This window comes from Triticum urartu, chromosome 3, assembly GCF_003073215.2.
Source record: "Triticum urartu cultivar G1812 chromosome 3, Tu2.1, whole genome shotgun sequence".
Taxonomy (NCBI): domain Eukaryota; kingdom Viridiplantae; phylum Streptophyta; class Magnoliopsida; order Poales; family Poaceae; genus Triticum; species Triticum urartu.
The window spans coordinates 581,485,861-581,557,949 of NC_053024.1; the positions used below are offsets into that span (position 1 = coordinate 581,485,861).

The 72,089-nt window shown below is 46.6% G+C and overlaps 3 protein-coding genes across 3 annotated transcripts; 2 read left to right on the top strand and 1 right to left on the bottom strand.

Moving 5' to 3' along the window:
- Positions 1-21,549: 21,549 nt before the first annotated feature.
- Positions 21,550-24,912, bottom strand: LOC125545140 (DNA-directed RNA polymerase subunit 10-like protein). The gene is made up of 5 exons (XM_048709022.1): positions 24,632-24,912; positions 24,424-24,493; positions 24,044-24,102; positions 21,906-22,000; positions 21,550-21,816 (listed from the first exon to the last, which is right to left on the bottom strand). Exons 2-5 carry the CDS (start codon positions 24,457-24,459, stop codon positions 21,791-21,793), a joined length of 216 nt encoding a protein of 71 aa, XP_048564979.1. The 5' UTR covers positions 24,460-24,493; positions 24,632-24,912; the 3' UTR covers positions 21,550-21,790.
- Positions 24,913-28,665: 3,753 nt separating this feature from the next.
- LOC125545141 (uncharacterized protein DDB_G0271670-like) lies at positions 28,666-33,728 on the top strand. Its single transcript, XM_048709023.1, has 5 exons — positions 28,666-28,915; positions 29,011-29,112; positions 29,984-30,104; positions 31,759-32,829; positions 33,113-33,728. The coding sequence occupies exons 2-5, from the start codon at positions 29,066-29,068 to the stop codon at positions 33,530-33,532; spliced, it is 1,659 nt and encodes a 552-aa protein (XP_048564980.1). The 5' UTR covers positions 28,666-28,915; positions 29,011-29,065; the 3' UTR covers positions 33,533-33,728.
- A 3,508-nt stretch (positions 33,729-37,236) lies between these two features.
- Positions 37,237-42,502, top strand: LOC125545142 (probable inactive receptor kinase At5g58300). The gene is made up of 3 exons (XM_048709024.1): positions 37,237-37,679; positions 39,644-41,002; positions 41,549-42,502. The coding sequence occupies exons 2-3, from the start codon at positions 39,715-39,717 to the stop codon at positions 42,163-42,165; spliced, it is 1,905 nt and encodes a 634-aa protein (XP_048564981.1). The 5' UTR covers positions 37,237-37,679; positions 39,644-39,714; the 3' UTR covers positions 42,166-42,502.
- The last annotated feature ends 29,587 nt before the right edge of the window (positions 42,503-72,089 follow it).

A 72,089-nucleotide genomic window follows, 5' to 3' on the forward strand; every position in this document is an offset into this window, starting at 1 on the left:
GCACACCTAGCACCGCGTATTGCTATGTTATGCCTTGTGTTGCTTTGGTTGCTTTGTTATTTATTGTGTTCCCCCTCCGTCACTTCTTTCCGGTAGACCCCGAGACTGCCGGCGACCCCCAGTTCGACTACGGTGTTGACGACCCCTCTCTCTTGCCAGAGCAACCAGGCAAGCCCCCCCTTTGATCACCAGATATCGCCTACTCTTATCTCTACTTCTTGCATTAGAGTAGTGTAACATGTTACTGCTTTTCGTTATCCTATCCTGATGCATAGCCTGTCCTTGCTACTACTGTTGTTACCTTTACCTGCAACCCTACATGCCTAGTATAGGATGCTAGTTTTCCATCGGTGGCCCTACATTCTTGTTCGTCTGCCATGCTATACTATCGGGCCGTGATCACTCGGGAGGTGATCACGGGTATATACTTATACATAATATATGATACTTGTGATGACTAAAGACGGGTCGACTCGTAGGAGTACCCGCGAGTGATTCACGGATTGGGTCCGAAAGGATGTTCGTCTCGACGGCCCTCTGAGTGGATCTTTGTGGCGAAGCGACAGGGCAGGTTGAGACCACCTAGGAGAGAGGTGGGCCTGGCCCTGGTCGGGTTCGCAGTTATTTCAAGATAACACGTTTAACGAGATCTTGGTATTTGATCTGAGTCTGGCTAGTGGCCTATACGCACTAACCATCTATGCGGGGACAGTTATGGGCACTCGACATTGTGGTATCAGCCGAAGCCTTCGTGATGTCAGCGACTGAGCGGCGCGTGCCGGATTGGACCATAAGCCTGCTCTTGTATTAAGGGGGCTAGTTCTGCTTCCGGCCGCCCTCGCAACGTGCAGGTGTGCAATGGGCGATGGGCCCAGACCCCTGCGCCATAGGATTTAGACCGGCGTGCTGACGTCTCTGTTGTGTCTAGGTAGGGCTGTGACGTGTTGATCTTCCAAGGCCGGGCATGACCCAGAAAAGTGTGTCCGGCCAAATGGGATCGAGCGTGTTGGGTTATGTGGTGCACCCCTGCAGGGAAGTTAATCTATTCGAATAGCCGTGATCTTCGGTAACAGGACGACTTGGAGTTGTACCTTGACCTTATGACAACTAAAACCGGATACTTAATAAAACACACCCTTCCAAGTGTCAGATACAACCGGTGGTCGCTATCTCACAGGGCGACGAGGGGAGGACCATCGGTTAGGTTTATGCTATGCGATGCTACTTGGTGAACTTACCATCTACTCTCTTCTCCTGCTGCAAGGTGGATGTTACCAGAAGCGTAGTCTTCGATAGGACTAGCTATCCCCCTCTTATTCCGGCATTCTGCAGTCCAGTCCACATATGATACCCTTATTCTAGTTGATACCAATGCATACATATGTAGTGTAGCTCCTTGCTTGCGAGTACTTTGGATGAGTACTCACGGTTGCTTTACTCCCCCTTTTCCCCCTTCCTATACCCGATTGCTGCGACCAGACGTTGGAGCCCAGGAGCCAGACGCCACCGTCGACGACGACTACTACTACTCGGGAGGTGCCTACTACTACGTACAGCCCGCTGACGATGACCAGGAGTAGTTTAGGAGGATCCCAGGCAGGAGGCCTGCGCCTCTTTCGATCTGTATCCCAGTTTGTGCTAGCCTTCTTAAGGCAAACTTGTTTAACTTATGTCTGTACTCAGATATTGTTGCTTCCGCTGACTCGTCTATGATCGAGCTCTTGTATTCGAGCCCTCGAGGCCCCTGGCTTGTAATATGATGCTTGTATGACTTATTTTATTTGTAGAGTTGTGTTGTGAAATCTTCCCGTGAGTCCCTGATCTTGATCGTACATGTTTGCGTGTATGATTAGTGTACGATTGAATCGGGGGCCTCACAAGTTGGTATCAGAGCCGAGTGCCTGTAGGAATCCTCCTTTCACACTCCTTGACCGAAGTCGAGTCTAGACATTACAAAAACTTTTACTAACATGGCTGTGTGCCTTACGGGCCCACGTCGCCATCTGGGTGGTATTAGGATCTTTTACTCCTCGTCTATACTCTGGGACTCTGATGTCTCTCCTATTCAGGTTAAATGATTTTGCTAAAAAGACTAACTTTAGGTTCTCGAAAATACTTTTTCCCGGAGAGCCCCTCACTCCAGATGATCGCTTGCTACACCAGAAGATTCGGAAGATACTCTCCGAGGTTTTCCCGAGACCCTTGTGCCCACTGACTTTACAATCCCCTACCTTCGATATACCCTTATGGATAACTACCTACAATTGTCGTTCATACCTTCATCCTCAGTTGCTCTTGTTATTACAAGATGCCCTAAATTGCTCTCCGTTGTTCCGAAAATCCTTTACGCTTACTACCTTGCAGTTCTTTGCCACATGAATACCCCTATTGAAAATTCCTTGCACTTAATGAGTATCTGTTCATCCCCAGTTGTTTGTATGCTTCATAAGATACTCTGAAATACTATCCGACCTTCTGAGCCTCCTCTTAAAACTATTGCTCTGCAAATACTTGTATGCTCACATTATGGATGCTCCCATATCACTGGCAATATTCACTAGTATCTTTTGACACCGTCATTTTGATCCTATTGATTCAACATGTGTGTGAATGCACACAATCATCAATCAACCCTTATAAATTATCTTTTCGGCTCAGATGTCATTTTGAACATGAGCTGATTCTCCACCAAACTATTTGTCGTCAATTGTGCCTCTGGTCTATCCAACTTATCCGTCCTTGATCAGAGCGTCTGCTTCTGATCCTTCGTTTTGGAAACCGTAATTTCTTTCTATTTAAGCATCAGACTAATCAGGTGATTCTTGAATCTGATGCCTCTGCACTCTTTCTTCCTCTGAGTGAGTACCGATACTCACATTGGCTCCGTTGTGGATCGCCCGATCCATTGCTGGATTGTTATCCGACAGTGTCCTTCATATTCAATCACCTTGTGAGTTCTTCCCTTGATACATAATGCCTTTGGTAAATTGTATCCTCTGCTTGGCCAACCATGCTCTGCTTTCGAGCTTGTGTAGTTACTTTTGAAACTTGTGGTATATGTTACTAAGATGCCCGACGGGTTGAACCCATGCCTTCCCCTAATCCGTGAGAACCTAGAAGTTTTCATGGGTCATACTCCTCTGGTAATTCACCAGGTAGGTTTTGTCATTGAAATCATGTTTATCTAGAGCATTGAATGAAAGGTTATGCATTGAAGAAGTGGGAGTCGACCTTGAACTTTGTGTTCATGCCCATGGGCATGATGTAGATCTTAGCATTAAAGCTTCTCTTAAATTAAATTTTTCCCTTGGTATAAGTTCTTATATCTGGGATACGGCCTTTTGCAATCGTGGTTTAGACCATATGTTCTTCTTTGATCCCATTTCTCGAGCAAGTTTAAACACTTGTCTTCTATGGATCAATACATCAGTCCAATCTTTACTTTGATATTTCATCGAGTACTACACCCTGATTTCTCGAGATTAACACGGAACTGCATAATTTCTTATGAGTTCTCCATCAGGTACTACATTCTCACTGATTCCAAAAAAAAATTCACGGCCTCTGAGTCATTAAACACTCAAAGACACCGATAACTGAATCGAGTCTGCACCGCAATTAAACAACTCTTGGTAACCTTCAGTTTAAACTCGATCGCGTCATTCCTAGCCTACTCGGCTATATCATTATCATGCCGATTTTAACTATGCTACCCGGTCCTTAATCCGGAGCACCACTTTCGATGATGAGCTAAGCTTACGTCGATCTTCCTCGTCATGTCATTTAGCCTTGAACAACAAGCTTGAATTTCGAGTTTGTGTCATACCCTTGGTTCCAATAACCTTTCGCTTCATCATTCCTTTGACTTGATGCCATCGTGGTTCGATTGCTTCCTCATGGAGCCTCTCGACAAAATTTGTTGTGAGCATCATCAACATTTTAACTCCTTCCAGGAAATCAATTGAATTCATGATGAGAAATACCATCTTTTCCCTCGATGATTTGTTTTATCATCGACCACTTTATTGCCTTCCTTAAACACATACTTGTTCGTGTTTTGTGTTATACCTTGAGATCCTTGCTAACCAACAATTGTTCTCCTTTACCTTGGAGTATTACCATCTTTTTATGTCAAGAATGTCGTGAGAATTTCACCACCACTGAAGAATTCTTGATATAGGTGATACTTCTTACCATATCTGTTCATTCCTTGGCCAGGAGTTCAAAACTTCTAGCAACCCTATTGCTTTGAAGTTAATGGTCGATAATTCATTCTTAGACTATTGATTATTGAATCACCATTCTGACATTGGTCGTGCGACCCAACCCATAATTCGGGCCCACCTTACAACCAATGTTTAATTGTGTATGTTTTCCTCGAGCATACTTCATTATATTATTTGATCTGACAAATGCTATCTCCCTATCCACATAATTGTGGAGATGCATCCTTTTGGATACCTCGTTGAATTATTGCTGAGTCCATCAACCACTTCCTCATCCTCCCCTTGGCTTAATGATGAACCCTTGATCGGGACTCGCTTTCATAGTTCATTTCCCAAGAGTCATATAATGTCATCTCGTCAATTGTGTTGCACCTCTTCTTCTCAGGCACCCTGAGTCTGAGATATCCTAACACCAATCAGATATGAATCCCGGTCAGATATGATGGTTGGGACATATCTCCAAGAGTTATAACACTGGTCCTTATATATTGGTAAGGTGATGTCATGTCCATCACACCTGGCCGGAGGACTTGTGGTTATAGTTTCCATTTTAGTAAGGTTATCCTTTCTTCCATGAGAAAATGGTAAGACTTATTCTATAAGTTGTTCCTGATGGATCCTTTGTGTATCCATAGCCTGATCCTTACCTGATGACCATGTCAATGCTATTCGAAGCCTGTCTGTGGTACTCCGATTTTCAACAAGAACATTTGAAGCCAATGCTAAATGTTTCTTGCTCAATTATCCAAACACCGTTGTATGGGTAATGTCATGAAATTTCTCTCCCCTTACCTAAGGGGTTTTCTACATGATATCCTGCCACGGATATCATGCTCTGCTTGTCCTTGGGAAGGATATATCCCTAAATTATGTGTTTAAAACACATTTTCCTTTCCATTCTTCTGTTTAAACCTGATAATCGCATTTTCCTTTCCATTGTCTTGCTAAGCTTTCTTGTAATCTGACTTAACTGTGCAGTGATAATTCCCTGCTTAGTAAGCACCTCGTTGTACAACTCTGACAGTGAGACCCTGTTACTATTGTTGATGACATTCCGGTAACCACTGGTGGATGAGAACTTTGCCTATTGGTCCGCCTCGTTTCAACGAGTAGGAAAATCGTTCTCTTCATCCCTCGCCCTTGGTACCGATGTTGTTGCCGACATAACTGGCAGGTTATTATCTGACGTGCCTTGCTATCATAACCGTGCAAGATGTCATCGCTCTTTCTACTTTTATCCCACATGGTGGGCCCATAACCCACAGCTTCACAGGATCGAAACCTGACTCTCCTGTACACCCCCTGTTCCCAAAGATATTCCTCGCGTTTGACTTCGTATGTAATTCACGGGCCACCTACCTAGTGATCTATTCTAGTATCAAACACAAAACTTGTTCCCATTGCTCTGGACCCCCTTTTACACTTTGTTTCGGGCTTCAAACGATTGCCTACCAGCTTGAAACTTCTCATGGTACCATCTTACTTTGCTCTTGATATTTTCTTAAGTTTCAGTTTGAGAGTTACTTTCTGCCACCTTCCCCGATGTTAGCTACCATATGGTCAACCTTGCAGAGGTTCGTTCTCCCATAATAACTACGCCTTATTCTACCGTAAGTACGATGGAGTTCCCGAAGAAAGGATGTCGACTTCATCATGATGACCTGAAGCAGAGAAATGAAGACATCATCATAGTGGATCTACCTCTTCGAGAAGAGCAACCAAGACCGAGAAGATTCGTTAGGATTTCGTAACCAGACCTTTCCCCCTTATTCCACCTCTTAAATCTCGGGACGAGATTTCTTGTAGTGGAGGAGAATTTTGACGCCCGGATAGTTACGCTATAGTAACCCTCCGCTAATGATGCCACGTCACCTCGATTACTGTGGCTAATCTTGCATTAGTTCGAAACCGATTCGAATTCAAATTAAAAATCAGGCGAATGGCAAAAGTTTTCAAACAATGAAACTAAAATGTCCGGGTCATGCCAGATAATGCATAGGTGATTATGGTGGTGAAACCAAACTTTTATGAAATGCTTAACTACACTATAATGATTTAAATAGTAGCAAAACTAATTATTTAAATGCCTTTACTAATTAATAAAATATCAAACTAAATTATTTGGCGACTAGAGTTTTTGTGGCAGTGGACTAAATTGAAATACCAAATTAGATGCCAAGTATATATTTTACAAAAACTAAAACAATAGGAAACAAAGATAAAACATAATAAAAGAAAAGAAAACAAAAGAAAACAAGAAATAATAAGAAAAAGAAAAGAAACACCCCATGTTGGGCCAACCGGCCCAGCCGCCCCCTCTCTGGCCTACTTAGGCCCCTGCACTCCCACCGAATCCTAACTACCACACGCACTCCCTCCACTCCCCGATCCCCTCTAGATCGGGGCAACAACCGCCCCGCCGCCTCGGCGACGCCAGGCGCTCGCTGGACCTCGCCGGCGCCGCCACATCATCTCTTCCCCACCGGACCCCCTCGAGCTACATCGCCACCAACACGACGCCGCCTTGCCGGAACGCGCCCTCGCCAAACCGCTCCGCCGTCGCCCCCTCGACCTCTCCCTCACCGGCCCCATCGAGCCTCGCCGCCCCTGGTCTCTACATCGCTGGTGAGGCCGGCTCCCTCTTCACCCTCGTTCCAGTCACCGTAGCCGCCGCATCAGAGCTCTGCTCCTGCGCCCGCGCCGTTCGTCGTGGCCTCGTCGCCGCTGCGCCACTCGCCGTCGCCCGCGGCTGCAACCGCGTCGAGGCCGCGCCTGCCTCCGCCCTCACAGCTCCAGCCGCGCACCCCACTCCCCTTCCCATGTGCCTCGCTGCTCGCCGAAGGACACCGGCCAGCGCCCCGCCTCCGTTGTCGCCTCCCTCCCGCGCTGTGGCCATCCCCGACTCCTGCTGTGCCGCGCCGCCCCCTTGCATCCCCCTGCGCGCGCCCGTTCGACAGTGCCTTCCGCCACGGCGCCCCTCACCGCCGGTCGTCGCTGCCGCACAACCGAGCGCGCCTCGCCCCCTTGCCCGCGCTCGTCAGGGCTCCGCCTGCTGCCTTCCTCCGTCGGAGCCACCACGCTCGCTGGCCCACCGCTCACCGTGCCACCCCCCTTGGTGCTGCTGCTCAAGCAGTAGCCGCGGCCATAGCCGCCGGCGGCGCCGGACCCCGGTAGCCCGTGGCTGCGCCATTTGGGCAGCGCCCAACGCCCGGCGTGCCTCGCAGCCGCGCCTGTGGTCTGTGGTCGGGCGCCCACACGCCCTTCGCCCGTTACGCCCGATCCGCTTAGGCCCCAGGGGCCACTGGACAACGGGCCCCACGCCCAGAACAAAATAGAAAATGTGTTATAAAAAATAAACAATAATTAAATTAATTAACTTAATTAATCCTAATTTAATTAACCTAATTAACTACTTAACCTAATTAACTACTGTTAATTAGCAGAATAGACAATGACAAGTGGGCCTGCTGTCCAGTTTGACCAAGTCAAACTGCTGACTGGATTAGCCTAGTCATTGACAGGAGGGTCCCACTAGACCCCTTTGACTAGTCAACGGTCCCAATTGACTGATGACTGGGAAGTCAACTGGACCCCACCTGTCAGCCCCTTTAGTACATTGTTGTGTACAAGCTGTGGGTACACTTAGCAATTTCACCTTTAATTTTGAAATAATAAATAAATTCAGAAAATTTTAGAAATTGTTTAAAACTTTGAAAAATCATATAAAATAAACCGTAGCTCGGATGAAAAAACTTTGTACATGAAAGTTGCTTAGAATGACGAGACAAATCCGGATGTGCTGCCCGTTCGTCCACCACACATCCCTAACCTATCGAACTCGCAACTTTCCCCCTCCGGTTCATCCATCCGAAAACACAAAACACCGGGAATCCTTTCCCGGATGTTTCCCCCTTTCCCGGTATCACCTAGTACTGCGTTAGGGCACACCTAGCACCGCGTATTGCTATGTTATGCCTTGTGTTGCTTTGGTTGCTTTGTTATTTATTGTGTTCCCCCTCCGTCACTTCTTTCCGGTAGACCCCGAGACTGCCGGCGACCCCCAGGTCGACTACGGTGTTGATGACCCCTCTCTCTTGCCAGAGCAACCAGGCAAGCCCCCCCTTTGATCACCAGATATCGCCTACTCTTATCTCTACTTCTTGCATTAGAGTAGTGTAACATGTTACTGCTTTTCGTTATCCTATCCTGATGCATAGCCTGTCCTTGCTACTACTGTTGTTACCTTTACCTGCAATCCTACATGCCTAGTATAGGATGCTAGTTTTCCATCGGTGGCCCTACATTCTTGTCCGTCTGCCATGCTATACTATCGGGCCGTGATCACTCGGGAGGTGATCACGGGTATATACTTATACATAATATATGATACTTGTGATGACTAAAGACGGGTCGGCTCGTAGGAGTACCCACGAGTGATTCACGGATTGGGTCCGAAAGGACGTTCGTCCCGACGGCCCTCTGAGTGGATCTTTGTGGCGAAGAGACAGGGCAGGTTGAGACCACCTAGGAGAGAGGTGGGCCTGGCCCTGGTCGGTGTTCGCGGTTATTTCAAGATAACACGTTTAACGAGATCTTGGTATTTGATCTGAGTCTGGCTACTGGCCTATACGCACTAACCATCTACATGGGGACAGTTATGGGCACTCGACGTCGTGGTATCAGCCGAAGCCTTCGTGACGTCAGCGACTGAGCGGCGCGCGCCGGATTGGACCGTAAGCCTGCTCTTGTATTAAGGGGGCTAGTTCTGCTTCCGGCCGCCCTCGCAACGTGCAGGTGTGCAATGGGCGATGGGCCCAGACCCCTGCGCCATAGGATTTAGACCGGCGTGCTGACGTCTCTGTTGTGTCTAGGTAGGGTTGCGACGTGTTGATCTTCCGAGGCCGGGCATGACCCAGAAAAGTGTGTCCGACCAAATGGGATCGAGCGTGTTGGGTTATGTGGTGCACCCGTGCAGGGAAGTTAATCTATTCGAATAGCCGTGATCTTCAGTAACAGGACGACTTGGAGTTGTACCTTGACCTTATGACAACTAAAACCGAATACTTAATAAAACACACCCTTCCAAGTGTCAGATACAACCGGTGGTCGCTCTCTCACAGGGCGACGAGGGGAGGACCATCGGTTAGGTTTATGCTATACGATTCTACTTGGTGAACTTACCATCTACTCTCTTCTCCTGCTGCAAGATGGATGTTACCAGAAGCGTAGTCTTCGATATGACTAGCTATCCCCCTCTTATTCCGGCATTCTGCAGTCCAGTCCACATATGATACCCTTATTCCAGTTGATACCAATGCATACATATGTAGTGTAGCTCCTTGCTTGCGAGTACTTTGGATGAGTACTCACGGTTGCTTTACTCCCCCTTTTCCCCCTTCCTATACCCGATTGCTGCGACCAGACGTTGGAGCCCAAGAGCCGGACGCCACCGTCGACGATGACTACTACTACTCGGGAGGTGCCTACTACTACGTACAGCCCGCTGACGACGACCAGGAGTAGTTTAGGAGGATCCCAGGCAGGAGGCCTGCGCCTCTTTCGATCTGTATCCCATTTTGTGCTAGCCTTCTTAAGGCAAACTTGTTTAACTTATGTCTGTATTCAGATATTGTTGCTTCCGCTGACTCGTCTATGATCGAGCTCTTGTATTCGAGCCCTCGAGGCCCCTGGCTTGTAATATGATGCTTGTATGACTTATTTTATTTGTAGAGTTGTGTTGTGATATCTTCCCGTGAGTCCCTGATCTTGATCGTACACGTTTGCGTGTATGATTAGTGTACGATTGAATCGGGGGCGTCACAGGGATAGTCAACAGGTAATTTCAATCATTATTAACTATATCTCGGCCTATTTAATTAGTTCATCATTTCCTGATAACAACTATTTCATAACTAATTTATTCATTTTCTTTGTCGGCGGGCAGGGATTGGGCAAAGTTCATCAGCGTCACTCCAGGCCAATGCAAACAAAATCTGAAATGGTATCGACTCATGGTAAGTAATTAAGTAGTACTCTGCCATCTCTTTAATTATCATGCTTGATTAATTATTATCTGATCAAATTACATTCTCATAAAGGCCCTGAAGCAGGCGCCGGAGAATAATTTGTGTGCATACTACGTTTGCGAGAACATTCGCATGATGACGTCCGAAAGGAGCAGATCTCAAAGACCAGAGTGGGTACGTTTGTCAGAACACTATTCACAATTTTTACACCATTATCAATATTTAGTCACACAACTAATACACATGTATATTGATCTCCTTCTTAACAGTTCAAAGAGGTGCGGGAGAAACTCCTACCAGAGGACCGCATAGAAGCAATTCAAAAGGAAATAGCGGGATTTTTGCTCGACCAGGTCATAGATCCCAAAGAAGAATACTTTTACCCGCTACCGCCCCCATGAACCATTTCCAATTGTTATCGTGTTCCGAAGGCACCAATTAGGCTAATGCCACTGGGTTCGAAAGCACCAATTAGGAGAAATTGTATATAGCTAGCTAATTGTGTGTGTGTGCGTGTGTATATATATATACCATCGAATGTCTCACAACCACCATTAATTAATTCACATATATATACACACACACACACACATGTGTGTGTGTGTGTGTATATAGATAGATGATCAGTTCTACTAGAAATTCTATTTATATATATGCATAACGTGTACAATATGTAGTATCGTAAAATACCAGCAAACGAAAAGGAATTAAATGGAAAACACAAAATTAAATGAAAAAGAAATCATAAACCCAAAACCCCCAACATTTTAATACCGGTTGGTGTCACCAACCGGTACTAAAGGGCTCCCTGCCCCCGGAGCTGGCTCGTGCCACGTGGTTGCCCTTTAGCACCGGTTCGTGCTGAACCGGTACTAAAGGGGGGGACCTTTAGTGCCCACACTTTAGTGCCGATTACCGAACCGGCACTAAAAGGCCTTACGAACCGGTGCTATTGCCCGGTTCTGCACTAGTGTAATCATGGAACTGCTCCACTACCAGCATCAGTTGCGCCGAATTTGACTTCGAGCGCATCCCACAAGTTTTTGGCAACACCTATATGAATATAGGCGTTAACCAACTTGTCTCCAATCACACTCAGAACTGCTCCCAGAAAGATTGTGGTTGCCTCCCTGAACGCCTTCTCCTGTTCAGGAGCAATCGTTTCTGTGAGGGACACACCACCAACCCAGAACACGTTCATCGCTGTGAGCCACAAGGTGGTCCTAGTCTGCCAACGCTTAAAATGCGTCTCGGTAAACTTTTCCGGTTTCAGAGTAGCAGCAAAGCCTTGAATCAAAAAGTGCCTAAAATAAGGTTTTTGGATTGTTGGAAATATTAGCACTTTTCCGATTAGACTTATCCACGAATAAACAGTAAGCATGGCATAAAAGGTATGCATCTCATAGTGATACCTAAGCACACTAGCACGTACAGAACATAGAATCGAACCATCTATGAGCAGCACATATACGGCTAGCATAAGTACGAGTAAACGAATAAGCTTCGGCTCGGCTCATTCCCGCAACGCGCGCGCGTCGTGACGAGGCGGGCGGTGGAGGAGGAGGAGCGTGCGTGTACCACTCCTCTTCCCAAGCTCCCAATGGCAAGTGATAGAGCAGCCCTTATAAAGGGGTCTCAACTCTCCTCAACTAGCAAGGTGGGACTAAACTTCCCACCACCTGCCATCTCATACATGGGCCTCAAGATTAACCAGTGATTAGTGTCTTATATGGGCCTAAGTCCATCCATAATCCAACAAATACTGCTCACAAAAGAAGCCAAGTGAAAATAAAAAATACAAGTCTCAAAGCCGCATCCGGCTTAACGAGGATCCACTAAGAGCCAATCCTATGCAGTGATCGCCATCCAAATCGGTTGAAGAAAACCCGAGCTGCCATCTCCCATCGGTTGCACCCAGTAGCCAGCTGCTCCCTGAAGGCCGTAGGAGTGAGTAATGATCAAGTACGGATCCATGCCATAGCCCGGAATATAACCTGCAAGAAATTAGTCATAGGTTTTCTGTTAAAAATTATATCATTCCTACAGTTCCATATAGCCCAAATAAGTGCGCATATTCCAATCGAAATATTACGCGCGAAATGTACATTCACTCCATCAAGCCACGTCCCAAACAACGTCTCTATGCTATTAGACTATGAGACAGACGTCAACCCCATGTGCATACATGCATGTAACCTGGAATCAAATGGAAATACAACTGCGGCTGCTCGTAGTGTCTGTTGGAGCCGCCGGCATGTATATGTATATATACACACATTTTTATATATGTACGTACTTACGCGCGTACATGGACAACTCTGCAACTACTGGACCTTGAACGAACACAAAATTTATACTTGCATTGACATATCGAATAACCAACTTGGAGAAAAACAATCATCACGGATGCTAGAATGACAGCCGGACATCGATGGTTTTTTATACTTCTTGGGGTCAGCGGGGTCTTGTATATTTAAGACAACCAACTATAACCAACATGAATGTGGTTCTTAAGTTATGACATTCTAGTCGATGCAAAGAAAATTCTTGTGGAGATCTAGGCCGATGTTGATCTTGTGGAGATAGAAGTTGTGCATTCGATCTCTGGGGAGAAGTTTCTTCTCCGTTTTGACATGGCGATGATTATTCGCCGCGCCGTTCCCGGGGAGTCTCCACCCACACCGTCATCAGCCCTCCCTCTCCATCGCCTCCCTCTACCGCCGTCGTCGCTGATGACGGGGCGAGGCCCCTGTGGTGAGGCGACGGCGGCGCAGTCCTGGGCAGCGGCGTCCATCTCCCTCCTCCTCCAACGGCAGTGCACAGCGGGTTGGCGGTGGCCAGAAGATCTCCGGCGGCCGTTTGGCGGATGGGATTTGGCTGCGATGAGATCTGATCTAGGCCCGAGGGGTTTAGATCGAAGTCCGTTGCGGCTGCGCCTCGTCTCGACAACGGCAAGAGGAGATCCCCCCCTGGGTAATCTTCACGGCACGAGGACGTCTGGATCTCTTGGCCCGGGCATGGTGGTGGTGGCTGCCTTCTCCACCGAAGGCGGTTGGCCAGGTTGGTAGTGACGGATCTTGGATCTCACTATTAGCACCGGTGGCGAGTTGGGGAGACCTAGTCGCCGGTGAAAACTGAGCCGATTTCGGTCATAGCGGGCGATGGCGGCGTCTACGTCGTTACCTTGATGAAGGCATCGTCAAACAACTGTCGTCAATCTGCTCGTGTTGCTCCAGGAGAAATCCTAAGATCTTCGGATCGGACGATGGCGGCGCTGCGGTGTCGTGTTCCCTATTGGGGGCATCGTTTGTGGAGTGGCGCCGGATGGAAGAGGCGTGAGGTGGCGTGGCGTGCCTTCTCTCGCGTCGACGACGGCGGGTCTCGGCGGCATGGAGCGGCGGGGTCTCGTCGGTGGGCATTGTTAGAATTAGAGATAGATTGTAATCTCAACTGTTTATCCTCTCTCTCTCTCTCTTAACAACCTTGGTCTCTATCTCCTTGTACCGAACCCGTATCCTAGCGATCGGGCAAAACCTTGTACGCCACGGCAAGGGCTCTTCTTGCCCTCAATCAATATAAACCCACGCGGCTCTCTACGGAGAGTAGGAACGCTTCCATCTGACTTGGTATACAGAGCCATCCTCTTCCCATCTATCTAGCCAAAGCTCCATCGATCTCCAAAAATCAGATCGCCATGTCCTCCTCGGCTCCCGTCGCCCTCAACCTTGGTGCGCCACCTGCCGAGAAGCTTACCAAGGGGGACTTTCTCCTATGGAAGGCTCAAGTGATGCCGGTCTTGCGAGGAGCGCAGGTCACCGGCCTCCTAGATGGAACCAACGCAGCGCCCCCGAAGACGGAGGAGCAGCAGCAGTCGGACAAGACGACGGTCACGGTGCCCAATCCCCTCTATGCGCCATGGCTGTCCAAAGATCAGCAAGTTCTCAGCTATCTCCTGAACTCTCTGTCGAAGGAAATCCTCGCCCAAGTTGTGAGTAAAGAAAATACCTTTGATTTATGGACTGTTATCATCACTATGTTTGCCTCGCAGTCTCAATCTCGAATCACGAATTTGAGAATTGCTATCACCACCACCAAGAAGGGCTCCATGTCAAGCACCTCCTACATCGCCCGGATGAAAAATCTGGGGGATGAACTTGCTGCAGCAGGCCGGCCTGTCTCCGATCCAGAGATGGTGGACTATGTCCTTGCCGGCCTCGATCGGGACTATGATCCGGTCGTGGCGGCGATTGGCACCGTCAAAACCTCCATCACTGTCGACGAACTTTTTGCCCAGATCGTTGCCTTCGATCAACGGGTAGAGATGCTAGGCGACGGTCCAGAAGCTGGCTTCAACACCTCTGCGAACCTAGTGTATAGGGGGCGTGGTCAGCCTCGTGGCAGAGGGCGCGGGCGCGGCAACAGAGGCCGTGGCCGAGGGAGACGCTCGCCCTCCTCCTCTTCTTCAAGCGGCGGCAACAGGAGAGGTGGTCGTCCCCAACAACAACAGCAGCAACGTCCACAGCACCGGGACTATCCCGAGTGCCAAATATGCCTCAAGCATCACCGTGGAGGAGCCCGTGAGTGTTGGGATCTCTATGAGGACGATGAGTATGAAGAAAAGGAGGCAAAAGTCGTCACCGACTCCTACGGCGTCGACACAAACTGGTATGCGGACTCCGGTGCCACTAATCATATTACAGGAGAACTCGACAAGCTGACCGTCAGAGACAAGTACCGTGGACATGACCAAGTGCACACGGCAAGTGGATCTGGTATGAAAATCACTCACGTTGGTAGTTCAATTGTTAAAACCCCCATGAAAAACTTGCATCTTAAAAAAGTTCTATATGTGCCCACAACATCAAAGAATCTCCTTTCTGTTCATAGATTTACTGTTGATAATCGTGTTCTCATTGAATTCCATCCATATTTCTTTTTGGTAAAGGATTTGGACATGAGGAGAATACTTCTTAGGGGCAGATGCGTGGGAGGTCTCTACCCGCTCATATCTTCATCGACACCATCAAATAAACAGGCTTTAGTAGCTGTCAAGCCTTCATCATCAAAGTGGCATAGTAGACTAGGTCATCCTTCATCAGTTATTGTTAAATTTTTTTCTTAGCAAGAATAATCTTCCGTACTCTCATGAGTCCAATATTGAGTCTGTTTGTGATCCATGTCAACAAGCTAAAAGTCATCAGTTGCCATATCCCATATCTACCAGTATTTCCACTGCACCATTGCAACTTGTGTTTTCAGATGTGTGGGGACCAGCCCCCACCTCCGTTGGTAGACACTCATATTATGTTAGTTTCATCGACGACTACAGCAAGTTTACATGGATCTACCTCCTCAAGAAACGATCTGAAGTATTTCAAGTTTTCAAGAACTTACAAAATCTTGTTGAGCGCAAACTAAATACTAAAATCATCGCCATGCAAACCGACTGGGGAGGTGAATACAGAAAAGTAAACTCTTTCTTTCAAGAACTTGGCGTCTCACATCATGTTGCATGTCCTCATGCACATCAACAGAATGGCTCCGCTGAAAGGAAGCATCGCCATGTTGTTGAAGTAGGGCTAGCTCTACTAGCAAATTCATCTATGCCACTAAAATTCTGAGATGAAGCCTTTCTAACTGCTACATATCTCATCAACTTACTACCCAGCAAAGTCATAAATTTTGAAACTCCCATCACACGCCTCTTTGGCATCTCTCCTGACTACAAGTCGCTACGTGTTTTTGGTTGTGCGTGTTGGCCCAACCTTCGACCGTATAATACACGCAAGCTCGCTTTCCGTTCAAAGAAATGTGTGTTTCTTGGGTATAGTCCCATTCACAAAGGAGTCAAATGCCTAGATGTTTCTACTGGCAGGGTCTATATCTCTCGTGATGTAGTATTTGATGAGTCATTATTCCCTTTTGAGTCCCTTCATCCCAATGCCGGAGCACTTCTCAAACAAGCAATCCTTCTTCTTCCACCACATCTCCAAAACTCTGATCATGGGGGCGACAATTGTACTAATCCAACTGATGATCCTACTAGTAGGACTGTGCCTCCATGTGTGCAGGATCATGCAGCAGAAAACGGAGCAGAAATTGGTGGAGAAAATGATCAAATTTTTGCAGAAAATGAGCCTATATTGCATGCACCAGAAGAGGACGAAGCTGGCGCGGAGCACGAGGCGGATCCGGAGTCACCTGGAACTCCTGTTCGTCTAACTGCCTCGGATCAGGTGCGTAGATACGCGCTGAGCCGCGCGCCTGGACTCCTCCCGCCGCGCCAATCAGCAGGCGCCACGTCGTCACGTGCGGACGAGCCGCCCCCGCACCGTGTCCCACGCGTGGGCAGACGACAGCGACAGACCCGGTGGGGTCCGCGTCGGGATCCCCATCTCACGCGCATGCGCCAGCGATCAGCGGAGCGACAGAAGATTCGGTGGGGTCCGCGTCGGGATCCCCGTTCCATGTGCGCGCGGCAGTGACCAGTGGCGGATCTTCTGTAGCCATATACTCCAGTGGATCAGACACACCTCGGGCCACGGGATCTACTGTGGAAAGCGAGTCTGGGCGCCCTTCTGGATCTTCTGAGCCGGAGCCTTCTGCGCCATCTCCTGTAGCACGACCAGCACACGCACGTCGAAGTCAGCCCCAACAAGTTACAACTTCACGTGTCATGACTCGGTCGCAAAAAGGTATAAGAAATCCAAAAATCCGAACTGATGGTACTGTTCCATATGGTATGCTGTGTATCGCAGGAGAACCAACAAAATTGGAGGATGCACTTGGGGATCCCAAATGGAAAAATGCAATGGATGGTGAATATTCAGCGCTTATGAGGAACAAGACTTGGCATCTTGTGCCAGAAAAAAGAGGTAAAAATATCATTGACTGTAAGTGGGTTTACAGAATCAAGAGAAAAGCAGATGGCTCCATTGACAGGTATAAAGCTCGTTTGGTTGCAAAGGGTTTTAAGCAGCGCTATGGTTTGGACTATGAAGACACTTTCAGTCCTGTTGTCAAGGTTGCAACTATTAGACTTGTGTTAGCTATTTCTGTGTCCAGGGGATGGAGCTTGAGACAGCTAGACGTTCAGAACGCGTTTTTGCATGGTGTTCTGGAAGAGGAGGTTTACATAAGACAACCGCCTGGGTATGTAGATAAAAAGGCACCTCATCATGTGTGCAAGCTGGACAAGGCACTTTATGGCCTGAAGCAAGCACCAAGGGCATGGTACTCAAGGTTAAGCTCTCATTTGAGGCGTTTAGACTTTGTTGCATCTAAGGCTGATACTTCATTGTTCATCTACAACAAGGCAAACATAACCGTTTTTGTACTAGTATATGTTGATGATATTATAGTTGCAAGCTCATCGCAAAGTGCTACTAATGCCCTTCTGCATGATTTAAGCTCAGAATTTGCTTTGAAGGATCTTGGTGATCTACACTTCTTCTTGGGCATTGAGGTAAAGAAGATTCAAGATGGCATAGCACTAAACCAGGAAAAATATGCCACTGAACTTCTAGCTCGTATGGGGATGAAAGATTGTAAGCCTTCACCTACACCACTATCCTCTTCAGAAAAACTTTTAGCTTTTGAAGGTGATCCACTCCAAGAGGAAGAAGTCACAAGGTACAGAAGTGCAGTAGGAGCCTTACAGTATTTGACATTGACAAGACCAGATATTTCCTTTGCTGTTAACAAGGTTTGTCAGTATCTTCATGCACCCACTACTGTACATTGGACAACTGTTAAAAGAATTGTACGGTATATAAAAACATACTGTGAGTTTAGGCCTTCAAGTTAAACGCTCCAACTCCACTCTTGTTAGTGCCTTCTCTGATGCTGACTGGGCAGGATGCAGTGATGACAGGAGGTCAACTGGAGGTTTTGCAGTATTTTTTGGTTCTAATCTTATCTCTTGGAGTGCTAGGAAACAAGCCACAGTATCCAGGTCAAGTACTGAAGCTGAATACAAGTCACTAGCTAATGCTACTGCTGAAATCATTTGGGTTGAATCGTTGCTCAATGAATTGGGGATTAAACAGCATGGTGTGTCATGTTTGTGGTGTGATAATCTAGGTGCCACATATCTCTCTGGAAACCCAGTGTTTCATGGCAGAACCAAGCATATAGAAATCGACTTTCATTTTGTAAGAGAAAGGGTTGCAGAGAAGAAGTTGGACATACGATTCATTCCCTCCAGAGACCAAGTTGCAGATGGATTCACCAAAGCCTTGCCAGTCAAGTCATTCGAGGAATTCAAGAAGAATCTCAATGTAGGATAGTTGAGATTAAGGGAGGGTGTTAGAATTAGAGATAGATTGTAATCTCAACTGTTTATCCTCTCTCTCTCTTAACAACCTTGGTCTCTATCTCCTTGTACCGAACCTGTATCCTAGCGATCGGGCAAAACCTTGTACGCCACGGCAAGGGCTCTTCTTGCCCTCAATCAATATAAACCCACGCGGCTCTCTACGGAGAGTAGGAACGCTTCCATCTGACAGGCATGTGATGATGGACGGGCGCAGGATGATGGCGTTGTATGATGTCGTGGTGGCGTCGACGACAACTAGACCGGGCAAGATAGATGCAGCAGTACATCACTGAAGATGAATTGGTGGCAGATGGCTGCGGCGGCCTCATACCTGGCAGGCGTCCTGGTTGAGGAGTGTGCCGGATTGATGGGTGCCCCATACCCAGCAAGCGTCCTGGTTGGGACCTCAGGTCTTAGATGTTAGGTTTGGCTACGAGGTATGTTTGGTATTAGGCCCAGACTATCAGCATCCCTACATAAGCTGGATAGGAGTAGCGACAGATGTTGCTTAGACGATGGCTTTAGTCTTACTATTGTATAACTTTGTAAGATTTTGTGTGAATAATTAATGAAGTGGCTGCTCCAGGTGGGTCATCCTTCATTTCTAAAAAAATAAGGTCTACAGAGATACATGGCATGTTGTGAACTTGATGAAGAAATAGACATGGTCTCATATAAAAAAAACCTGCTGGTCGACGAACCAAGCTAGGCGCGCAGTCGCTACAGTAGATCTATTTTAAGGTCGCTGGAGAGGTAAAAGAAACACTCAAGCTGAAGGAGACGTCTACGGTCCCGACGTGCATGCATGCATGGACCCATGAATCCAATGCAAATAAAACTTCGGCTGCTAGCTTGTAGCCGCCGACATGTAGTATATATCTATGCATGGACAACTCTGTAAGCACTGAATCTTGAACAACGAAAATTTTATACTATGTGTAATCAAGTCGGAGGAACATAATCATCACGGCTGCTAGAATGACAGCGAGACAATCTGCAATAAGTCGAGTGCGACGAGCAGCTGTTGGCAAACACCAACGCTGTATCGCCTGATTTTGTAGTTGGGGTCGACATGCCCGACTTTCGTTTCAGTATACGGCGCCGTTGATCGGTCCAAAAGAATGACACTTTGACACATCGTGTGCGGTCGAGCCCTGTGCTACTATCCCGTTGCTTGTGAACTCTGAGGATTCAATTCAATAAGCTAGACGATCGGTAGCACTGTTTAGTTTGGACCAGAGGATTCGATCTGGGTTACTGGAACAGCGTGACCGTACTGTGACGTACCGGTGGTTCTAAAGAAGGGGCTATCCCATTCGATCCTAGGGATCACACGATTGTTGATTCCTCTCGTGTCTAAGCCCGGAATAACGTAGACGTTAAATTCCTGGTGACTTGGCTTGCACTCCAATCACTCGTTGTGCAGGGTAGATTCATGGGCTTCTCGTGCGTCCTCTTCATCGGCTTCTGGATGGTCTATCTAGGTTTGGTTGGCTAGCTTAATCATCTCAACTGCTGATCATATAGCTTGTGGGGAACAAGAGCAAGTAATCTACAGTAGCACGCTGAGCTTGCATGCAGAGGAAGCTGAGGATTCCGTTCCCACCTGCTGAGTTGGGAGGTCACGGTTGCTTCTCCCATTGGCAAGTCCTTGACAGCCTTATCATCAGCATTCAGCAACATAAAACCCAGGGGATAACGTACCATATGTTGGCTCGCTTTAGATATGACATATGTCATGTCAAAAGCGAGCACGCACGCGCGTTGACAGACAGGACAGCGGACGGCACAAGCACCATCTCACCGAGGACGACATGAAAGGCACCGACGACTTTGCTGCCCAAACCGTAGTAAGATGAACCCAAGAGGAAAGGCAGGGCGCCCGACAGACACGACGGATCAGTGACATAAGAAAACGAACGCAGACACGACGGTTCAGGAAGACCGCGGCTCGCTCGCTAGCTTTCACGCTACCACGGCACCGGCGGTGGATCTCGACGTCGATCCTCTCTTTATTCGCGCGTCATCTGATTGATAAGGCGGTGAAAATGCCTCGAATGGGATCGTGGCAAAGGGGCACCGGTTCACACGCCACGACCTTTGTTTGGAGGGGGCGTCACCGCCTTGCCGGATCACCACCGCCAAGTTGCCATTTGCAAAATCGCAAGTCAGGAGCGGTCGCTCTCGGGGGAGAAGAAGAGGTTCTTAAAGTAAACGGCAGACCAAGTGCTAGTCTTCCATAAGCACTCACATGATTCGTACGTAGTCTTAAGAAAAGTACCATGATCTGTACTACATCTGATCTGACAATGACTGCTCAGATATTCGGATGTCCGCGCCGAATAATTCAAAGGGGTTTTGTTAATAATAGGAAATTTTAGTGCTGACGGTCCTCTAGATATATATATTAAGCAGCCTGATCTTAACCTTAATCCCTGGGGATGTTCCACGAAAATCGCAGGTCGACGGAAAGGAGAGAGGTGGATTGTATGATTATTAGGCCTACAAGAACATGTTATGGATGCAGCATCAGCATAAACAAGCAGGACCGTCGCAAACAGAGCATCTCTACCGTACAGCAAGGCTTTGCTAAAGCATGTGCAATTATGCATGCATCAGTGAATAGTACGATGATTGCACTATACGTCAACACCAATGGGAATGACACCCTTGCAATATGATTACCACCTAGGTCAACCAGTAGATAAATGGATGACAATTCAAGTTAACAGCAGTAACGAACAAATGTTCGACGAGCATTGTCTGCATGTGCTCGAAACCGCAATTGTTATCTATCTTGATTTTAAATACAATAGATATCATCAGATGAATAGAAAACAAACAAATATCAAGCATGCAGGTAAATGTGGAAGTTCAATGCATAGGTGCCCATGGGTGCCCACAACCAACAAGATCCAGTGGTAAGATACCTATGGGTGCCCGCAACCAACAAGATCCAACAGAAAGCACACGAATAACATGTTCAAGGCTTGGAGCTTAATAAGTTTTAAACTGGATAATGCATAGACTTGTTGGTTAATATAGCCCTGAAGATTACATACTAGAAACGGATGGTCACACTAACAGTCCTTGGAGATTCATGAACAAACCAACTTCATTTCAGGACCTCACACTTTGCACCTCCTAAGCACTGACATAAGAAACAGCATATCATCCATCTTGAAAAGACAAAGGAACAAGGGTTTCGAGGCAGAATGGGTTCAATTTGTCTCCGTCTTCTCCAGGGCTGAAAATGAACTACTGTCAGTTACAAAAGAAATAACAAAGGAAGCAGCAGAATATAGCTTACGAAGTTACATAACAGCATCAACTTACTGTTGTAGTTGAGCAACTTCTCGATGAGATCAACATGGGTCATGAGCATACGGCGGCAGCAGTAGCGAACCAAGCCCAAGGCATCCAGAGCATCCCTAAAAACATACAACAGCAGAAAGATGGATAAAATCAGATTTCAAAATAATAGTTGTACGCATTATATACAATATTAACAATAAAATTATCTAATAAACTATAACCGATGTCTCCCTTCTAATAATTCTAATCTCTAGAAAAGTAAAAAATAGGTAGGGTAAAGATGCTCTTCTAGTTTTCAGGAACTGTATTGATAAATAAGTAGTGATTTTCTAGTCTTGAGCATGGGGAACAAAAACATGGACACAAATGTCAAGGTGGAACACCATTGAGCAAAGATTCCAACATTTCAGAAACCAAGCACCTCAGCCACACTCAACGGTAGGCTCCAATATGTTGGTAATTCCAATATGTATGTAAAATAATTACAATTTTACACCATGAACATTTGTCTTGTCATTATAGTGTTCATTAACAAGAAACACCATGCAAGTGTGTGAAGGCGGTTTGGCGAGAGCAGAATCTGGAAGAGACCCGCCTATTGTTGTGCGACTGTAAGGACTCTTTCCAAGTCATAAATGCTGTTTGTGCACTGCCAGAAGAGAAGAAGCACCGGGTGGCTGTACTCCTATGGGACTGGTGGACTACGAGAAACAAAATGAATACGGGTGACAAACAGAAAACAGCTCAGGAAGTGAGTGGGGTCATTAGCAGACACGTTCAAGACTTTGAGAACTTGCAGGCTAGGGGCAACACACAAGGCATGCAAAAACAGTCCTGGACTGCCCCTGAGTCAGGTCGGGTACAGATAAACATGGATGCGGCCTTCCTTGCGGAGTCAGAGGTGGGTGCTTGGGGTTTTGTAATTCGGGATGAGATGGGAAATTTCCTAGCAGCGGCGGCTGGGAAGATGCAGTATGTCCGGAGCCCTCTGCAAGCGGAGATCAGTGCATGCATGAAAGCTATTGAGGGCGTGGCAGATCTGGGTGCTCAGCGTATCATCCTTGAATCAGATTGTCTAATGATGATCAATGCGCTCAAGGGCCGGGACTACGACACAGCAGAGTTGGGTGTTCTCTTCAGGGAAGCTAGGAGTGTATGCCATGTTTCTTTTGGTTCCTATGAGTTCATGTTCTGTCGTAGGGAATGTAATAGGGTTGCGCACTCTCTGGCGCAATTTGGTTTGAGGGCTGCTGTCCCTTTTTCTGTTTGGGCTGTGGAGGCCCCAGACTTTGTTTCGATTCTGGTTGACACAGATGGTGCGCCAGCTCTAAGTGGAATGAATTTTATTCCTGCTCAAAAAAAAAACCATGCAAAGCAGGGGTGGGGAGTACATATGGCTAATCTGATGACATTTTTTACTATATTATATGTACCTCGCTGCGTCCGATAATAAGAAAATATAATACAATCGCATGCAATAAAAATTACAGTTCATCCCGAGCTTCTGTTTTTTTGTCTTTCTAGTGTCCATTTATGATACACAATATTATTCCAACATAACATTACGACACAGCATGCAGAGTATGGAGAGTACACATGGCTAAAAAGGTGAAATATTGTTTTACAAAGACTACAAAGATTAGTATACTACCATACTCTTAAGTACCTAGTTACGTTCGACACTAAGAAAATATGATAAAACTTTAACAAAGGGAAAAACACGTAATAGGATGCAAACATAGCAACTATCATCCATTCTTAGCCATTTGGTTTAACACTGGAATAATTCTAATTGCTCCATACATCCCAGTCAAAGTGACAGTTCAGTGAAAGGGCAAGTAGAAGGCTTATGAAATATCTAAAACAGGGAAGCACCACACTAGTAAGGGCCCCCAAATGCATCAAAAGATGCATGACACAGCCACTAGTTTTCAGTGTTCATGCATTATGGATCAGGTACGCTATGGTGTTCAGTGGTGCACCATGTACGTCACAAGATATACAGCATACTAGTCTTCTAGCTAAAAATGAAAAGAAGCCGACATTGCAAATGCAGGCTCCCTCAAGGCCATCATCCACCAAATCAGGATCAAAGGCAGAGCCAGTACAATATGCATAATCAAACCAAAGCCCAGGAACCAGGATGCATAAATGTTTACCCCTCAGTGTAATCGGCCTGGAGAAGATCGAGGTAGTGGTCCCACTTGTTCCCGATCACCTGTCCAAGCATAAAAACTGATCTTGTGAGTTGATCTCTTTCTTCAGGCAAAGGCCACGAGTTCTCCCGATTCATTATACGAATATGTAGATAAGAAAAAACATGCAGAGCTATTCACAGAAGTTTAAAATGGAATACTTTTCAGTAAGCTTAACCCTAGAAAAATTGATGTGAACTACACCCTAAGAGGGCCATATACGATAAAACATCACTTGGTTATTTGAGAGGATCAATGAGAAAAATCTTAGTGTACCACCACATAAACCTAGAAGAAGAGTGTGGATACCCCCTAAGCCGCAGCGTGGGGGTGATGGGGTTTACCTTGCCGCAGGTGAAGCAGCGGACCGGGATGATCATCTTGGATCCTCCGCCTCCGCGTTTGCCGCCGCCGCTGGAGAAGAAGGAAAGGGGAACAAGGGTTTTCGGGACGAAGGCGAGGGTCAGTGAGAGGATTAATCTACAAACGGTGTGATAGAAGACATGGAAAATGAATGGAGAGGGATGGGATTGCACATCTGGACGAGCTCACCTTGACCTTCTGGAGTGGCGACGGCGGGGGAGAATAGCAGCGTCGCCGGCGGCAGGGGTCGGCTGCTGGCAGGTTGGGGCGGCGGGGGAGAAGGACGGACTCGCGGTGCCGGGGAAGGGCGGCTCGAGGACCAGACGGTAGTCGGGGTCGCCGGACGAAGCTCACCGGCGACGAGAGATGGCGGCGTCGGGACGGCCTCGTCGCTGGCGGCTAGGGTTGACGAACGACGAGTGGCCGAGGACAGAGGATAATGGGGATCGGGATTATTTCGTGCTTGTCCATCGAACAGGTAAAGGCCACTTCGCGGTGGCATCTGATCGTAAATAAGCTTAACTCCAGGGATCCCGATGGGAAATGATTAGATTCAACCTCCTCTCCCGCTTCACCATCGGCGTCGAGTACAAGATGGAGCTCAGGCTCTGCACTAGTACAAGATGGAGTAGCAGTAGCAAGTTCCTTTCCTAGTCGTTCAAGCACTCGTCTGGAGGTACCGCAATTGTTCATCTAATTGGACGCAACTGTTCATCTAATTGGATGCTGCTAATCAAGGTCATTGCACTGATTAGATGCTCATGTGTGTACTCCAGAATTTTGTGTGTATAATGTAGTAAGATTTGTTGTGTGTATAATCACTAGTAAAAAACAGGGCTTTCGTTCGGCCAGAAAAAAACATTAATCCGGTTGCGTTACGAACCGAGACTAATGTGAGCATTAGTCCCGATTCAAGCGGCGAGGGCACCGTACAGGCATTACTTCCGGTTCAAATGGGACCTTCAGTCCCGATTGGTGCCACGAACCGATACTAAAGGGTGCGATGCCCATTAGTACCGGTTAGTGGCACGAACCGGTACTAATGGGGTTGAGACCTTTAGTACCGGTTCGTACCACGAACCGGTACTAATGGTGCAATTTTCAAATCCTACCCCCTCCCCCTTGTGTATCGCCTTTTCAGTTTTGTAAAAAGCAAAAGAAAATGATAAAAACTTCAAAAGTTAAAATCCTTCGAGATGTAGTTATGTTACCACATCTATTAGTTAGGAAAATTTTAAAACTTAAATTTGGACATGTTTTGCAATAAGTGCAGGGAAAATGTTAAACGGCTATAACTTTTGCATACAATGTCAGAAAAAAATGTATAATATATCAAAATGTTCAGCACGAAAATCCGCATCCGATTTTGACAGCCTATGGCCTGTTTGCAAATTTTTAGAATCCTCAAATTTTAAAAGGAAAAAAGTTATGCTCAAATTTCAGTTTTTTTTTTGAATTTTTGTTAAATCTGGTCAAACTATGGTCAAACTACTTATTCAAGAAGTATTAGTGTTACTAAATAATTATTTCAGTTTTTTTGAATTTTGGTCAAATCTGGTCAAACTGTGGTCAAACTACTTATTCAAGAAATATTAGTGTTACTAAATAATTGTTGTTCTTTAGAACAATAGTTTCAAACTCAAACAGTGAAATGTGTGACTTCATGCTCAAGCTAAATTCCTGAGGGTTAATAGGATTGACATCTTATTATTGTCAGGAAAACAACAAGTGTAGACTTAGAAAGGAGGGAGAATAGAACCCAAAAGTTAAGCGTGCTCAGGCTGGAGTAGTGAGAGGATGTGTGACCGTTCGGGAAGTTAGATGATTTGGAATGATGAGGGGTGATTAAAGATTAGAGATTAAATTGAGCAGTGATGAGGGGTGATTAGAAATTAGAGGTTAAAATAATTCAGAAATTTGAAAATCAAAAAAATTAAAAAAATCATAAAATTTTCTTTAGTACCGATTGGTGTTACCAACCGGGACTAAAGATGGACCTCCAGGCAGCGGCCACGTGGAGGGCCTTTAGTCCCGGTGCGTATAAGAACCGGGACTAAAGGGGGAGGCTTTAGTAACGACTCTTTAGTCTCGGTTTCAGAACCGGAACTAAAGGCCATTTTTCTACCGGTGAATGTAAGATTGCTCTTTGACTGTCTATAGGAATGCTGCTGCTGCTATTGTGTTGACTGTCCAAATTTATAAGTTTGCTGGTTGGCAATCACCCGTCTACTTTCTGTGAAGTGCTCAATACTTGTCAAGCATGTTATTTTTTTTTAGTGAGAAGTAACTGACATGCCTCGATATCTTTAGACTGCATGTATGTCCCGTTTACGACACAGATAGTTCCTGTGTGGGATGAATTGGTCCTTAAGGTTCTAAAATGTTTATGTGAACATAGTGTTAGTGTTGTACGGACAGTGAATCGTTCATGTATGTGAAGAGAGTGTTATTCAAGTTTCCTTCTTTTCTAGTATGTTCCATTGGTAGTGATGCTTAATTGGCAGCATGTAGTTTAGCTGACTGACACACTTGTTGGCCATATTTCTTCAGACGTTTTGCTGTTTTGAATGATTCCTTCCTGTGTTCGTTATAGTATTAAGTTGTATCTTCCTTTCAAAAATCCCCATGGATATGCTTACCGTCCGACTTTTTGGCAATCACCCATCTGCCTTCTACCTTCTGATGCACCGTGAAGTGCCTTGATATATTTAGACTGCACTTATGTCCCATCTGCAGTACATATTTCTTGCGGGATGAATTGATCCTTAAGGTTGTGAAATGCTCATGACAGATAGTGATGTCTGGTGTCGTGGTGACGTCGACGGCAGATGAGACTGGCAAGATATACACAATGATCCCTCCTCAAGATGGGATGAAGGAAAATGGCAGCAGCGGATTCTAGAGTGTGCGCATGTGGTGTGAGTTGTGGGCCGCCTAGACCGTTTGGTACTCTCAGATTGCCAGCCGGATGTCTTCTCGAGGCAACTAGATTAGATGGTGTCTATTGATGCGGTCAGGGTACATATTTATTCGCCTCAAAGCTGGCTTTGGTTGATCTTTGTATTCATTTTATCATACTTTAATTTTTTTTAATAAAGATAGTTGTATGCATCATTTTAATGAAGAGGACGGGGTAATCCTTCTTAAAAAAGACCCTATAAGATAAACTAGCGCAAAGTGTAAAAGCAAAACCAAAAGAGAGTAACTCTTTGCGAGAAATGAAGAAGAAAGCTGGAAGGTAAAATTGCAAACAAAGTGCTCCCGCGAACAAACTTCACGGGAGGCTGCTGATCCTAGTAAATGGAAGCTTCTCCCGTTCATTAACTGACGTCGACGCTGCATAAATTACTCCACTTGGCACGTCCAGCTGCGGGCTGATACACACTAGTCGTTCATATGCCATGCTTTTTTTTATTTTTTTTTCGTGTGGCTCATCTGCTACGCTACCCTTGCATCGACCTCGACCCCTCAAGGCCTGAAAGCTTCTTGCTAGTTTGACAGTTCATCATTCGATTTAACTAAGCCACACTGTGCTGTCGTTGACCAAAGGTGTGGCATGAACTGGATAATCAGTTAGCACACCATGTGGAACTGAGGCTCATATTTGACTTTCATTATTGCCAAACACTAAACATACTAGTTATTCGCAACAAAAAAAACATACTGGTCAATTTTGCTTTGCTGGCTAAGAATTTAAATACCGGCGCACACTTTTTTTTGACAGTTTAGGAATAGTACATATTTTGACCACATAGTAAATGTGTAAGTATTCAAAATTTAGGAAACACCTACACCCGATAAAAGAAAAGGTCATGGAACCACCCTCCCCACTATTGACCAGCGATCCACCTCAACAATCAACGCTCCAATTTTGACCAGACCCCCACCATCCCACGACACGATCGAGGACCCCCTTTACCCATCTGCAGCTGACTGATTGACAGATGGGCCCGGCGACAAGGAGACCTCGACGTGCGACCCCATAACCCCGACACGTCGCCTCTATCCCAGCAAACCCGCCGCCGACTTTCCCAGACTTTTACCGCCCGCCTTTCACCCTCTCCACCCCGCCCCCCGCCCACCCGCACCCAGCCACCCACTGGCAACTGGGCCCGCGGCCCGCTGGTCCCACGAGCGATATATCTCGTGACGGCCAGGGCCCACGCATTCACCCGCCCAGCGATTCGAAAAACGGGAAGGGAAATCAAAACAGCGCAGCCGAAGAGGGGGGGGAGGAGAAAAAAAATAACTGCGACGAGCACACGCACGCACCCGTCCCTCTCGCTTCTTCCTCCTCTCGTCCCGGTCGCTGTCTCGCACGCCACATCGCCGCAAGCAAAGGCCAAGGAGGACACGGTGGCAGGAGCTCCTCGCGGCTCTCTCGGAGCGTCGCCGTCGGCGTGAGTCGAGCGGGATCCGGATCCCGCGCGGCGGAGCGATCCCCGGCCGCCCCGCCGGATCGCCGGAGACAGTGTAAGTAAGCAGCGGGCGGTTACCGCAGCTTTGATTGAGTCCGGCCGCATGCGCTTGAGTTTATGAGTGATTTTTTCTGCCGTGTGTGTTCGCAGTTGCTGGTCTCCATCTAGTTGGGGATTTTGTTGGAGTCTGAGGCGGGATTCAGAGATGGAGGAGCTGCTCGGCACGGAGATCGGGAAGCACGACTACGACTGGTGATGCACTAGACCAATTATTGCTCCCGTTTGGCGGTGATCTGATTCGCTAAGTCTGTGTGCGATTTCATGTTTCCCCCCTTTGCCATCGAACTGCGAATCCTCGGTCCAAGCTTAGTGTAATGGCTGCGATGCTGTGTTGGTTTTCAGACGTTTTTGAATCTGTGGTACTGCCCCAATCATATGGTGGGGTATTGTTGGTCGTGTCAGGTGTGATTGTTTCTGGTTAAGATTGCATGATACCGAATAACTGAAGCAGCTTGGTTTAGTTAGGATTAGCTGCAACCGGATGGTTGGTCGGTGGGCTCCTTCTTAGCGGAGCAAAGCATGGGACATAACACATACTGTATGTCACTTTATTACTCATCTAAACATGGGAGTATCTTGGAAAGGCAAAATAGATAAATGCCACTGCAATTAGGCAGGCCGATAGCATTGCCAACTTTAGGATATCCTAAATTGGATACTGCACTGATACTCCAATTGCACTGCCACAGAGTTATTGCACTGTCAAAGCCATGTAGGATTAACTGAAGGTTGGCCCGGCAGCAACTGGCGATCCATAAATATAGCTGATTAATTTCCAATCTTAGTCTGGTTGAGTTGCCATTTTGTGTATAATCACTGCAGTGTTTCAGTTGCAATTATGTAGTGACCTATAAAACCCGGTACCACATCTTATACTGGGGTGAGATGATTAATGACCATCAAGATGTAGGCTAAAGTTTATTTGGATGTCATTCGCATGACCAGTGCTTGCCAAAATATGTGGTGTTTTGCTGTTGGATGAGATATATGCTTCTCATGCTGGAGTGTTTTGTGCTTCGGCTTAACTTTTATGATTTACATAACATGTGAATGCATTCCTCAGGCTTCTTACTCCCCCGGGAACACCCCGTGCTCCTGCACTGGAGGTTGCTGAGAAAGCCCCACCATCAAATGTGCCTAAACGGACCGTCACTAGATCTTCCTCAACCACCAGAGCATCAAGGGTTGGTACTATTTGCTTCAGATATCTTTGCATTCTGGTGGTTCAGCTTTCATTATTAACTTGTAGTTTAAAGGAAGTATATCTTGCTTTATTGGCCTGTTACATGCCTGTCAATGTCCCTCTATGCACATGTTACGGGTTGTACAGATAGAACTAGGAACGCACTGGGTCCAGAGTTCAAACCTCAATAGGTTCAAGACTCACGACTAGTTTGTGCAAAACTACAGTCACACAAGCACGCAGGCGGCATTGGTGTCCGTTTTGATACCGCATGCCTGAATTGAAGAGGTTGTCATGAACAACGCAGCGAACTTATAACTGACCTATAGTAATTAATAGTCGAAGTAAATCACTGGAGTCATTCAAATCCTGCCTATTGAATGCACCATATCAGCTGTGGCTATTCACTGCTGCGTATTGTTGCTAAGGTGTTAGTTTTCCTCTTTAGTTTTTCATCACTCGGCATAGTTCAAAAGGGGTTTGCAGGAGGCTACAAGGCCAAGGGATTTCGTTAAGTTCTTTTATTTAGTGATACCGTGGACAACAATGTAAAATAATGTTTTGAAGGATTCTATGTAACTTGAATAGTTGTCCAGACCCGTTACTTGTGGCCTGCAATCTCACCGTAGTAAAAATGCACGGTCTCTATGGCCTTTTGGCTGACAACTCTCGCATGGATCTGATCTCCCGCCCAGCCTCCACAGTCAGCGGCTAGCTTCACTGACTGATGGTTTTTGGCCATCCATGCCGTCCCAGCAGTGTTGCGCAAGGGCACTTCATCCCTCATCCAGTTCACTATTTGAGAGATTTGGAGGCACCACAACGTGCAGGTCTTCACCAGCGTGCCCCCTGATGTGCACTGCCTGCTCACATGCTACTGTGTGGGTAGATGCCGGGGCGTCAGGCCTCAGGGAGATTATTCATGCTGCCCATGCCGTGTTGTAGTCTTCTTTGGTGTTCTATTGGCTCTAACAAAGTGCTAGCCTAAGCCTCAGGCTTGTAACACACACTCCTTTCTAATTAATGCATCGGCACGCAAAGCTTTTGTGTTTTCTCACAAAAAAAAACTGATTGCTGATCTTACAAACGCAGATAAAGGTGAAAGAAAAGTTTTATACATCCTGGGAAATTCATAGGATATTGTAACACATCTTAATTTCAGGCTTTGCAGGTATAGATTTCAATTTTATGGACCATAATATCTTGGTAAAGTTGCAACGAACTCTATGGAAGTGAAAAGGAATCATGTTAATTTAGGCAAACCTCTTGTTCTTTTATTTAGGCTATTATATGAAGATCAACAGAATACATAGCATTCAGGTGTTTGGTCGATTGTCTGTACCATTGGACTTCTGTTAAGTAATTTTGGAATGTTTTGCAATGTTACACATGTCCTCTCATGTTCATATGCTAAACCTTTCCTTTTGTACAATCTACGGCAACTATTGTCCAGTGAAAGCAACTGAGTCCAATGTAGTTTGGAATGGGGCAATTCACATACTTGGTATAATTGTATTGCACTATTTCTCATCTAACCAACCATAGGAACATACTTATCTGTACAACTTTTCCTTAACACCTATTATTTCTTAGTTGGCTATATGGTGCTGATCAGTGATCAAAACTAACATAAATGCATCACGTTTTTATTTCAGCTTTCTGTTCATGAAACAGAGAACGGGCATTCAGCAGCTCCCAATAGACCAGTGCGAAGCATGTCCCGACCTTCAAACAGGTCATCAGTGCTCACTCCAAGCATTTCTTCTGTCAGTTCGAGACCTACTACCCCGACCAAGAGGACTAGCACTCTTCCCTCTTCAAAGCCATCAGCTCCAGCTTCACGTCCAGTGGCAGCACGATCATCTACTCCGGTTAAAACCCGTCCACCTACCCCGGTCAAAACTCGTCCATCTACTCCAGTCAAAAACTGTCCTTATGGTTCCGGCTCCATGGCCAACTCAACCTCTGTGAAGAGCACATCTGCGCAGAACTCAAGGTCATCAACTCCAACCTCTCGGCCCCGAAGCGTTTCCAGCTCATCATCAAGCACGGCTCCTTCAGTGAGTCGTCCCAGCTCATCCTCTGGTAGAATTCCTGCAATTGTTCGTACCAGCTCTTCCTCAAGTACAGCTTCAGTGACCCGTTCTAGCTCTCGATCGTCTACACCTACACGCCAGCCTGCCATGCGTCCATCAGCTGCATCCATAGCTCGCTCACCTTCAGTTGGGAGGATTTCTGGTAGCAATAACTTAACATCTAGTGGACGATCGGCAGCCAGCCGTGGTCGAATGTCAGCACCTTCCTCAGCACCATCATCCCGTCCAAGTTCCCCAAATACACGTCCGCGAGCTCCAGTTAGGCCACTAGATATTCCAGATTTTCCAAGTGACACTCCTCCTAACCTAAGGACAAAGCTACCAGAAAGGCCACTCTCTGCTGGTAGAGCACGGCCAGGAATTGGTTTGGGAACCAAGTCAACCCTGAATGCTGAACCAGTTACCTCAGCTCCTGTGAAGAAGATATCTGTGCCTGCTATTACTCGAAATAAGTTTTCTGATGCACCATCCAAGACACCTTCTCTTACCAATGGACACCAGAATCGACAAACTGAGAGATCTGTTATGGACAGTCAGCCTGCTAGACCCTCTCGGTCTGCCACAAGTGAAGAAAATGGATTTGGCAGGACAATATCAAGGAAGTCACTTGACATGGCAATCAGGCACATGGTATGTTCAACCCTCATACTTACATTATCTGCGGCAATGCCATTAGAGGTTGACAACCTTTCTTTTCGCTTATGTGATGCTTTCAACAAATTATTGTGTTCACTGCATGGAGTCATCTCTAGACTAATGACTGGGATGCTCTAGAAGAAATTTAGGATGGTTTGTGAGCTGTAATATAAGCCTATAACCTAGTGCACTATTAATTTGATGCAGTTTACTAGCAATTATAATAATACTTGGGGGTATTATTTAGAAGAAACTGAATTGCCCTTATTTATGACAGGACATTCGACATAACCTGGGCGGCATCCGTGGCGCATCTCTGTTTCCTCATAGCATCCGGTCTTCGGCTCCCAAGGGCCGTTCAGCTCGAATGTCCGATCCTGGCCATCACACCTCAAATGGCGAGCACGACGCATACACCGACAGTGGCAGCATCAATGGGCACTTCTCCGGTGATTCCATTGGAGCCCTTTCACACTACGGTGGGAGCTCAACTGATTCCCCAGACAGAGAAAGCATGGGAACTAAAGAGACGCTGAGCGAACTGGATATGTATGGCAGCTCAAGGTACGAGGAGATGCTGCTAAGGGAGGACACAAAGAACACGGACTGGCTGCACAGCCTCGATGACAAGTCGGACCAGAGCCCCGTGTTCGATCACCGGTTCGAGCCGCTCCCAGAGCCGTTTGGTCCTCTGTGATTGTTATCGTCTGTAAAGGTTTCATCTGTCCGGTCGTTTGTTTTGTTCTTTGCAGTTGCGAGGCTGTATTCTGCTCTTTTTAGATGAAGGAAGATCTTTATTGCTCGACGGCCTTTTTATTGATAGATGCATGCACAGACACACCCACGCAGAGTTGTACGTATGTTGTTATCTCATTCGGTCTGGTTTCCCTTTCCCCCGTCTTTTCATGTATCTGCTGAAAGATGCCAAGATTGTGGGGTTTTCACAATGTACCACTAGCATCTGGAGATTGGAGGTTCCAAGTGTCGGAACACCACTATTTATGTTCATAAACTTTTTCTTACGAAAACACCGTCACCTTGTTCCTGGTCTGCCAGTGGTTTGCAAGTTGAAAGGGAGAGTATCTAGTGGTGTTGCAGTGCACTCACATGTTTAAGCTTCAGAGTCAACCATGATGGCCACGCAGTCGCTGTGATGTACGTCGTGATAACTGTTGATGAGTCACAAAAGTTTCCTAAATTTACTCCTCATTTGTCTGCCCAAGGAGTTCCATTTCGCAAGGAGGTCTTCTCGTTGGAGTTTACTTGGCTGTCTTTTGCTGTTAACTTTGTTGAAAATCTAAGATACTCACATGGCCATGTTACCACCTGCTTGCTGCCTTGCCTGCGTAGGTCTTGTCCGACGTGCTGTCAGTTTGGGGCCTCCGTGATCCGATTCTAGGTATGCGGTTGGCTGGCCTATTGATTATGCAATGCCAGTTTTGCAATGACAAGCGGCAGGAGACGCATAAATCCCATCCATTGTCAGCCCGAGGAGTGCCTGTATTTGGCCAAAGTATAAATACAATAGTGCAGTGTTATTTACTTGGCACAAAGCACTGGTGGTCCTTTCGTTCCCAGGTGCTCGAGGATGCCTCCCGATAACAGGGTGAGATTATTACCTTTTCAATCCTGCCATTATCCTAGTGGCAAAGCGGTACTTTGCAAGCTGCGATGGTCAATACAATAGTTTTAGGCTTTCTAGGTCCTAGGCTTCTGCTAGCCATGTTGTAGGAGATAGAAAAATGACACAGTACCAATCTACGGAGCACGAGATACAATACAACCCTCACTTCGTTAGCATAATAATCCTGGAATCGTAGGCCAAACGACCTGTGATCCACGGTGGCTCGGCGTAGAGCAGCAAATTATCTGAACATCTTCGGTATAGATTCTCCCTCTGAACTGTTACGGTTCGCCATTCGAGATGGGACCTCCTCGACAGCCATCCATATCCATTCCAGCCGCTGCTGTAGTGCTGGGCCTCTGAACGCTGGCGGAGATCTCACAGTCACAGAGACGTCGGCCAGCGACGAATATTTTCGTGCCGCGTCGGTCTCCTCCACCCCCACGGCTTTCACATTCGCCAACCACCGTGGTACGATCACAACCACAACAACTACCTGTAACATGAATCAATCAATCAATGCATGCTGCTGCTGCTGCTACTGCTACTGGCACAGCACCGGGCCAAGGCTCACGGCGATCGTGCAGGCGCTGCTCCCTCCGTCAGGCCACTTCCCCCATCGGCGGGGTGGGAACGAGCCGCCGCTCGCGTTACGCCGGTCGGTCAAAGCCGACCTGTACCGCTGTACGTACGTAGCTATGTACTACGCGTGAATGTTGGCGTCGATCGTACTCCTAGCTGTGCCAGCGTACCGCAGCGCGCTGGAACGCGTAGCGTGGAGTGACCGTTGTTGTTACGTAGGAGTAGTCGGCTAGCTGTAGCTGTAGGCCTGTAAATGCAGGCAGGCATTCAGGAGAGCGAGCCAGCAACTTTGAATGGAAGTTTGAACGGGATTAAACGGTGGAGGCGTGGCACGGAGTTATTATTCCGTGTCTGCTCGTGCTCGGTGTACATTTGTGGTAGAGCAGGGGGCACTGCTCGGTGCCCAGTAGGCCATCATGCCAACTCATGGCTTCGCCTCCCGGGCAGCTGTACGCAGGGTTTGGATCTCGTTTGGTACCGGCCCGGCCGGAACGCTGCGAGATGGCCGTGCAGCACGGCGGGCCTGTCCCTGTACCGCCGTGTCCCCCTCTCCTCGCCTCGCTCTCCCGACTCGTCTCGAAACCGTGGCCCGGAGGGCGTAAACAAGGTTACACTGGGTGTGCTACGTTACGTACACGTTGGTGCACGAGTCATAGGTCATTGGACTCGTCACCGAATTTAACTTTGGCCACTGGATTTAGAAATACCCGAAATAAGGTCACAAAAATCATATCAGCGGCACTGACGGTCGCCGCGTACGCTCTGGCCTCATGTTCTACCTACTACTACATGGCATGATGTTTGATCCTTTGACCGCCCACATATGTGCCAGAATGAGATTCATCGACGGTCATTGGACTTGTCCTCAAAATTCACTTTAATCATCGGTGTGCTATTTGATTGATTGATCACGATAGAGGCGATTTGGGAGGTGGTCGACGGACGATGAGGACAGGGGGCTCGGGTTTTGGGGGAGAAATACTACATGACTTTTTTCCCCCTAAAAAGAACCACATGCAAGTGGCCCATGCGCCCTTGATTTATTCTTGAATACGGTGATCAAAATGAATTTCGAGGACAAGTCCAATGACCGCACATGAATTTCACTTTGTGATTGTCCTATGGCACATACATGGAGAGTCAATCGGTCAAACAATATGCCATGTACTCCCTCCGTCCTTAAAAAAATGTATTTCTAACTTTGTTGGAGGGTCAAACTATCTTAAAGTTTGACCGAGTTTATGCAAAAATATATCAATGTTTGTGAAACCAAATAGGTAAATAAAAATATATTTTATCATGAATGTAATGCTACTAATTTCATGGCATAAATGTTAATATATTATTATATAAATACGGGTAAATATATAAAAAAATTGACTTTTCAACAAAGTTAAAAATACATTCTTTCAAGTACATGGGGAGTAGGCAGGATACGGAGCCAAAGCATACATGGTGACCGCGGGTGCTCACTGATGTGACTTTCGTTCCCGTATTTCGGGTATTCCTATGTCCAGTGACCGAGGTAAAACTTAGGAACGAGTCGGGTGACCTCTGGTGAATTTGAATATGATGGTTCAGAGCTTGGTGTAAAGAAAATGGGTATGCCCGCAAAATAAAATTAAAATGGGTAGCCAAAATGTTTTTTGACATATTCTAAAAGAATTCTTTTACTAGCATTACGATGTTTCCTTGTTTTGCAAAAAAAAAACAAGAAGGCTGAAAGACCATGTGAGCTTACACACATACCCTGCAGGTATACCAGGCTAGACCTGGCCATCCTCCGGGCCAGGCCGGGCCCGACCAAGACCGAGGTAGAAAATTCAGGCCTGAGCCCGGCCCGGCCCGGCCATCGGGCCTACTTTTCAGACCCAAGCCCCGCCCATCACAGCAAAAAACACACCGGCCCTCTTCAGTAAATGGCAAAAACAGCGGACCCAGGCCCGGCCCGACCTAATCTTCAGGCTCAAAACCTAGGCCCAGGCCCGGCCCGGGAGCAGCGTCAGGCCGGGCGGCCCATGGCCAGGACTATACCAGGCAAATTCCAGATGTGTGTCAACCCTCCCTCAGGGGCAAATCCGTCACTCTAACAAGTTCCCAGACTTTATTTTACTGCTCTACTCCAAAACAAGCGCCCGGTAACTGACGCTTCTCTTAAATGCACGCCAAATTTGCACACGCAGTTTCCACCGGCCCGCAGTGCCCGCACAGTTCTCCTCTCTACAGCACAGGCACAGCGCCACTGCCACCGCTGCCGCGTCCGTCATCCCCACACACATGTAACCCGCCCGACACTCTGCACCCGCACACACACACAGAGACAGTACGCAGCTCAGTCGCGGGCGCGCAGCGAGATCGCCACGCTCCCCTCCACTCTCCCAGCGAGCGCGGAGCGGCGGTCCGGCCGGCGCGGGCTCCGCCCTCTCCCTCTCCCCGCGCAATGCCGGCCGCTTCCGGCGCAGATCGGGCCGGCTCCTCACCCTCCTCCTCCTCCTCCTCCTCCCGGCCGCCGCTCTCGATCGGCGCGTGACTTCAGTCCGGGTGGGCGGAGGACGGCTGGATCTTGCGGCGGACGGCGCGAGGGAGGGAGGGACGGAAGGACGCGCTCCGCCGTCTCCCGATTTCCGCCTGCCAAGAGGTTTGCGGCCTTCTCCCTCCCTCTCTCCCTCTCTCCTCGCGTGGCCCCTTCCGTTTCTCCGCCGTGTTTTCTTGGATGCAGCGAGCGACGCCTTCGGATGCCTCCAAACCTCTCCCGCCGAGATTGGAACCCGGGCTCGATCCCCCCCCCCCCCCCCCCCCCCCCCCCCCGGTTTTTAGGAGTGGAGTAGATTAGCGCAATGTAGTTTCTTGGCCGTTGTTTGGTCTGCGCTTGATAAGTGCTCTGTTGTCGCTAGTTAAGCTTTGTTTTTGTTTCTTTAATGCCAAAGAGCTGGGTAGTAATTCCTTTTCTAGATGATGAGTTGGTGATTTTCTTTCTTTTCTTTTCAACATACTGGCAAATCTCTACTGCTGTAATCCTGTCTACGGAAAATCATCGACTGTCTGCACTCCACTCGGTCCACAGTCAGGTGTATGGATGCGTGTAGGCCGTGCCAGCGCAGGTAGCCCATGCAGCCATGAACACTTGCATTGATTTATGCCAGCCGGCCAGCCCCCACCGTCCCTCCAAAAAGATCAAAGACCCTACTTTCCTTCCTCTCCTTTCGTTTCTCGCTTTCTCTCATCCACCGGAGAGCTTTACCCTAGCCCTAGGCCCCCTGCCTTTTAGTGCCTGTGCTGTTTCTTTTGGTAAGCATCTACTCCCTCCGTAAACAATCATAGGACGTTTTAGATAGTGATCTAAAGCGTCTTATAATCGTGTGCAGAGGGAGTAGTACTAACTGGGAACACAACGGTAACATGAATTCAGGTGTGGATCATGTAAGGTTAGGTGAGTACGCTGGTACTGGTGGTAGTGTGCTGTGGTACACTTAAGGGGATCACCTGCCTCCACAAAAGGGAATCTAGCAAAGTTTCCTCTGGGAGCCTAGTTGAAACAAGTTCTTGGCATCATTTGTCCACTGTTTTTTTAATTTATGATTGCTTGCTAGTCCTAAGCTAATGTGCGTAATTTGGGTTCTGCTTTACGAAAAGGAGACCAATGAGTGATATGAGCCGGACAGTATGCTGTTGTCACATGCACATTATCTCAACTGCCCCCCGTTGAAATTTGAGAACCAATAAGAACCACCAGAGCAGTCAGCTTGATGGTGGGTCTTATGGCTTAGAGTCTGAGGAGACTAGAGGAAGAGACAAATGGAGCCTATGAGAGGGGAGCCTACTATGTAGTAGTTGGCAAATATGAGGTGTCTTGCATAGAATGCCTCACCATGGAAGCATTTCTCCCCTGGATCATTCTATTGGCTTATTCTGTTACTTAAGTATGCGATTGCACCAGCTTCTGTTCTGATCGTTGCAATTCCAGTTGCACTGCAAAGCGAACAATTTCTGGTTATGCCTAATGATAGCTAAGGTAGGTACAAACAGGAGAGTTCTTAAATGCTGCCCCAGAACTCTCAAGAACATTATCGTGTTGGAGGAGGTATGCTATTATTTGGCCAAATACAGAGCCGGTATGCAAGTTTGGTCTGTCAAAGCCCTGTATATGTATACTATTTGTTATCTGGCCGATGAACCCGTCTTTGGATGATCTAAAATGGCATTGATTTTAAAGCCATGAACATGCAGATGACAGTATGCAACCCATATACTGTTAATCGAAGGGAACATTTCAGTATCTCGCTTATCTAACTCTAAGTTCTTCTGAAAACAAGCTACCATGATAGATGGTTTTCTGCAACTCGTTAGGATAGAGTAGGGGAGAGAATCCACTATTAGTCCTTCCATGTTTCTATTTTTGCATATCTCTTGAGCATATTTTCTAGTTCTTAGGCAGTTAGTGCCAAAAGTATATTTAGGTGCAAAGTTTATGCTTCATGTTTTATATTCTGAATTCTTTCCTTCACTGCTTTTTAGGGATCTTCCTTTTACATGTACTATCTATTATTGCCTCGACGTTTTGTCGGCCACTTTCACTTACCTTTTCTTTTTCTCTCATGCTAGGAGAGTGAAGAGCTGATGAGAAAGCTTGGGCTACAGAGTTGAAATCTATTGGTTTCCAGCAAGTCTGAACAATGCAGCATCTTACACTTGCAGCATCTCTGTCTGCTGCTGTTCTCTTTGCATGCATCCTGTATGCTGAAAGTGCCGATCTGAACTCTGACAAGCAGGCTCTTCTTGCATTTGCTGCATCCCTGCCCCATGGCAGGAAGCTCAACTGGAGCTCCACAACACCTGTCTGCACTTCTTGGGTTGGAGTGACATGCACACCGGACAATAGCCGTGTACACACACTACGGTTACCTGCAGTAGGACTCTTTGGCCCAATACCCTCGGATACGCTTGGCAAGCTTGATGCCCTGGAGGTGTTGAGCCTCAGGTCTAATCGCCTTACTGTTGACCTCCCTCCTGATGTAGGATCTATTCCTTCTCTTCATTCCCTCTACCTGCAGCATAATAATCTGTCTGGAATCATACCAACTACACTTTCATCCAGCCTAACATTCCTAGATCTGTCCTACAACACTTTTGATGGGGAAATCCCATTGAGAGTACAGAATCTCACTGGACTTACTGCAATCCTTCTCCAGAACAACTCTCTTTCTGGACCCATCCCTGACTTGCGTCTCCCCAAATTGAGGCATTTGAATATGAGCAACAACAACCTCAGTGGTCCAATACCACCTTCCTTGCAGAAATTCCCAGCTAGTTCATTCTTAGGGAATGCTTTTCTGTGTGGGTTACCATTAGAACCATGTCCTGGAACTGTGCCTTCTCCTTCACCGACACCACCACCATCAGTGCCCAGCAAACCCAGGAAGAGCTTCTGGAAAAGGATCAGGACAGGTGTTCTAATTGCAATTGCTGCTGCAGGAGGGGTATTGTTGCTTCTCTTGATTCTTGTGCTCTTGATATGTATTTGCAAGCGAAAAAAACACACAGAACCAACCGCAGCTTCGTCATCCAAAGGAAAAGCTATTGCAGGTGGAAGGACAGACACCCCTAAGGAAGACTACAGCAGTAGTGTTCAGGAGGCAGAGAGAAACAAACTGGTTTTCTTCGAGGGTTCTTCATATAACTTTGACCTGGAGGATTTGCTGAGAGCTTCGGCTGAAGTACTTGGAAAAGGAAGCTTTGGAACTACCTACAAGGCTGTTCTTGAGGATAGCACCACAGTTGTGGTCAAGAGATTAAAGGAGATGGTGGTGGGGAAGAAAGACTTTGAACAGCAGATGGAGATAGTTGGCAGGATTGGCCAGCATCAGAATATTGTTCCGCTGCGTGCTTATTATTACTCCAAAGATGAAAAGCTACTGGTGTATGACTATGTCCCAGCTGGTAGCCTTGCTGCTGTTTTGCATGGTATGCTCTTTGTTTCACCTGTTTTATTTGCAATCAGTTGCCCATTAGTGCTTATGAACTTCTAGTGGTCTAGCCTATTCAAAATGTTTCTCCGCATTGAAGCGAGGATTGGTAACTCAGACTTAACTGTTGGCACTAGTCGGCTACAAGCATTTCCAAAACTTGGTTGGAATTCATACTGTATACACTTCGAAAGTCACACAGTGATTTGGAATGCTATTAGTGGGGGTGGCATAATGCTAGTTAATATGCTGAATCCTTGCGCTTTGTCCTTTTCTCTAAAATTTCTGTTATAATTCTGGTCACTCTCTCTTAAGATGAATCCTCCAATTTCTGTAAATAAACTGATAGCCATTAACCTTCTAGATATATGAATTTATTTTGCCTTTACCATTGTTGTTAAGCACTTGCAGACTGCAGTCAGATTGTGGAACTTTCACCCACAGTAGCTTATGCCAGCCGCAGAAATAGTGGTTGATAAGATTTAGTGTCCATGGTGTCTGTTGACTGTTGAAATGAATGACATTTGCTGCGGTTGACTTTCAGGGAACAAAGCCACTGGAAGAGCTGCACTGGACTGGGAGACGAGAGTGAAGATATCTCTTGGTGTGGCTCGTGGACTTGCTCATCTTCACGCTGAGGGGAGCGGGAAGTTCATCCACGGCAACCTGAAATCGTCGAATATCCTTCTGTCGCAGAACCTTGACGGCTGCGTCTCCGAGTTCGGCCTGGCGCAGCTCATGACCACCCTACCCGCCCCCGCCCGGCTCATCGGATACCGCGCGCCGGAGGTCCTGGAGACCAAGAAGCCGACCCAGAAGTCGGACGTCTACAGCTTCGGCGTCCTGCTCCTGGAAATGCTGACCGGAAAGGCGCCCCTGAGGTCCCCCGGCCGCGAGGACTCCGTTGAGCACCTGCCGCGGTGGGTGCAGTCCGTGGTCCGGGAGGAGTGGACCGCGGAGGTGTTCGACGTGGACCTGCTGCGGCACCCCAACATCGAGGACGAGATGGTGCAGCTGCTCCAGGTGGCCATGGCGTGCGTGGCCGTCGCGCCGGACCAGCGGCCGAAGATGGACGAGGTGATCAGGCGGATCGCCGAGATCCGGAACTCGTACTCGGGGCCGGCGAGCCCGCCGGAGGAGACCGGCGCCCAGGCGCCGTGAGGGCAGGGCGTGGAGATAAAAGGAGTCCCATTGTGTTTAGCATGCAGAGGTAGCTAGCTAAGCTAAGCTAGGTTGCATAGTTACTGGGTTGGTTATATAGATAGCTTTGAGCGAAAGTTGATAGCCGCTTGCTTGGTTGATTAGTGGAGTGCGGTTTCTGTTGATCCCTGATTCTTTCTTCGTTTCGGGTAATTTTTCTGTGCCGTTTTCGGAGTAGTGACTGGCGAGGCTACTGATCTGGATATCTGATGGTACTGCTGGTGTTTGTGTTGCCCTGTAATTTGGCATGATTTTTTTCTCCAGAGTGTGATTAATGGGATTCATTGAGTTGATCTTCCCCCCTGTTTGTCACCTGTCAGATTTTCTAGTTTGGCGTACGTAGAAGATTTGATTCGTGGGTCGCAGTTGCTGCCTTCGTTTTTAGTCAGGCGGCAACGACGTCGGCGGCTGCGCTCGCGGCGTTGGTTTTTCCGCCGTGGGCACGCTCTGGAGCGCGCGGGGACGGCGCGCCCTCCGTCGTCGCCGCCCAGCTCGGCACGCGCCTTTTCCAGTCTGGAGCACGCCGGTCGGCGGAGGACACCGCGCTCTTCAGTCCCCGTTCCTCCGTCGGCGTGAATCTGGCCGGTGGGTGCGGTGCGGCACGTGTTAGGATCGCGGGCACGTCGCGCTGGTGAATGCCAGCCACTCTTGGGTTCGGTCGGACGGACGGACGGACCGTGCCCTCGCCGCGCGGCAATCAAAGCTCTTCTCTTCTCTTCTCACCAGAGTACGGGACCAGCTAGGCAGCTACCACTATCTCCGGCGGGTCCACGGTTTGCAAGTGCGACGGGGATGGGCTCCGCTCCGCTGTCCACTCCACGGGCCACGGCCGCCGGCCGCGCGTCTCGGCCAGGTAATAACATGGGGGATGATGATGGATGGATGATCGCCTTCATTCGCCGGGACCGGGGAGGTCCTGTTGGCGATTTCACGTGGCGATGTCTGTCGCGGTTGGGTGTGGTGGACAGCCTGGGCAAGGGCGACCGACACGAGGGGCGTGTGCGCTACCGTACCGGCATTGTATACACTTCTTCGTCCAATATGATTATACAAATGCAGTCTTAAATGCATCATCTGCATGTTATTTTGTTGTCTGCATGCCTTCTTGCCTGCACGGGCAGAACCATACTGTCTGGTGTTTGGTTGCCTGCATGGATGATGATGGATGGATGATCGCCTTCATTCGCCGGGACCGGGGAGGTCCTGTTGGCGATTTCACGTGGCGATGTCTGTCGCGGTTGGGTGTGGTGGACAGCCTGGGCAAGGGCGACCGACACGAGGGGCGTGTGCGCTACCGTACCGGCATTGTATACACTTCTTCGTCCAATATGATTATACAAATGCAGTCTTAAATGCATCATCTGCATGTTATTTTGTTGTCTGCATGCCTTCTTGCCTGCACGGGCAGAACCATACTGTCTGGTGTTTGGTTGCCTGCATGTTAGTGGACAAATCCAAGGCATGATGTTTGGTTGTATGCAACGCCTGGTGTGTGGTAAGCTCTTTGGCTAGTTGGTGAGGTTAACAACACACTTCGGCACAACCATGTAGCACACATCATAAGCACAACAAAGTATAAACAGAGCATCAACTAGCATAATTCAGATATAAGCAGTATCACACTTCATAACAGTTCAACGCATAAACCATAAACATGTTCAAAGCAGACTCGATAGTACGCTGGAAAGATATGGCCCGACCCTACTCATTGGCGGCGAAGGCTTCGTCGTGCTTCCCGCACTTGTTGACGACCTCAATACCATCGTTATCGAAGATATGACCTTGAGGGTGTCGGGAGTGAGGAGCTTGAACGTCACCATGTAGCCGATCTTGATCTGATGAACGGCTGTGTGGGTGGCCCAACCCTGATCCAGGGTCACCCTGCCGTTCATCAGCTTGACCGTCACCTTCCAGGAGCAGCCGGTGTTGTTCCTGAGCTTGAACTCCGTTGGTACCACGATGAAGTGCTTGGTGAAGTCCAGGGGCATGGGATGCACTCAATCTTCGGTGCAAGGATGACCTTGCATAAGTGAGTTGGGCCATCCTCCTGATGATAGTGGCCGTAGTTGCGGCGCTTGTTGCTGGGGGCTCCTCCATGCCCTCGTCGTGCCCATCTCATTACTCTCCTTGATCTGCACACAATTCATGGAGTCAAGCACAACACAGAGTTCATGGCTAATTGAAGAGCATGTAGTTAAAACAACATGACTGTCACTCTTCTCCTCCTCTCCATCCCCCTATACTTACTCACCCTGCCCACCACTACTTACCCACCCCCTCTCTTCTCTCACTGTCAACCTTCCTCCTCCCCATCGCCATGAGCTCTAGCTCCAGCTCCAACGCCAACCCCTTCCCTTGGGGTATTGGCTGGAGGGCATTCTTCCTCGGGTGGTCGGCTGGTGACCGCACCAAGTTTGAGAGCACCATGGAGGTGTGATCGAACTTCGGCTCCATGCCGGACATGCAGAACGAATTTAATGCAGTGCTCATGAAGACCACTAAAGAAGAGCTAAAGACGCTGATTCCTGACCCAGCGAAGGGCGCGATGGTAGTTGACATCATTCGCTGGGCCATGAATCAGGCCGTCTCCGACAACGCTAAACATAGGAAGAAGTGGTGCAAGTACAAGACCTACTGGGCTCCAAATGACCGCCGTGCCGCAGTGTATTGGGAGACGGCTATCGCGCCGCCGGCAGTCATCGGTGGGGAGCCTAAGGAGGAGGAAGAAGAAGCGGTGCACATGCTAGCGAGGGCGCCAGAGCGAGGCCGTCGTGTTGCGGAACGTAGCAATAATTCAAAAAAATTCCTAGGTGTCACCAAGATCAATCTAGGAGATGCTAGCAACGAGAGGGAGGGAGTGCATCTTCATACCCTTGAAGATCGCTAAGCGGAAGCGTTACAAGAACGCGGTTGATGGAGTCGTACTCGCGGCGATTCAAATCGCGGAAGATCCGATCTATCACCGAACGGACGGCGCCTCCGCGTTCAACACACGTACAACCCGATGACGTCTCCCGCGCCTTGATCCAGCAAGGAGGAGGGAGAGGTTGAGGAAGAAGGTCCAACAGCAGCACGACGACGTGGTGGTGATGGAGTGGCAGTTCTCCGGCAGGGCTTCGCCAAGCTCACGTGGAGGAGGAGAGGTATTGGAGGGGAGGGGGTTGCGCCAGGTGCAAGGGTATGGCCGCCCTCCCACCCCTCCAATATTTATTGTTGGGGAACGTAGTAATTTCAAAATTTTCCTACGCACACGCAAGATCATGGTGATGTATAGCAACGAGAGGGGAGAGTGTGATCTACGTACCCTTGTAGACCGACAGTGGAAGCGTTAGCACAACGCGGTTGATGTAGTCGTACGTCTTCACGGCCCGACCGATCAAGCACCGAAACTACGGCACCTCCGAGTTTTAGCACACGTTCAGCTCGATGACGATCCCCGGACTCCGATCCAGCAAAGTGTCGGGGTAGAGTTCCGTCAGCACGACGGCATGGTGACGATCTTGATGTACTACCGTCGCAGGGCTTCGCCTAAGCACCGCTACAATATTATCGAGGATTATGGTGGAAGGGGGCACCGCACACGGCTAAGAATATGATCACGTGGATCAACTTGTGTGTCTAGGGGTGCCCCCTGCCCCCGTATATAAAGGAGCAAGGGGAGGAGGCCGGCCGGCCCCTATTGGCGCGCCAGGAGGAGTCCTCCTCCTAGTAGGAGTAGGACTCCTACTAGGAGGGGGAAGGAAGTGGGGAGGGAGAAGGAAAGGGGGGCGCCGCCCCCCTCTCCTAGTCCAATTCGGACCAGGGGGGAGGAGGCGTGCGGCCCACCCTGGCTGCCCCCCTCTCTCTCCACTAAGGCCCATATGGCCCATTACTTCTACCGGTAGGGTTCCGGTAACCCTCCGGCTCTCCGGTTTTCTCCGAAATCACCCGGAACACTTCCAGTATCCGAATATAGCCGTCTAATATATCAATCTTTATGTCTCGACCATTTCGAGACTCCTCGTTATGTCTGTGATCACATCCGGGACTCCGAACTAACTTCGGTACATCAAAACTCATAAACTCATAATATAACTGTCATCGAAACCTTAAGCGTGCGGACCCTACGGGTTCGAGAACAATGTAGACATGACCGAGACACGTCTCCGGTCAATAACCAATAGCGGAACCTGGATGCTCATATTGGCTCCTACATATTCTACGAAGATCTTTATCGGTCAGACCGCATAACAACATACGTTGTTCCCTTTTGTTGGAAATATGCCCTAGAGGCAATAATAAATTAGTTATTATTATATTTCCTTGTTCATGATAATCGTTTATTATCCATGCTATAATTGTATTGATAGGAAACTCAGATACATGTGTGGATACATAGACAACACCATGTCCCTAGTAAGCCTCTAGTTGACTAGCTCGTTGATCAATAGATGGTTACGGTTTCCTAACCATGGACATTGGATGTCGTTGATAACGGGATCACATCATTAGGAGAATGATGTGATGGACAAGACAATCCTAAGCATAGCACTAGATCGTGTAGTTCATATGCTATAGCTTTTCTAATGTCAAGTATCATTTCCTTAGACCATGAGATTGTGCAACTCCCGGATATCGTAGGAATGCTTTGGGTGTATCAAACGTCACAACGTAACTGGGTGACTATAAAGGTGCATTACAGGTATCTCTGAAAGTGTCTGTTGGGTTGGCACGAATCGAGACTGGGATTTGTCACTCCGTGTAAACGGAGAGGTATCTCTGGGCCCACTCGGTAGGACATCATCATATGCGCAATGTGACCAAGGAGTTGATCACGGGATGATGTGTTACGGAACGAGTAAAGAGACTTGCCGGTAACGAGATTGAACAAGGTATTGGATACGACGATCGAATCTCGGGCAAGTAACATACCGATAGACAAAGGGAATTGTATACGGGATTGATTAAGTCCTTGACATCGTGGTTCATCCGATGAGATCATCGTGGAACATGTGGGAGCCATCATGGGTATCCAGATCCCGCTGTTGGTTATTGACCGGAGAACGTCTCGGTCATGTCTGCATGTCTCCCGAACCCGTAGGGTCTACACACTTAAGGTTCGGTGACGCTAGGGTTGTAGAGATATTAGTATGCGGTAACCCGAAAGTTGTTCGGAGTCCCGGATGAGATCCCGGACGTCACGAGGAGTTCCGGAATGGTCCGGAGGTAAAGAATTATATATAGGAAGTGCTATTTCGGCCATCGGGATAAGTTTCGGGGTCATCGGTATTGTACCGGGACCACCGGAAGGGTCCCGGGGGGTCCACCGGGTGGGGCCACCTGCCCCGGGGGGCCACATGGGCTGTAGGGGGTGTGCCTTGGCCTATATGGGCCAAGGGCACCAGCCCCAAGAGGCCCATGCGCCAAGAGAAGAGGAAAAGGGGAGAGTCCTAAAGGGGGAAGGCACCTCCGAGGTGCCTTGGGGAGGATGGACTCCTTCCCACCCTTGGCCGCACCCTTCCTTGGAGGAAGGGGCAAGGGCTGCGCCTCCCCTCTCCCTTGGCCCTATATTAGTGGGGAAAAAGGAGGAGCAAACCAATCTAAGGCCTGGCGCCTCCCTCTCCCTCCCGTGACACATCTCCCTCCTCCCGCAGCGCTTAGCGAAGCCCTGTTGGAATCCCGCTACTTCCACCACGCCGTCGTGCTGCTGGATCTCCATCAACCTCTCCCTCCTCCTTGCTGGATCAAGGCATGGGAGACGCCACCGGGCTGTACGTGTGTTGAACGCGGAGGTGCCGTGCGTTCGGCACTGATCATCGGTGATTTGAATCACGACGAGTACGACTTATCAACCCCGTTCACTTGAACGCTTCCGCTTAGCGATCTACAAGGGTATGTAGATGCACTCTCCTTCCCCTCGTTGCTGGTTTCTCCATAGATAGATCTTGGTGACACGTAGGAAAATTTTGAATTTCTGCTACGTTCCCCAACAGTGGCATCATGAGCTAGGTCTATTGCGTAGATTCTATGCACGAGTAGAACACAAAGTAGTTGTGGGCGTTGATTTTGTTCAATATGCTTGCCGTTACTAGTCTTATCTTGATTCGGCGGCATCGTGGGATGAAGCGGCCCGGACCGACCTTACACGTACTCTTACGTGAGACTGGTTCCACCGACTGACATGCACTAGTTGCATAAGGTGGCTAGCGGGTGTCTGTCTCTCCCACTTTAGTCGGATCGGATTCGATGAAAAGGGTCCTTATGAAGGGTAAATAGCAATTGGCATATCACGTTGTGGTTTTGCGTAGGTAAGAAACGTTCTTGCTAGAAACCCATAGCAGCCACGTAAAACATGCAAACAACAATTAGAGGACGTCTAACTTGTTTTTGCAGGGTATGCTATGTGATGTGATATGGCCAAAAGGATGTGATGAATGATATATGTGATGTATGAGATTGATCATGTTCTTGTAATAGGATCATGGAGCCCCAAGATGGAGATCAAAGGAGCTATGTGATATTGGCCATATCATGTCACTATTATTATTTGATTGCATGTGATGTTTATCATGTTTTTCATCTTGTTTGCTTAGAACGACGGTAGTAAATAAGATGATCCCTTACAACAATTTCAAGAAGTGTTCTCCCCTAACTGTGCACCGTTGCTACAGTTCGTCGTTTCGAAGCACGCCGTGATGATCGGGTGTGATAGATCCTTACGTTCACATACAACGGGTGTAAGACAGTTTTACACATGCAAAAACACTTAGGGTTAACTTGACGAGCCTAGCATGTACAGACATGGCCTCGGAACACAGAAGACCGAAAGGTCGAGCATGAGTCGTATAGAAGATACGATCAACATGATGATGTTCACCGACGTTGACTGGTCCGTCTCACGCACAGATCGGACACGGCCTAGTTCACTCGGATCATGTAATCACTTAGATGACTAGAGGGATGTCTATCTAAGTGGGAGTTCATAAGATGAACTTAATTATCCTGAACATAGTCAAAAGGATTTTGCAAATTATGTCGTAGCTCATGCTATAGTTCTACTGTTTAGATATGTTCCTAGAGAAAATTTAGTTGAAAGGTTGATAGTAGCAATTATGCGGACTAAGGTCCGGAGACTGAGGATTGTCTTCATTGCTTCTTAGAAGGCTTATGTCCTTAATGCACCGCTCAGTGTGCTGAACCTCGAACGTTGTCTGTGGATGTTGCGAACATCTGACATACACGTTTTAGATAACTACGTGATAGCGTTAAAGTTAAATGGTTTAGAAGTTGAGGCACCAAAGACGTTTTTGAAACGATCAACAATATGAGATGTTTTCGAGGGCTGAAATTGGAATTTCAGGCTCGTGCCCACGTCAAGAGGTATAAGACCTCCGACGATTTCTTACCCACCTGCAAACTAAGGAGAAAAGCTCAATTGTTGAGCTTGTGCTCAGATTGTCTGAGTACAACAATCACTTTGAATCAAGTGGGAGTTGATCTTCCAGATGAGATAGTGATGGTTCTCCGAAGTCATTACCACCAAGCTGCTAGAGCTTCGTGATGAACTATAATATATCAGGGACATATATGATGATCCTTGAGATATTCGCGATGTTTGACACCGCAAAAGTAGAAATCAAGAAGGAGCATCAATTGTTGATGGTTGGTGAAACCACTAGTTTCAAGAAGGGCAAGGGCAAGAAGGGATACTTCATGAAACGGCAATTCAGCTGCTGCTCTAGTGAAGAAACCCAAGGTTGAACCCAAACCCGAGACTGAGTGCTTCTGTAATAAGGGGAACAACCACTGGAGCAGAATTACCCTAGATACTTGGTAGATAAGAAGGCTGGCAAGGTCGATAGAAGTATATTGGATATACATTGTATGTTGATGTGTACTTTACTAAGTACTCCTAGTAGCACCAGGGTATTAGATACCGGTTCGGTTGCTAAGTAGTAACTCGAAATAAAAGGCTACGGAATAAATGGACTAGCTAAAAGGTGAGCTGACGATATGTGTTGGAAGTGTTTCCAATGTTGATATGATCAAGCATCGCACGCTCCCTCTACCATCGAGAGTTGGTGTTTGCGTTGAGCATAGACATGATTGGATTATGTCTATCGCAATACGGTTATTCATTTAAGGAGAATAATGTTACTCTGTTTATTTGAATAATACCTTCAATGGTCTTACACCTAAAATGAATGGTTTATTGAATCTCGATCGTAGTGATACACATGTTCATGCCAAAAGATAGTAATGATAGTACACCTACTTGTGGCACTGCCACGTAAGTCATATCGGTATAAAACGCATGAAGAAGCTCCATGTTGATGGATCTTTGGGCTCACTCGTTTTTGAAAAGTTTGAGACATGCGAACCATGTCTATTGGTGTATATGCATGAAGAAACTCCATGCAAATGGACCGTTTGACTCACTTGATTTTGAATCACTTGAGACATGCAAATCATACCACATGGGCAAGATGACTGAAAGCCTCGTTTTCAGTAAAATGGAACTAGAAAGCAACTTGTTGGAAGTAATACATTTTGATGTGTGCAGTCCAATGAGTGCTGAGGCATGTAGTGGATATCGTTATGTTTCTTACTTCACAGATGATTTGAGTAGATGTTGAGTATATTTACTTGATGAATCACGAGTCTGAATTATTGAAAGGTTCAAGTAATTTCAGGGTGAAGTTGAAAGATCATCGTGACAAGAGGATAAAATATCTATGATATGATCATAGAGATGAATATCTGAATTACGAGTTTGGCACAGAATTAAGACATTGTGGAAATTGTTTCACAACTAATACAGCCTGGAACACCATAGTGTGATGGTGTGTCCGAACATCATAACTGCACCCTATTGGATATGATGCATACCATGATGTCTCTTATCGAATTACCACGATAGTTTATGGGTTAGGCATTAGAGACAACCACATTCACTTTAAATAGGGCACCACGTAATTCCGATGAGATGACACCGTATGAACTATGGTTTAGAGAAACCTAAGCTGTCATTTCTTAAAAGTTTGGGGCTGCGACGCTTATGTGAAAAAGTTTCAGGCTGATAAGCTCAAACCCAAAGCGGATAAATGCATCTTCATAGGACACCCAAAACAGTTGGGTATACCTCCTGTCTCAGATTCCGAAAGCAATAAGGGATTGTTTCTAGAATCGGGTCCTTTCTCGAGGAAAAGTTTCTCTCGAAAGAATTGAGTGGGAGGATGGTGGAGACTTGATGAGGTTATTGAACCGTCTCTTCAACTAGTGTGTGGCAGGGCACAGGAAGTTGTTCCTGTGGCACCTACACCAATTGAAGTGGAAGCTTATGATAGTGATCATGAAACTTCAGATCAAGTCACTACCAAACCTCGTGGGATGACAAGGATGCGTACTACTTCAGAGTGGTACGTAATCCTGTCTTGGAAGTCATGTTGCTAGACAACAATGAACCTACGAGCTATGGAGAAGCGATGGTGGGCCCGGATTCCGATAAATGGCTCGAGGCCATATAATCCGAGAGAGGATCCATACATGAAAACAAAGTGTAGACTTTGGAAGAACTACTTGATGGTCGTAAGGCTGTTGAGTACAGATGGATTTTAAAAGGAAGACGGACAATGATGGTAAATGTCACCATTAAGAAAGCTCGACTTGTCGTTAAGATGTTTTCCGACAAGTTCAAGGAGTTGACTACGTGAGACTTTCTCACTCGTAGCGATGCTAAGAGTCTGTTGGAATTATATTAGCGATTACTGCATTATTTATGAAATCTTGCAGATAGGATGTCAAAACATTGTTTCCTCGACGACATTTTCTTGAGGAAAGGTTGTATGTGATACAACCGGAAGGTTTTGTCAATCCTGAAAGATGCTAATAAGTATGCAAAGCTCCAGCAATCCTTCTAAGGACTGGAGTAAGCATCTCGGAGTTGGAATGTATGCTTTGATGAGATGATCAAAGATTTTGGGTTGTATACAAAGTTTATGAGAAACTTGTATTTCCAAAGAAGTGAGTGGGAGCACTATAGAATTTCTGATGAAATATATGTTGTTGACATATTGTTGATCAGAAATGACGTAGAATTTCTGGAAAGCATATAGGGTTATTTGGAAAGTGTTTTTCAATGGAAAGCCTGGATTAAGCTACTTGAACATTGAGCATCAAGATCTATATGGATAGATCAAAACGCTTAATAGTACTTTCAAATGAGCACATACCTTGACATGATCTTGAAGGTGTTCAAGATGGATCAGTCAAAGAAGGAGTTCTTGCCTGAGTTGTAAGGTATGAAGTTAAGACTTAAAGCTCGACCGCGGCAGAATAGAGAGAAAGGACGAAGGTCGTCCCCTATGCTTAAGACATAGGCTCTACAGTATGCTATGCTGTGTACCGCACCTGAAGTGTGCCTTGCCATGAGTCAGTCAAGGGGTACAAGAGTGATCCAAGAATGGATCACAGGACAGCGGTCAAAGTTATCCTTAGTAACTAGTGGACTAAGGAAGTTTCTCGGTTATGGAGGTGGTAAAAAGAGTTCGTCGTAAAGGGTTACGTCGATGCAAGCTTAACACCTATCCGGATAGCTCTGAGTAGAGATACCGGATGCATATAATGGAGCAACAATTTAGAATAGCTCCAAGTAGAACAGTTATTTGGATTAGCTCCAAATAGAGCGTGATAGCTGCATCTAGGAGATGACATAGAGATTTGTAAAGCACACACGGATCTGAAAGGTTCAGAACCCGTTGACTAAAACCTCTCTCACAAGCAACATGATCAAACCTAAAACTCATTGAGTGTTAATCACATAGTGATGTGAACTAGACTACTGACTCTAGTAAACTCTTGGGTGTTAGTCACATGGCGATGTGACCTGTGAGTGTTAATCACATGGCGATGTGAACTATTATTGGACTCTAGTGCAAGTGGGAGACTGTTTGGAAATATGCCCTAGAGGCAATAATAAATTGGTTATTATTATATTTCCTTGTTCATGATAATCGTTTATTATCCATGCTATAATTGTATTGATAGGAAACTCAGATGCATGTGTGGATACATAGACAACACCATGTCCCTAGTAAGCCTCTAGTTGACTAGCTCGTTGATCAATAGATGGTTACGGTTTCCTAACCATGGACATTGGATGTCGTTGATAACGGGATCACATCATTAGGAGAATGATGTGATGGACAAGACCCAATCCTAAGCCTAGCACAAAGATCGTGTAGTTCGTATGTAAAGCTTTTCTAATGTCTTTCCTTAGACCATGAGATTGTGCAACTCCTGGATACCGTAGGAATGCTTTGGGTGTGCCAAACGTCACAACGTAACTGGGTGGCTATAAAGGTACACTACAAGTATCTCCGAAAGTGTCTGTTGGGTTGGCACGAATCGAGACTGGGATTTGTCACTCCGTGTAAACGGAGAGGTATCTCTGGGCCCACTCGGTAGGACATCATCATAATGTGCACAATGTGACCAAGGAGTTGATCACGGGATGATGTGTTACGGAACGAGTAAAAAGACTTGCCGGTAACGAGAATTGAACAAGGTATCGGGATACCGACGATCGAATCTCGGGCAAGTACGTACCGATAGACAAAGGGAATTGTATACGATTGATTAAGTCCTTGACATCGTGGTTCATACCGATGAGATCATCGTGGAACATGTGGGAGCCAACATGGGTATCCAGATCCCGCTGTTGGTTATTGACCGGAGAGTCTCGGTCATGTCTGCATGTCTCCCGAACCCGTAGGGTCTACACACTTAAGGTTCAGTGACTAGGGTTATAGAGATATTAGTATGCGGTAACCCGAAAGTTGTTCGGAGTCCCGGATGAGATCCCGGACGTCACGAGGAGTTCCGGAATGGTCCGGAGGTAAAGAATTATATATAGGAAGTGCTATTTCGGCCATCGGGACAAGTTTCGGGGTCACCGGTATTGTACCGGGACCACCGGAAGGGTCCCGGGGGTCCACCGGGTGGGGCCACCTGCCCCGGGGGGCCACATGGGCTGTAGGGGTGTGCCTTGGCCTATATGGGCCAAGGGCACCAGCCCCAAGAGGCCCATGCGCCAAGAGATGGGAAAAAGGGGAGAGTCCTAAAAGGGGAAGGCACCTCCGAGGTGCCTTGGGGAGGATGGACTCCTCCCCACCCTTGGCCGCACCATTCCTTGGAGGAAGGGGCAAGGGCTGCGCCTCCCCCTCTCCCTTGGCCCTATATATAGTGGGGAAAAAGGAGGAGCAAACCAATCTAAGGCCTGACGCCTCCCTCTCCCTCCCTTGACACAACTCCCTCCTCCCGCAGCGCTTAGCGAAGCCCTGTTGGAATCCCGCTACTTCCACCATGCCGTCGTGCTGCTGGATCTCCATCAACCTCTCCCTCTCTCCTTGCTGGATCAAGGCATGGGAGACGTCATCGGGCTGTACGTGTGTTGAACGCGGAGGTGCCGTGCGTTCGGCACTTGATCATCGGTGATTTGAATCACGACGAGTACGACTCCATCGACCCCGTTCACTTGAACGCTTCCGCTTAGCGATCTACAAGGGTATGTAGATGCACTCTCCTTCCCCTTGTTGCTAGTCTCTCCATAGATAGATCTTGGTGACACGTAGGAAAATTTTGAATTTCTGCTACGTTCCCACATCCTTTGGTCATCTCGGTATTTTACTTGCCTGAGATTCGATCGTCGGTATCTCAATACCTAGTTCAATCTCGTTACTGGCTAGTCTCTTTACTCGTTTCGTAATACATCATCTCGCAACTAACTCATTAGTTGAAATGCTTGCAAGGCTTATGTGATGTGCATTACCGAGAGGGCCCAGAGATACCTCTCCGATAATCGGAGTGACAAATCCTAATCTCGAAATACGCCAACCCAACATGTACCTTTGGAGACACCTGTAGAGCTCCTTTATAATCACCCAGTTACGTTGTGACGTTTGGTAGCACACAAAGTGTTCCTCCGGCAAACGGGAGTTGCATAATCTCATAGTCATAGGAACATGTATAAGTCATGAAGAAAGCAATAGCAACATACTAAATGATCGGGTGCTAAGCTAATGGAATGGGTGATGTCAATCACATCATTCTCCTAATAATGTGATCCCGTTAATCAAATGACAACACATGTCTATGGTTAGGAAACATAACCATCTTTGATTAATGAGCTAGTCAAGTAGAGGCATACTAGTGACGTTTGGTTTGTCTATGTATTCACACAAGTATTATGTTTCCGGATAATACAATTCTAGCATGAATAATAAACATTTATCATGATATAAGGAAATAAAATAATAACATTATTATTGCCTCTAGGGCATATTTCCTTCAGTCTCCCACTTGCACTAGTCAATAATCTAGATTACACTATCAAAGCGTTTATTCCAACTCCGAGAGGCTTGCACCAGTCCATAAATGGATCGCTGGAGCTTGCACACTTTGTTAGCTCCCTTTGGATCGACAAAACCTTCCGGTTGCATCATGTACAACTCTTCTTGCAGAAATCCATTCAGGAATGCAGTTTTGACATCCATCTGCCAAATTTCATAATCATAAAATGCGGCAATTGCTAACATGATTCGGACAGACTTAAGCATCGCTACGGGTGAGAAGGTCTCATCGTAGTCAATCCCTTGAACTTGTCGAAAACCTTTTGCGACAAGTCGAGCTTTGTAGACAGTAACATTACCGTCAGCGTCAGTCTTCTTCTTAAAGATCCATTTATTCTCAATTGCTTGCCGATCATTGGGCAAGTCAACCAAAGTCCATACTTTGTTCTCATACATGGATCCCATCTCAGATTTCATGGCTTCAAGCCATTTTGCGGAATCTGGGCTCACCATCGCTTCTCCATAGTTCGTAGGTTCATCATGATCTAGTAGCATGACTTCCAGAACAGGATTACCGTACCACTCTGGTGCGGATCTTACTCTGGTTGATCTACGAGGTTCAGTAGTATCTTGTTCTGAAGCTTCATGATCATCATCATTAGCTTCCTCACTAATTGGTGTAGGTGTCACAGAAACTGGTTTCTTTGATGTACTACTTTCCAATAATGGAGCAGGTACAGTTACCTCCTCAAGTTCTACTTTCCTCCCACTCACTTCTTTCGAGAGAAACTCCTTCTCTAGAAAGTTTCCGAATTTAGCAACAAAAGTTTTGCCTTCGGATCTGTGATAGAAGGTGTATCCAATAGTTTCCTTTGGATATCCTATGAAGACACATTTCTCCGATTTGGGTTCGAGCTTATCAGGTTGAAGCTTTTTCACATAAGCATCGCAACCCCAAACTTTCAGAAACGACAACTTTGGTTTCTTGCCAAACCATAGTTCATAAGGCGTCGTCTCAACGGATTTTGATGGTGCCCTATTTAACGTGAATGCAGCCGTCTCTAGAGCATAACCCCAAAACGATAGCGGTAAATCAGTAAGAGACATCATAGATCGCACCATATCTAGTAAAGTACGATTATGACGTTCGGACACACCATTACGCTGTGGTGTTCCGGGTGGCGTGAGTTGCGAAACTATTCCGCATTGTTTCAAATGTACACCAAACTCGTAACTCAAATATTCTCCTCCACGATCAGATCGCGGGAATTTTATTTTCTTGTTACGATGATTTTCAACTTCACTCTGAAATTCTTTGAACTTTTCAAATGTTTCAGACTTATGTTTCATTAAGTAGATATACCCATATCTGCTTAAGTCATCTGTGAAGGTGAGAAAATAACGATATCCGCCACGAGCCTCAACATTCATCGGACCACATACATTTGTATGTATGATTTCCAACAAATCTGTTGCTCTCTCCATAGTACCGGAGAATGGTATTTTTGTCATCTTACCCATAAGGCACGGTTCACAAGTACCAAGTGATTCATAATCAAGTGGTTCCAAAAGCCCATTAGTATGGAGTTTCTTCATGCGCTTTACACCGATATGACCCAAACGGCAGTGCCACAAATAAGTTGCACTATCATTATCAACTCTGCATCTTTTGGTTTCAACATTATGAATATGTGTGTCACTACTATCGAGATTTAATAAGAATAGACCACTCTTTAAGGGTGCATGACCATAAAAGATATTACTCATATAAATAGAACAACCATTATTCTCTGATTTAAATGAATAACCGTCTCGCATCAAACAAGATCCAGATATAATGTTCATGCTTAATGCTGGCACCAAATAACAATTATTTAGGTCTAATACTAATCCCGAAGGTAGATGTAGAGGTAGCGTGCCGACCGTGATCACATCAACTTTGGAACCATTTCCCACGCGCATCGTCACCTCGTCCTTAGCCAATCTTCGCTTAATCTGTAGTCCCTGTTTCGAGTTGCAAATGTTAGCAACAGAACCAGTATCAAATACCCAGGTGCTACTGCGAGCATTAGTAAGGTACTCATCAATAACATGTATATCACATATACCTTTGTTCACCTTGCCATCCTTCTTATCCACCAAATACTTGGGGCAGTTCCGCTTCCAGTGACCAGTCTGCTTGTAGTAGAAGCACTCAGTTTCAGGCTTAGGTCCAGGTTTGGGTTTCTTCTCTTGAGTAGCAACTTGCTTGCTGTTCTTTTTGAAGTTCCCCTTCTTCTTCCCTTTGCCCTTTTTCTTGAAACTAGTGGTCTTATTGACCATCAACACTTGATGCTCCTTCTTGATTTCTACCTCCGCAGCTTTCAGTATTGCGAAGAGCTCGGGAATAGTCTTATTCATCCCTTGCATATTATAGTTCATCACGAAGCTCTTGTAGCTTGGTGGCAGTGATTGGAGAATTCTGTCAATGACGCAATCATCTGGAAGATTAAATCCCAATTGAATCAAGTGATTATTATACCCGGACATTTTGAGTATATGCTCACTGACATAACTGTTCTCCTCCATCTTGCAGCTATAGAACTTATTGGAGACTTCATATCTCTCAATCCGGGCATTTGCTTGAAATATTAACTTCAACTCCTGAAACATCTCATATGCTCCATGTCGTTCAAAACGTCGTTGAAGTCCCGATTCTAAGCCGTAAAGCATGGCACACTGAACTATCGAGTAGTCATCAGCTTTGCTCTGCCAGACGTTCATAACATCTGGTGTTGCTCCAGCAGCAGGCTTGGCACCCAGCGGTGCTTCCAGGATGTAATTCTTCTGTGCAGCAATGAGGATAATCCTCAAGTTACGGACCCAGTCCGTGTAATTGCTACCATCATCTTTCAACTTTGCTTTCTCAAGGAACGCATTAAAATTCAACGGAACAACAGCACGGGCCATCTATCTACAATCAAACATAAACAAGCAAGATACTATCAGGTACTAAGTTCATGATAAATTTAGGTTCAATTAATCATATTACTAAAGAACTCCCACTTAGATAGACATCCCTCTAATCCTCTAAGTGATTACGTGATCCAAATCAACTAAACCATGTCCGATCATCACATGAGATGGAGTAGTTTCATTGGTGAACATCGCTATGTTGATCATATCTACTATATGATTCACGCTCGACCTTTCGGTCTCCGTGTTCCGAGGCCATATCTGTATATGCTTGGCTCGTCAAGTATAACCTGAGTATTCTGCGTGTGCAACTGTTTTGCACCTGTTGTATTTGAACGTAGAGCCTATCACACCCGATCATCATGTGGTGTCTCAGCACGAAGAACTTTCGCAACGGTGCATACTCAGGGAGAACACTTCTTGATAATTAGTGAGAGATCATCTTAAAATGCTACCGTCAATCAAAGCAAGATAAGATGCATAAAAGATAAACATCACATGCAATCAATATAAGTGATATGATATGGCCATCATCATCTTGTGCTTGTGATCTCCATCTTCGAAGCACCGTCGTGATCACCATCGTCACCGGCGCGACACCTTGATCACCATCGTAGCATCGTTGTCGTCTCTCCAATCTTATGCTTCCACGACTATCGCTTCCGCTTAGTGATAAAGTAAAGCATTACAGCGCAATTGCATTGCATACAATAAAGCGACAACCATATGGCTCATGCCAGTTGCCGATAACTTGGTTACAAAACATGATCATCTCATACAATAAAATTTAGCATCATGTCTTGACCATATCACATCACAACATGCCCTGCAAAAACAAGTTAGACGTCCTCTACTTTGTTGTTGCAAGTTTTACGTGGCTGCTACGGGCTTAAGCAAGAACCAATCTTACCTACGCATCAAAACCACAACGATAGTTTGTCAAGTTGGTGCTGTTTTAACCTTCGCAAGGACCGGGCGTAGCCACACTCGGTTCAACTAAAGTTGGATAAACTGTCACCCGCTAGCCACCTTTGTGCAAAGCACGTCGGGAGAACCGGTCTTGCGTAAGCGTACGTGTAATGTCGGTCCGGGCCGCTTCGTCCAATAATACCGCCGAACCAAAGTATGACATGCTGGTAAGCAGTATGACTTATATCGCCCACAACTCACTTGTGTTCTACTCGTGCATATAACATCAACACATAAAAGCTAGGCTCTGATACCACTGTTGGGGAACGTAGTAATTTCAAAATTTTCCTACGCACACGCAAGATCATGGTGATGCATAGAAACGAGAGGGGAGAGTGTGATCTACGTACCCTTGTAGACCGACAGCAGAAGCGTTAGCACAACGCGGTTGATATAGTCGTACGTCTTCACGGCCCGACCGATCAAGCACCGAAACTACGGCACCTCCGAGTTTTAGCACACGTTCAGCTCGATGACGATCCCCGGACTCCGATCCAGCAAAGTGTCGGGGTAGAGTTCCGTCAGCACGACGGCGTGGTGACGATCTTGATGTACTACTGCAGCAGGGCTTCGCCTAAACTCCGCTACAATATTATCGAGGATTATGGTGGAAGGGGGCACCGCACACGGCTAAGAATATGATCACGTGGATCAACTTGTGTGTCTAGGGGTGCCCCCTGCCCCCATATATAAAGGAGCAAGGGGAGGAGGCCGGCCGGCCCCTATTGGCACGCCAGGAGGAGTCCTCCTCCTAGTAGGACTAGGACTCCTACTAGGAGGGGGAAGGAAGTGGGGAGGGAGAAGGAAAGGGGGGCGCCACCCCCCCTCTCCTAGTCCAATTCGGACCAGGGGGGAGGAGGCGCGCGGCCCACCCTGGCTGCCCCTCTCTCTCTCCACTAAGGCCCATATGGCCCATTACTTCTCCCGGTAGGGTTCTGGTAACCCTCCGGCTCTCCGGTTTTCTCCGAAATCACCTGGAACACTTCCGGTGTCCGAATATAGCCGTCTAATATATCAATCTTTATGTCTCGACCATTTCGAGACTCCTCGTTATGTCTGTGATCACATCCGGGACTCCGAACTAACTTCGGTACATCAAAACTCATAAACTCATAATATAACTGTCATCGAAACCTTAAGCATGCGGACCCTACGGGTTCGAGAACAATGTAGACATGACCGAGACACGTCTCCGGTCAATAACCAATAGCGGAACCTGGATGCTCATATTGGCTCCTACATATTCTACGAAGATCTTTATCGGTCAGACCGCATAACAACATACGTTGTTCCCTTTGTCATCGGTATTTTACTTGCCTGAGATTCGATCGTCGGTATCTCAATACCTAGTTCAATCTCGTTACCGGCAAGTCTCTTTACTCGTTTCGTAATACATCATCTCGCAACTAACTCATTAGTTGAAATGCTTGCAAGGCTTATGTGATGTGCATTACCGAGAGGGCCCAGAGATACCTCTTCGACAACCGGAGTGACAAATCCTAATCTCGAAATACGCCAACCCAACATGTACCTTTGGAGACACCTGTAGAGCTCCTTTATAATCACCCAGTTACGTTGTGACGTTTGGTAGCACACAAAGTGTTCCTCTGGCAAATGGGAGTTGCATAATCTCATAGTCATAGGAACATGTATAAGTCATGAAGAAAGCAATAGCAACATACTAAACGATCGGGTGCTAAGCTAATGGAATGGGTCATGTCAATCACATCATTCTCCTAATAATGTGATCCCGTTAATCAAATGACAACACATGTCTATGGTTAGGAAACATAACCATCTTTGATTAATGAGCTAGTCAAGTAGAGGCATACTAGTGACGTTTGGTTTGTCTATGTATTCACACAAGTATTATGTTTCCGGATAATATAATTCTAGCATGAATAATAAACATTTATCATGATATAAGGAAATAAAATAATAACATTATTATTGCCTCTAGGGCATATTTCCTTCATTTATAGGTGGGGAGAGGGGGGGCGCCCCCTAGATCCCATCTAGGGTTGGGGGTGGCGGCCAAGGGGGGGAGGAGTGCCTCCCAAGTCAAGTGGAGGCCCTCCCCTTTAGGGTTTCCCCTCTCCCATGCGCATGGGCCTTGGGAGGGCTGGTGCCCCTAGCCCATTAAGGCTAGGGAGCCCCCTACAGCCCATGCTGCTGTATTGGACGTGGGGGAACATTTTCCGTACCTTCGGAACCTTCCGGAAGCTTCCCCGTACAATACCGGAAAAAACCAAACTTTTCCTGGAACCCGAACAACAACTTTCCATATATAAATCTTTACCTCCGGACCATTCTGGGACTCCTCGTGACGTCCGGGATCTCATCCGGGACTCCGAAAAACATTCGGTAATCACATACAAGTCTTCCTAATAACCCTAGCGCCATCGAACCTTAAGTGTGTAGACCCTACGAGTTCGGGAACCATGCAGACATGACCGAGACAACTCTCCGGCCAATAACCAACAGCGGGATCTGGATACCCATGTTGGCTCCCACATGTTCCACGATGATCTCATCGGATGAACCACGATGTCGGGGATTCAATCAATCCCGTATACAATTCCCTTTGTCAATCGGTACGTTAGTTGCCCGAGATTCGATCGTCGGTATTTCAATACCTCGTTCAATCTCGTTACCGGCAAGTCACTTTTACTCGTTCCGTAAACACATCATCCCGTGATCAACTCTTTGGTTACATTGAGCTCATTATGATGATGTCCTACCGAGTGGGCCCAGAGATACCTCTCCGTCACACGGAGTGACAAATCCTAGTCTCGATTTGTGCCAACCCAACAGACACTTTCGGAGATACCCGTAGTGTGCCTTTATAGCCACCCAGTTACGTTGTGATGTTTGGCACACCCAAAGCATTCCTACGGTATCCGGGAGTTGCACAATCTCATGGTCTAAGGAAATGATACTTGACATTAGAAAAGCTTTAGCAGACGAACTACACGATCTTGCGCTATGCTTAGGATTGGGTCTTGTCCATCACATCATTCTCCTAATGATGTGATCCCGTTATCAATGCCATCCAATGTCCATGGTCAGGAAAGCATGACCATCTATTGATCAACGAGCTAGTCAACTAGAGGCTTACTAGGGACATGTTGTGGTCTATGTATTCACACATGTATTATGGTTTCCGGATAATACAATTATAGCATGAACAATAGACAATTATCATGAACAAGGAAATACAATAATAACCATTTTATTATTGCGTCTAGGGCATATTTCCAACAGTCTCCCACTTGCACTAGAGTCAATAATCTAGTTCACATCACTATGTGATTGTAATGAATCCAACACCCATAGTGTTTGTTCATATCTTGCTTGTGAGTGGGGTTTATTAGTCAATGGGTCTGAACCTTTCAGATCCATGTGTGCTTTGCAAATCTCTATGTCATCTTGTAGATGCAGCTACCACGCGCTACTTTGAGCTATTCCAAATAATTGCTCTACTATACGAATCCGGTTTACTACTCAGAGTCATCCGGATTAGTGTCAAAGTTTGTATCGACGTAACCCTTTACGACGAACTCTTTTACCACCTCCATAATCGAGAAAATTCCTTACTCCACTAGTTACTAAGGATAAGTTCGACCGCTGTCATGTGATTCATTCCTGGATCACTCTTGTACCCCTTGACTGACTCATGGCAAGGCACACTTCAGGTGCGGTACACAACATAGCATACTGCAGGCCTACGTCTAAAGCATAGGGGACGACCTTCGTCCTTTCTCTCTCTTCTGCCGTGGTCAGGTCTTGAGTCTTACTCAATACTCACACCTTGTAACACAGCCAAGAACTCCTTCTTTGTTGATCTATTTTGAACTCCTTCAAAATCTTGTTACGGTATGTATTCATTTGAAAGTACTATTAAGCGTTTTTTATCTATCCTTATAGATCTTGATGCTCAATGTTCAAGTAGCTTAATCCAGGTTTTCCATTGGAAAACATTTTTCAAATAACCCTGCATGCTTTCCAGAAATTCTACACCATTTCTGATCAACAATATGTTAACAACATATACTCATCAAAAATTCTATAGTGCTCCCACTCACTTCTTTGGAAATACAAGTTTCTCACAAAATTTGTATAAACCCAAAATCTTTGATCATCTCATCAAAGCGTACATTCCAATTCCGAGATGCTTACTCCAGTCCTTAGAAGGATTGCTGGAGCTTTGCATACTTGTTAGCATCTTTCAGGATTGACAAAACCTTCTGGTTGTATCACATACAACCTTTCCTCAAGAAAAACATCGAGGAAACAATGTTTTGACATCCTATCTGCAAGATTTCATAAATAATGCAGTAACTGCTAACATAATTCCAACAGACTCTTAGCATCGCTACGAGTGAGAAAGTCTCATCGTAGTCAACTCCTCAAACTTGTCGGGAAACATCTTAATGACAAGTCGAGCTTTCTTAATGGTGACACTTACCATCATTGTCCGTCTTCCTTTTAAAATCCATCTGCACCCAACAGCCTTACGACCATCAAGTAGTTCTTCCAAAGTCTATACTTTGTTTTTATACATGGATCATCTCTCGGATTTTATGGCCTCGAGCCATTCGTCGGAATCCGGGCCCACCATCGCTTCTCCATAGCTCGTAGGTTCATTGTTGTCTAGCAACATGACTTCCAGGACAGGATTATGTACCACTCTGAAGTAGTACGCATCCTTGTCGACCTATGAGGTTTGGTAGTGACTTGATCTGAAGTTTCATGATCACTATCATAAGCTTCCACTTCAATTGGTGTAGGTGCCACAGGAACAACTTCCTATGCCCTGCTACACACTAGTTGAAGTGACGGTTCAATAACCTCATCAAGTCTCCACCATCCTCCCACTCAATTCTTTCGAGAGAAACTTTTCCTCGAGAAAGGACCCGTTTCTAGAAACAATCACTTTTGCTTCCGGATCTGAAATAAGAGGTATACCCAACTATTTTTGGGTATTCTATGAAGATGCATTTATCCGCTTTGGGTTCGAGCTTATCAGCCTGAAACTTTTTCACAGAAGCATCGCAACCCCAAACTTTTAAGAAACGACAACTTATGTTTCTCTAAACCATAGTTCATACGGTGTCGTCTCAGCGGAATTGTGTGGTGCCCTATTTAAGGTGAGTGCGGTTGTCACTAATGCCTAACCCATAAAAGATAGTGGTAATTCGATAAGAGACATCATGGTATGCACCATATCCAATAGGGTGCAGTTGTGATGTTCGGACACACCATCACACTATGGTGGTCCAGGTGGTATTAGTTGTGAATCAATTTCCACAATGTCTTAATTGTGTGCCAAACTCGTAACTCAGATATTCATCTCTATGATCACATCATAGACATTTTATCCTCTTGTCACGATGATCTTCAACTTCACTATGAAATTACTTGAATCTTTCAATAATTCAGACTTGTGTTTCATCAAGTAAATATACTCAGCATCTACTCAAATCATCTGTGAAGTAAGAACATAACGATATCCACTGCGTGTCTCAGCACTCATTGGACTGCACACATCAAAATGTATTACTTCCAACAAGTTGCTTTCTTGTTCCATCTTACTGAAAACGAGGCCTTTCAGTCATCTTGCCCATGTGGTATGATTTGCATGTCTCAAGTGATTCAAAATCAAGTGAGTCCAAACGATCCATCTGTATGGAGTTTCTTCATGCATATCTACCAATAGACATGGTTCGCATGTCTCAATTTTTTCAAAAACGAGTGAGTCCAAAGATCCATCAACGTGGAGCTTCTTCATGCATTTTATACCAAGATGACTCAAATGGTAGTGCCACAAGTATGTGGTACTATCATTACTATCTTATATCTTTTGGCATCAACATGTGTATCACTACGATTGAGATTCAATAAACCATTCATTTTAGGTGCTATACCATTGAAGGTATTATTCAAATAAACAGAGTAACCATTATTCTCCTTAAATGAATAACCTTATTGCGATAAACATAATCCAATCATGTCTATGCTCAACGCAAACACCAAATAACAATTATTTAGGTTTAACACCTATCCCGATGGTAGAGGGAGCGTGAGATGTTTGATCACATCAACCTTGGAAACACTTCCAACACATATCGTCATCTCACCTTCAGCTAGTCTTCGTTTATTCTGTAGCCTTTTATTTCGAGTTACTAACACTTAACAACTGAATCGGTATTTTAATACCCTGGTGCTACTAGGAGTACTAGTGAAGTACACATTATAATGACGTATAACCAAAATACTTCTGTCGACCTTGCCAGCCTTCTCATCTACCGAGTATCTAGGGTAGTTCTGCTTCAGTGACCGTTCCCCTCATTATAGAAGCACTTAGTCTCGGGTTTGGTTCAACCTTGGGTTTCTTCACTAGAGCAGCAACTGATTTGCCGTCGCATGAAGTATCCATTCTTTCCCTTGCCCTTCTTGAAACTAGTGGTTTAATCATCAACAATTTATGCTCCTACTTGATTTCTAATTTCGCGGTGTCAAACATCGCGAGTTTCTCAAGGATCATCATTTCTATCCCTGATATGTTATAGTTCATCACGAAGCTCCAATAGCTTGTTGGCAGTGGCTATGGAGAACCATCACTATCTTATCTGGAAGATTAACTCCCACTCGATTCAAGCGATTGTAGTACTCAGACAATCTAAGCACATGCTCAACGATTGAGCTTTTCTCCCTTAGTTTGCAGGCTTAAGAAACTTGTCAGAGGTCTCATACCTCTTGATGTGGGCACTAGTCTGAAATTCCAATTTCAGTCTTTGGAACATCTCATATGTTCTGCGACGTTTCAAAACCGTCTTTGGTGCCACAATTCTAAACCGTTCGTATTACGCACTGAACTATCACGTAGTCATCAAAACGTGTATGTCAGATGTTTCCCAACATCTACAGATGATGCTCGAGGTTCAACACACTGAGCGGTGCATTAAGGACGTAAGCCTTCTGCTCAGCAATGAGGATAACCCTCAGTTTACGAACCCAGTCCGCATAATTTCTACTATCAACTTTCAACTAAATTTTCTCTAGGAACATATCTTAAACAGCAGAACTAAAGCGTAAGCTACGAGATAATTTGCAAAGACCTTTTGACTATGTTCATGATAATTAAGTTCATCTAATCAAATTATTCAATGAACTCCCACTTAGATAGACATACCTCTAGTCATCTAAGTGATACATGATCCGAGTCAACTAGGCCGTGTCCGATCATCACGTGAGATGAACTAGTCATCATCGGTGAACATCTTCATGTTGATCGTATCCACTATACGACTCATGTTCGACCTTTCGGTCTTCCGTATTCCGAGGCCATGTCTGTACATGCTAGGCTCGTCAAGTTAACCTAAGTGTATTGCGTGTGTAAATCTGGCTTACACCCGTTGTATGCGAACGTTAGAACCTATCACACCCGATCATCACGTGGTGCTTCGGAACAACGGACCTTAGCAACGGTGCACAGTTAGGGGGAACACAATTCTTGATATTTTAATGAGGGATCATCTTATTTATGCTACCGCGTTCTAAGCAAATAAGATGTGAAAACATGACAAACATCACATGCAAATCATAAAGTGACATGATATGGCCAATATCTTCTTGCGCCTTTAATCTCCATCTTCGAGGCGCGGCATGAACACCATCATCACCGGCATGACACCATGATCTCCATCATCGTGTCATCATGAAGTTGCCTCGTCAACTATTACTTCTACTACTATGGCTAACGGTTAGCAATAAAGTAAAGTAATTATATGGCGTTTTCATTGACACGCAGGTCATAAATAAATTAAGACAACTCCTATGGCTCCTGCCGGTTGTCATACTCATCGACATGCAAGTCGTGATTCCTATTACAAGAACATGATAAATTTCATACATCACATATATCATTCATCACATCCTTTTGGCCATATCACATCACATAGCAAACCCTGCAAAAACAAGTTAGACGTCCTCTAATTGTTGTTGCATGTTTTACGTGGCTGCTATGGGTTTCTAGCAAGAACGTTTCTTACCTACGCTAAACCACAACGGTGATATGCCAATTGCTATTTACCCTTTATAAGGACCCTTTTCATCGAATCCGATCCGACTAAAGTGGGAGAGACAGCCACCCGCCAGCCACCTTATGCACCAAGTGCATGTCAGTCGGTGGAACCTGTCTCACGTAAGTGTACGTGTAAGGTCGGTCCGGGCCGCTTCATCCCACAATGCCGCCGAATCAAGATAAGACTAGTAACGGCAAGCAAATTGAACAAATCATCGCCCACAACTACTTTGTGTTCTACTCGTGCATAGAATCTACGCATAGACCTAGCTCATGATGCCACTGTTGGGGAACGTAGCAATAATTCAAAAAAATTCCTACGTGTCACCAAGAACAATCTAGGAGATGCTAGCAATGAGAGAGAGGGAGTGCATCTTCATACCCTTGAAGATCGCTAAGCGGAAGCGTTACAAGAACGCGGTTGATGGAGCCGTACTCACGGCGATTCAAATCGCGAAAGATCCGATCTAGCGCCGAACGGACGGCGTCTCCGCGTTCAACACACGTACAGCCCGATAACGTCTCCCGCGCCTTGATCCAGCAAGGAGGAGGGAGAGGTTGAGGAAGAAGGTCCAACAGCAGCACGACGGCGTGGCGGTGATGGAGTGGCAGTTCTCCGGCAGGGCTTCACCAAGCTCACGCGGAGGAGGAGAGGTATTGGAGGGGAGGGGGCTGCGCCAGGTGCAAGGGTATGGCCGCCCTCCCAGCCCTCCAGTATTTATAGGTGGGGAGAGAGGGGGGCCGGCCCCCCTAGATCCCATCTAGGGTTGGGGGCGGCGGCCAAGGGGGGGAGGAGTGCCTCCCAAGTCAAGTGGAGGCCCTCCCCTTTAGGGTTTCCCCTCTCCCATGCGCATGGGCCTTGGGGGGGGGCTGGTGCCCCTGGCCCATTAAGGATAGGGAGCCCCCCTACAACCCATGCTGCTGTATTGGACGTGGTGGAACATTTTCCAGACCTCCGGAATCCTCCGAAACCTTCCGGAAGCTTCCCGGTACAATACCGGAAAAACCGAACTTTTCCTGGAACCCGAACAACATCTTTCCATATATAAATCTTTACCTACGGACCATTCCGGGACTCCTCGTGACGTCCGGGATCTCATCCGGGACTCCGAACAACATTCGGTAATCACATACAAGTCTTCCTAATAACCCTAGCGTCATTGAACCTTAAGTGTGTAGACCCTACGGGTTCGGGAACCATGCAGACATGACCGAGACAACTCTCCGGCCAATAACCAACAGCGGGATCTGGATACCCATATTGGCTCCCACATGTTCCACGATGATCTCATCGGATGAACCACGATGTCGGGGATTCAATCAATCCCGTATACAATTCCCTTTGTCAATCGGTACGTTACTTGCCCGAGATTCGATCGTCGGTATTTCAATACCTCGTTCAATCTCGTTACCGGCAAGTCACTTTTACTCGTTCCGTAAACACATCATCCCGTGATCAACTCTTTGGTCACATTGAGCTCATTATGATGATGTCCTACCGAGTGGGCCCAGAGATACCTCTCCATCACACGGAGTGACAAATCCCAGTCTCGATTCGTGCCAACCCAACAGACACTTTCGGAGATACCCGTAGTGTGCCTTTATAGCCACCCAGTTACGTTGTGACGTTTGGCACACCCAAAGCATTCCTACGGTATCTGGGAGTTGCACAATCTCATGGTCTAAGGAAATGATACTTGACATTAGAAAAGCTTTAGCAGACGAACTACACGATCTTGTGCTATGCTTAGGATTGGGTCTTGTCCATCACATCATTCTCCTAATGATGTGATCCCATTATCAATGACATCCAATGTCCATGGTCAGGAAAGCATGACCATCTATTGATCAATGAGCTAGTCAACTAGAGGCTTACTAGGGACATGTTGTGGTCTATGTATTCACACATGTATTACGGTTTCCGGATAATACAATTATAGCATGAACAATAGACAATTATCATGAACAAGGACAATAGTAACCATTTTATTATTGCCTCTAGGGCATATTTCCAACACGTCGTACCTGGCAGATCGACCTCGACTCCGCCGAGGACGACGATGACCCGCCGGCCCGCACGGCGATGAAGAAGGAAATGAAAGCCAGTGGCTTGACCAGTCGCTCCGCACGCCGGTGACGGCCGCCGCGGTCAGCCGGTGTCCATTGTGTACCCCCTATCCCCCTATCCCCCAATCCCCCAATCCCCCTTCTGCATTCCGATCTTGCATGTATGAACTCGTATGAACTGCTATGAACTAGTATGAACTACCCCTATGCTCATCTACCTCTATTCCCCATTCCCCTGCGCCGTTGATCGAATCTATCGCCGTGGATCGAATCTAGCATGCACGTCGAAGAGAGAGAAGGGCTTACCGCCATTGATGGAGTCCGGTGGTCTTCTTCCTCTGCTCTGATCCGCCGCCGTCGGTGATGGAGTCCGGTGGTCTTCTTCCTCTGCTCCGATCCGCCGCCGCCGGTGAGAGTTGGGAGAGTGGGGAGAGGGAGCAGTGAGGGGCGGTGAGGCTAATAACTGCCGGCGCTTCGGGAAACAACGCGGCTTCTCGAGCGTGGCCGCGCGCGTGCAGCCGCCGCCGCCCACGTGCACCGCTCGGGCCTGGCCCTGGAGAAACTGCCGATTCGTGCGTTCCCAGTGAGCCAGGCCCAGTGGTGCTTTAAGAAACGTGCGATGCAGGCCCAATAGTGTATGCGGGTTACCAAACAGGCTGGATACTTCGCGCGCGGGCCTGGTCGAGGCCTATGCAGGCAACCAAACACACCCGAGGTGTTCCTGCATACGCCCTTCTAGCTGACCGGTGCACCCCTGCACGCCGTCGCAATTTGTAGCGAAACAGCCAAATTAGGTCAGTCTTTGTTTACCGAACAAATGTAGACTATGTTTGATAGCAAAGTATTGTAAAACCAAAGTATTAAAAAACTACAGTAATTTATCCTGTAGGTGTCAAATAACATGGTCTTGACACAACATAATATTTTAGAGTATTCACGATACTAAAAATCTGTTTGATGCAGCGACGTAAAAAGGCTCGCAAGCAATTAGCTAGCAAACAATTCCATTTACCAGCGCAGCTGCATGCCCCAACTGATCAGCCTAAGAACGGCCATGTACATGGCGATAGAGCAGCTATTTTACTAGCTAGCTAGCCGTTGCCATCTGGATGCATAAGAACGGAAGCTAGCACAAAGTGACCTCCACTGAACGTCTACGCTCAGGGCTTGTAGGTTACCAAAGAAGAACCCGACAGCATGGCGTAGCCGGCGGCAACTTCACCACGTCATAGAACTACACCAACCGGAACCGCACAGTCAAGCTCTTCCCATTGCACTGTTATTTTCGGCTGCTTAAGCCCTGTTTGATAACAAAGTATTTCAGTATTTTGAAAATACTGCAGTTTTTAAGAATACCATGATTTTATTTACAATGAGTTGTTTGATTGCCTCTAACAATTGTGGTACTAAAACTGTAGTATTGTCTAAATTGTAGTTTTTTCTCTGCATAAAAAAAGAACCCAAGATCTCTTTTTAAAAAACAGAGCAGGCGAAAAGACAGGTGGGACGTCGTTATCTTTTTCCATCGATTTAAAACAGAGGCATCACTCCCACGCCGCCGCCGCCGCCGCCTTATATAGTTCCCTCGATGGCCATGGGGAAGGAAAGAGACGGGTATGCAAAGACCAAAGCTGAGTATACAGCCCTGCACCCTCCCTCGATTCGCTCCTTCCGCCTCTCCACACTGATCGCCGGCACCTTCCTCTGCATAGCTGTGCCTTTTCTAACTATGCATGTCGCTGAGCTCCGCTCGAGTTGTTCGTCTAGACTGCTAGCTGGATCTCAATGCTTGTTAATTCAACTCCACTCGAGCTGTTCATCTAGTCTGCTAACTGAAACTCAATGCTTGTTAATTTAGGACTGCTCGAGCTGTCCGTCTAGTCTGCTAGCATTCTTAATACATGACTCGATGATGACGCAAAGAAGGTCAAGCCGCTCCGTCTATGCGTAGCTTCAGCACAGGTGATTCACACGCGACGCGGTGCCTTGGGTGATCTTTTTGTATACACAAGCTAGCCATTCAGCTTCAGTTGTTATGCACGCAGATGATAAGAGATAACCAGCTAGCTAGCTACAAAATGCAACAAAAATAGTATTCAAAAGGCCAGCTGCACTTGTTTGAACGCGACGATGAGGCAGCAAAAATTACTGCGTTATGCCGTAACAACCAAACAGGTTTTTGTATTGTGAATACTTCAAAATACTCTGTTATAGTAAAACCATGGTATTTCATACCTATAGGTAAAATTACTGCAGTTTTTGATACTTTGGTTTTTATAATACTTTGCTATCAAACACAGCCTTAGTTTTTTATAAAAAGGTCTTGGGTTCTTTTTTTTTATACAGAGAAAAAACTACAGTTTGGCCAATACTGTAGTATTAAAACCATAGTTTTTAGGAGTAATCAAACAGCTTGTTGTAAATAAAACTATGATAATCTAAAAAACTGTAGTATTCACAAAAAACGGAGAAAATACTTT

What these genes read in the sequence shown, in the direction of transcription:
- LOC125545140 (XM_048709022.1), bottom strand. Translation starts at nt 24,459, where the DNA reads ATGATCATCCCGGTCCGCTGCTTCACCTGCGGCAAG. An exon ending in CAGGCCGATTACACTGAGGG is followed by an intron (nt 22,001 to 24,043) that starts GTAAACATTTAT and finishes GTATGTTTTTAG; the next exon opens with GGATGCTCTGGATGCCTTGG. An exon ending in GAAGTTGCTCAACTACAACA is followed by an intron (nt 21,817 to 21,905) that starts GTAAGTTGATGC and finishes GTTCATTTTCAG; the next exon opens with CCCTGGAGAAGACGGAGACA.
- LOC125545141 (XM_048709023.1), top strand. Translation starts at nt 29,066, where the DNA reads ATGGAGGAGCTGCTCGGCACGGAGATCGGGAAGCACGACTACGACTG. An exon ending in GGGAAGCACGACTACGACTG is followed by an intron (nt 29,113 to 29,983) that starts GTGATGCACTAG and finishes TGCATTCCTCAG; the next exon opens with GCTTCTTACTCCCCCGGGAA. An exon ending in CAACCACCAGAGCATCAAGG is followed by an intron (nt 30,105 to 31,758) that starts GTTGGTACTATT and finishes TTTTTATTTCAG; the next exon opens with CTTTCTGTTCATGAAACAGA.
- LOC125545142 (XM_048709024.1), top strand. Translation starts at nt 39,715, where the DNA reads ATGCAGCATCTTACACTTGCAGCATCTCTGTCTGCTGCTGTTCTCTTT. An exon ending in CCTTGCTGCTGTTTTGCATG is followed by an intron (nt 41,003 to 41,548) that starts GTATGCTCTTTG and finishes GTTGACTTTCAG; the next exon opens with GGAACAAAGCCACTGGAAGA.